At 41.8% G+C, this 69,908-nt stretch overlaps 6 protein-coding genes and 1 pseudogene across 7 annotated transcripts; all 7 read left to right on the top strand.

Annotated features, from left to right (window-relative positions):
- Positions 1-406: 406 nt before the first annotated feature.
- LOC122030587 lies at positions 407-758 on the top strand (annotated as a pseudogene).
- A 34,583-nt stretch (positions 759-35,341) lies between these two features.
- LOC122029910 lies at positions 35,342-35,806 on the top strand. The gene has a single exon (XM_042589051.1). It carries the CDS (start codon positions 35,403-35,405, stop codon positions 35,661-35,663), a length of 261 nt encoding a protein of 86 aa, XP_042444985.1. The 5' UTR covers positions 35,342-35,402; the 3' UTR covers positions 35,664-35,806.
- A 6,105-nt stretch (positions 35,807-41,911) lies between these two features.
- On the top strand, positions 41,912-42,362 carry LOC122029833. The gene has a single exon (XM_042588964.1). The coding sequence runs from the start codon at positions 41,967-41,969 to the stop codon at positions 42,225-42,227; it is 261 nt and encodes an 86-aa protein (XP_042444898.1). The 5' UTR covers positions 41,912-41,966; the 3' UTR covers positions 42,228-42,362.
- A 7,344-nt stretch (positions 42,363-49,706) lies between these two features.
- LOC122029907 lies at positions 49,707-50,171 on the top strand. The gene has a single exon (XM_042589048.1). It carries the CDS (start codon positions 49,764-49,766, stop codon positions 50,022-50,024), a length of 261 nt encoding a protein of 86 aa, XP_042444982.1. The 5' UTR covers positions 49,707-49,763; the 3' UTR covers positions 50,025-50,171.
- Positions 50,172-52,180: 2,009 nt separating this feature from the next.
- Positions 52,181-53,303, top strand: LOC122029857 (chlorophyll a-b binding protein CP29.2, chloroplastic-like). Its single transcript, XM_042589001.1, has 2 exons — positions 52,181-52,729; positions 52,810-53,303. Exons 1-2 carry the CDS (start codon positions 52,220-52,222, stop codon positions 53,173-53,175), a joined length of 876 nt encoding a protein of 291 aa, XP_042444935.1. The 5' UTR covers positions 52,181-52,219; the 3' UTR covers positions 53,176-53,303.
- A 5,482-nt stretch (positions 53,304-58,785) lies between these two features.
- Positions 58,786-60,809, top strand: LOC122029858 (uncharacterized GPI-anchored protein At4g28100-like). 2 transcript variants are annotated; one of them, XR_006125216.1, is made up of 3 exons: positions 58,786-59,684; positions 60,097-60,444; positions 60,551-60,809. XR_006125216.1 is itself a non-coding variant. In XM_042589002.1 (2 exons), the coding sequence occupies exons 1-2, from the start codon at positions 59,055-59,057 to the stop codon at positions 60,202-60,204; spliced, it is 738 nt and encodes a 245-aa protein (XP_042444936.1). In that variant the 5' UTR covers positions 58,786-59,054; the 3' UTR covers positions 60,205-60,555. The 2 variants fall into 2 exon arrangements, 1 of the variants encoding a protein (XP_042444936.1); XM_042589002.1 differs by having other exon boundaries at positions 60,097-60,555.
- A 3,960-nt stretch (positions 60,810-64,769) lies between these two features.
- LOC122030374 lies at positions 64,770-65,783 on the top strand. The gene has a single exon (XM_042589582.1). The coding sequence runs from the start codon at positions 64,770-64,772 to the stop codon at positions 65,781-65,783; it is 1,014 nt and encodes a 337-aa protein (XP_042445516.1).
- The last annotated feature ends 4,125 nt before the right edge of the window (positions 65,784-69,908 follow it).

Below are 69,908 nucleotides of genomic sequence, written 5' to 3'. Positions count from 1 at the left end.
ATTTTATTTTATTTTATTTTATTATTTATTTAACATATTAAAAAGAGTTTTATTAATGAATATGGTTCGTGAACATTGTTCATGAATATTATTCACGAACGTTAATGAGCTGAACACATATGTGTTCAAGCTTGTTTGTTTAGCTTAACGAGCTATTCAAGCTTATTTGTTTAATTAATCTTATATATATTGAACGAACATAAATAAGTTCTTATCAAGCCGAACACTAAACTTATTCACGAACGCTTGGTTCATTTACAGCTCTAGCTGAAACCACATGTTTGGGCCAGTGGAAAAGGTACTCAGCCCGCTGTTTTCTGGGATCGGAAAAACCAAAACCATCAGCGAGAATATTCTATAAAAGCTTCGCCCTTGTTCTTCTTCCGGCAACAAATTCTTGCTTTTCCAGACTGATAGAGAACATCGAGAGAATTATGGCTTCAGTGAAGAAAGCTTCGGTATTGGTAGAGGCGAGCGTTGGCACAGTGGAGGTGCTTAAGGATCAAGTAGGGTTGTGCAGATGGAACTACGCTCTGAGGTCTCTGCAGCAACACGCGAAGAGCAACATGAGGTCGCTGTCTCAAGCCGTGAGGATGTCCTCCGTCGTCTCTGATGGCTGAAGCAACGAGCGAGCCAAGCAATCGGAGGAGTCGCTGAGGAAAGTGATGTACCTCAGCTGCTGGGGACCCAATTAGCGTTTGGTGATCAGACAGTTAGTTGGAGTGATGGATTGAATACTGATCAGAGAGAAAGGATGAACTTTTGGGGTTCATCTTGTCCAAGTGTATAGTCTCGCACATATTACATAAAGTGATTGGCCCACAAAAAGTGAAATAGTGGGCCATAAATATACATGTCTATCCTTGAGCTTTTCCTTGAGTTTTTTCCTTGAGCATGTCACAATTCCTTTTCTTATTTGGTTCGCATTCTTCACTCAAGAGTCATTATCGAGAAAGAAGAGAAATAGTGTCGGTTAATGATAATAATAAATATGATTTCAATCAATCAAGATTTAGACATAATCATTCAAAAAATAATATTTTAAAATTTATTATATCCATTGTTATCATAATTATTATGTTATATTTTATGATCCGGTGATAGGAAGGAGCTCGGGCAACAGGGTGGTTAATAACATGGTGGGGGTCAAAGCCAAGCTGAGCAACCCCCTTTCCCAACCGCAAGGTAGAATCGTTGAGCCTACATGAAGCAGATGTTAGCGTAGCTCGGTCATGACCAAGCTTCCGACGCTCAAACAGACAAGGTATGCGCCGAGCGACCAGCCTGCTCGGACTCACATCGGCAAAATAGTGACGACCGAGCAGACTACATGCAGACACAACTCCTCTGATCGGCATAACAGTGGAGCCCGGACAGGATGGTGGCCAGGCTGCCATTCCGCCCAACCCAAGGACAAGATCGTCCGAGCGGCCGAGGGATGGCCGAGCGGTTCTTCCGCTCTGCCTGTAACAGACAAAAGGAGGATCAGAGGATATCCTTCTAGGAACCTGTGCCACCGATAGTCGGCACGCTTGGCGGCATGGTCAGGCAGAAGATCATACGACAGAAACTTTCGCTGTCTTGTCAGAGATATACTCGGGTCGTTAAGGTATTGTGTCAGAGATACTTTTCTGACACGTCTTTTCAGGGTATACTTTGAGGAGCGTACGTGCCTCGAGAAGCGTACGCACGCTCCCCGGAGGCCTATATAAAGACCCCCAAAACTTCGACGGAGGTATGAAGAATCTCTACTGTAGCTACAATTATTCTGCTAATTTGCTTCCTCGTTTCTTTTACATCGCCGGTGTTTGACTCGAGCGTTAAAGGGTCATCGTCGGGGAATCCCTCCCTGGCTCGGTACTGACGTTCCTGTGGTTGCAAGCTTCATTGACGAGGAGTTCACCAACGGTCAACGGGAGCGCCACGTCCCCAGTATCCATTGCCTCGACTGTCAGACAGGATCATGTTATATTTAATTTTTTTATTAGTTATTTTTTAAACAACAATAAATAAGTCTCATTCAAGTGGTTAATTTTGATGACCCCCACTTATTTAACAAGTGGAGATTATCAAAATCAACCAATTACAATAAGAGGATCATCCTCTGATTCATACTTTATAGACTAAGGATCCTGCCTGTTCATTGAATAATAAAATTATCTAAAAGTTATTATTATATATTACTTCACATTTACTCTTTCTATTATACCTGAGTCATGAAAAATTAATTGCACCGCTTGGTAAGAAAAATAGACGAATCGAGGACACAAGGAGGATAAAAAAAAAGTTTTCACACATCTATTCATTGATCATTACATATCCTATTTATAGGTTAATACATCACATATTAATAAAACCCACAAACACTACAACATTAACCACTAACACCACTACAACATTAACCACTAACACCACCACTAACTCAACATGTAAACATATTGATCCACTAACACATTAATTTTATCAACAGTCCCTCCCTTAACCTGATATTTCAAATGTAATAATCAGTTTAAAAAGAGTTAAACTTTTAAACTCAATGTAGAAACACCAAGTAGCTTTCTGAGCTTTTGAAACGTAGTAAATTTGAGAGGCTTGGTTAGTATATCAACAATTTAATCCTCGCTTCTACAGTAAACAAGATTAATGACTTCATCATTTGTGAGATTTCTCAGGAAATGATACCTCACATCTATGTGTTACTTCGACCATGTAGCACTGGATTTTAAAAAGTTTTATTGTCGAACTATTGCCATAATAAATCTGAATAGGTCCATCCTCTTTAAAATATAATTATGTAAGAATCTTCTTTCGCCAAATAACTTAACAAGCACGAGATATTGCAGCAACAAACTCAGCTTCCGTGGATGATAATGTAACAATTGATTATTTTTTCGAAGACCATAAAATAGCTCCTGTACCCTGTTGAGATGTATACTATAAGCCTAACTTTTATATGAACATCTGTTTTGAAATAGTTTGAAACGAGAATCATTTTGGTCAAATGTTTGTATTTTATATTTTTATATATGTCGATGCAGTTGTCTATTTAATTTATATTGTAGATAACATGATGTGTGGTGTCACACAGAAAATCATGTTATCGGTTCCTTATAAATCATAAATAGTAGCTCACAACCAAGATGGATTGGGACAAACCATTGGAACGGTTGTAGTGTAATTTGGTATTAGTTTGTCTTGACTATAAAATTACACTAGTGCACTATGTGTGTATTGAGCAAGATCATCTGAGGTTGTTCAATTTATACTGACTATATAAAAGAATAGAATCTCTGTTATTATGGATGTGCGTCCTCTTAATCCCTATATAATAACAAACACGTATACTTAGTATTTATTTATTTAACTTATCAATGGGTGAGATTTATTCGTTAAATCAAATGACCCGATAAGTTGGGAGATAGTATTATTTATATGGCGTGTTCTTGATTATAGTAGGAATCTGTGTCCTAATTATTTAGGCTGATGATGTCCCCTTGAGGAGCTCATAAGGATTATTATGTAAACCCTACAGGTGGACTTAGTCCGGCATGATAATGAAGTGGAGTGGTACTACTCTTGGAATCAGATGTTAATTAATTGAGTTTCAGTAACTCAATTAATTAACAGACATACGATATCTTAAACACAGGGAGATTAATGCACTCATGATAAGAAGGAGCCCATATTATAATATGAGATTGGTGCAGTAGTTCAATAATAACATTTTAGATGTATGGGTTATTATTGATGGACTTGGGTTGGGTGTTCGAGCCGAACACTGGAAGCCCAAGCCCATCAGGATGTCTAAACCAATTCCTCCTCTAGATCCTTGTTGTAATCTCTATATAAAGTCTCGCATCCACCCATAACTTAATTTGATTTGGTTTAACTTAACTTGTTTTGGTTTAACTTAATTTGGTTTGGTTTAACTTAACTTGGTTTGGTTTAACTTGGTTATAGAAAGAGAGATTTTTTTCTTAACAGATTTCGGTTAATTTTTCTTTCTTTGTAACCAACGGCAAACCTATAAAAAGAAGTAGGTGGTGGCCCCTAAAACCTAATTTTCCTAATTCTCTTTTCTCTTGCTTGTGGCCAACGGCACCACTCTTTCCCTCTAGGGCCGGCGCCCCTTTCCCCTTCCTCTCCTAGCTAGGGCCGGTGCCCCTTCCTAGCAATCCATTGGTGGCCGGCGGCAAGAAGAAGAGGAAAGAAGAAGGAAAAAGATTAGAAGGTGCCCCATCCTAGAGCCTCCTTTTATAGCCGGCGGTTTGGAAACCGAGAAGAGAAGGAGGGTGGTGTTTTCTTGGTAGATCGTCGCCCACACGACGTCCAAGAAGAGGAGAGGGATACGACATAAGATCAAGAGGTCTTTAGCTACAAAGAAAAGGTACAACTAGTGTAGGACCGTTAGATTCGATAGAGGGGGGTGAATATCGATTCGAAAATATCGAGTATAAGCACAGCGGAAAAGTAAAGTAGACACAAGGTTTTTTACTTCGTTCGGAGCCTGTGACGACTCCTACTCGAAGGCTCGTACTCCTTGAGTACTTTCGTTGGGCAATTCACTAGCAATTCGGATAATTACAATTTAAGTACAAAAAGAAGCTAATGAAAAGAAAAACAAAGCTGTACCGACAGACAAGGAATTTAAAAGAGCGGGATCGTGTCGTCGGAGCTTTGTGATCGTCGTTGGAGCGTAGAGCAGCAGAGCGAGTAATCTCAGAGTTTTCAGATGTGAAAGATGATTCTGAAGCTCCTGCCTGGGGCTTCTTTTATATGTTGCTCCGGGCGCCTGGATTCCTTCCGGAAGCCTGGAATGTGACGTAGCTGCTCAAACCGAGATGCTCCAAGTGGCGACGACTTGGCTGGATATAATTTGCTTTCCGGGCGTCCGGATCCCCTCCGGGCGCCCGGACCACTTTGTTCCAGAAACTCCCTTTTCCTGCAAAACAAAGTTAGTCCGAGGCAATATATATCCTGCAAGATAGATTGTTAGCACATTTTATAATAGTATGAATTAGCACAAATAGTACGACTTAGATTCCGTCTTTCCGAGACCGGAATCTAGTCACGATCACGACTTAGACATCCGAAATGGATCTAAGCCGGATCGACGCCTAATGTTCCCTTCCCGGGAACGCGTCCTCGCAGTCACTCCCCTCCGGTGACTTACCTCACTTACCTGCCAGACGTCCGGTCAGCCCTTCGACCCGTCTGGACTTCTTGCCAGCTATTCGGTCAGCCCGTCGACCTATCTGGACTTCTTGCCAAGCGTCCGGTCATCCCGTCGACCCACTTGGACTTCTCACCAGCTATCCGGTCAGTCCGTCGACCTAGCTGGACTTCGTGCCAGACATCCGGTCAGCCCGTCGACCTGTCTGGACTTATCCTGCACACTCGATCAGAGTGTTAGATAATGACGAACCTAACTTAACCTGATTTGTCATTCATTAAAACCTTAGTTAGACCGTTAGTGCTAACCGTACCAACAATCTCCCTCTTTTTGATGGAATGACAACCTGGTTAAGTTAGTGATAAATATATGCAAAAATCAAGCATGAATTTCGAGGTTTTTAAGCTTTTAAGTTAGTTTTTCAAGTTTGCTTTTAGTTGCTCTAACTTAACCACCTAACCCTCCCCCTTTGACATTCATCAAACAAAATAAGCAAGGGTAAACAATCACAGTGTGGAGTTACTGTAAAAAGTAATCAAATTAAAAAATAGCTAATTTTGAAAAATATCTAAGTTTGGTTCAAAATTCAAAGATAAAAGTATAATTTTTTAACACAAAGTTAAAAATAGTCAAGTTGACTTGGGGAAGACAGGTTGAATTTTGAAAAGTATAAATTTAAAGTTAATCAAGTTTAACTTTTCAAGTGTGTAAAATTTTTAAATCAGGTTTTTCAATTTTCAAAACAAGTTTCAACTTTGAAACGCTTTTATAAGTTTTCAAAACCAAAATTCCAAAACTAAGTTTGAAAAATCTACTTTTCAATACTGACTAAGTTTTTTTTAAAAAAAACTTTATGTTTAAGGTGGAGAAAATAATTTAGGTGCTAAGTGTTGATTTAATTCTCCCCTTAAACATGATATCTAAAATAAAGCTTTTGAAAATATTTGCTAAGAATTTTGATATAAGATTTTCAAAGTAATTGGGGTAGAATTTTCTAAAGAGATTTTAAAGAGAAAAAAATAGCACTTAAAGAGATTAAAAAAAGCCTCCCCTGAATTTGATACTCCTTTAATATATTACTCTCCTTTAATTTATTAATCTTTATAGGGGATTTAAAAAGAGAAAATTGAACCTCCCCTGAATTGGTTACTCCCCTTAAATTAATATCTTCCCCTTAAGTTAATACTAAGGTTTGGTTGTGTTAAATTTCAAAGCTCGAACACATTTGTCTAATTTAGTAATACTTATATTATTATCTCTGTATCCTTAGTATAATTGTTTCTTTGAGTTTGAATAATCAATAATTGATTATAGATTCAGGCGCTTAACTTTAGTTTAAGGTTAAATAAAATAAGATTTTATTAATTCAATAACAGTTAAGCATTATCAATAATTTATTGATCAGTTTTTACTTGATTTAATAATTTAATACTTAGTGAAATAATTTAAATTTCATATTACCTGATTGAGTTGGTCAAATGAAAGTGTTAGTTATAATAATAATAATTATTTTTATTTATTTATTAAATATTTTTTTTAAAAGGGATTTCCAATGGGATTTCTAAAACAGCATTTAAAAGGAATTTAACATGATTTTTATATTTTATGTCAATTAACATACGCTTGATTCAGTTTTGATTTTAAATGTAAATTAATATTAGTGGTTAATTTAAGTTTACGTTTAATTTTAAGTTTAAGTTAAAATTTGTAATTTCAATATTAAGTTTTAATTTATGATTTAATTTCAGTTAAATTAAAAAATAATTTTAAGGTCAAAAAGATGTTTAAGATTAAAAATGAGTTTAAAGTCAAAATTAAAGTGAAAATAATCTATAGAAATAATTTATTATTATTACTATTTTTTTTTTAGTTAACAGAATTTTATTAGAGTGAAAAAAACAAAAAGAATTTTTTTAAATGATACATAATTTTTTTTAAAAATAGTTTTAAAGCGATTTCTAAAATAGATTTTTTTTTAAATGATTTTTTTTAAAGTGTATTTTTTTTAAAATAATTTTTTTAAATAATTTTTAAGTTTAAATAATTTTAAAAATATTTTTTTTTGGCTAAAATAATTTTTAGTTAAAATAATTTTTAGGTTAAAATAATTTTTTAAATAATTTTTAACTTAAAATAATTTTTAAAAATAATTTTTAAAAGAGTTTTTAAATAATTTTTAAATGAAAACAATTTTTAAATGAGTTTATAAATAAATTTTTAAATGAGTTTTTAAAATAATTTTTAAATGAGTTTTTAAAATAATTTTTTTTTAAAAGATTCTTAAAACAATTTTTCAATGAGTTTTTAAATATTTTTTTAAATGGATTTTTTTTGTTTTAAAAGAATTTTAAAATAGTTTTTAAAGAATTTTTAAAGAATTTTTTAAAATAGTTTTTAAAGTATTTTTAAAAGATTTTTAAAGAATTTTGAAAAAAAAAAATTTAAAGAATTTTTAAAAAAAATTTTAAAGAGTTTTTAAAGAATTTTTAAAATAGTTCTTAAAGAATTTTTAAAATAGTTTTTAAATAATTTTTAAAATATTTTTTAAAGAATTTTTATAGAATTCTAAAAATATTTTTTAAAGAGTTTTTAAAAGAGTTTTTAAAGAATTTTTAAAAGAATTTTTAAAATAGTTTTTAAAGAATTTTTAAAATAGTTTTTTAAAGAATTTTTAAAAAAGTTTTTAAAGAATTTTTAAAATAGTTTTTTTTTAAAGAATTTTTAAAGGAGTTTTTTTTTTTAAAAAAAAAATTTAAATAGTTTTTTAAAGAATTTTTAAAATAGTTTTTTAAAGAATATTTAAAAAAGCTTTTAAAGAATTTTTAAAAAAGTTTTAAAATAATTTTTAAAATATTTTTAAAGAATTTTTAAAATAGTTTTTAAAGAATTTTTAAAAGAATTTTTAAAATAGTTTTTAAAGAATTTTTAAAAAAGTTTTTAACGAATTTTTTAAAATAGTTTTCAAAGAATTTTTAAAATAGTTTTTAAAGAATTTTTAAAAGAATTTTTAAAATAATTTTTAAAGAGTTTTTAAAATAGTTTTTAAAGAATTTTTAAAATAGTTTTTTTTAAAGAATTTTTAAAAAAGTTTTTAAAGAATTTTTAAAAAAGTTTTTAAAGAATTTTTAAAAAAGTTTTTAAAGAATTTTTAAAATAGTTTTTTAAAAAGAATTTTAAAAGGAGTTTTTTTTAAAAAATTTTAAAAAAGTTTTTAAAGAATTTTTAAAAAAAAATTTTCAAGAATTTTTAAAATAGTTTTTTAAAGAATTTTTAAAATAGTTTTTTAAAGAATTTTTAAAAAAGTTTTTAAAGAATTTTTAAAATAGTTTTTTAAAGAATTTTTATAAAAGTTTTTAAAGAATTTTTAAAATAGTTTTTTACAGAATTTTTAAAATAGTTTTTAAAGAATTTTTAAAATATTTTTTACAGAGTTTTTAAAAGTGTTTTTAAAGAATTTTTAAAATAGTTTTTTTTAAGGAATTTTTAAAATAGTTTTTTTTTAAGAATTTTTAAAGGAGTTTTTTTTTAAAAATTTTAAAATAGTTTTAAAAGAATTTTTTAAAAAAGTTTTTAAAGAATTTTTAAAATAGTTTTTTAAAAAAGTTTTTAAAGAATTTTTAAAATAGTTTTTTTTTAAAGAATTTTTAAAGGAGTTTTTTTTTAAAAAAAAAATTTTTAAATAGTTTTTAAAGAATTTTTGAAATAGTTTTTTAAAGAATATTTAAAAAAAATTTTAAAGAATTTTAAAAAAGTTTTTAAAGAATTTTTAAAATAGTTTTTAAAGAATTTTTAAAATAGTTTTTTAAAGAATTTTTAAAAAGGTTTTTAAAGAATTTTTAAAAAAGTTTTTAAAGAATTTTTAAAAAATTTTTAAAAGAATTTTTAAAATATTTTTTAAGGAGTTTTTAAAAGAGTTTTTAAAGAATTTTTAAAATAGTTTTTTTTTAAAGAATTTTTAAAAAAGTTTTTTAAGAATTTTTAAAATAGTTTTTTAAAGAATTTTTAAAGGAGTTTTTTAAAAAAATTTTAAAATAGTTTTAAAATAATTTTTAAGTTTAGAATAAAAGTTTTAAAGTTAAATTTTTAAGTTAAGTATAAAATTTTGAAAGTTAAACTTTTTCGTTAAATTTTTAAAATAATTTTTAAGTTTAAAATAATTTTTTTAAAAAAAATTTAATTTTTTTTTTAAAAAATAATATATTTTAAATTCAAAATTTAATTCAATTTGAAATTTGAAATTTGAAATTTAATGTGAATTAATTTTAATTTAATTTGAAGTTCAAAATTTAATTTTAATTTGAAATTCAAAATTTAATTTTAATTTAATTATTTTAATTCGAAAATTAATTTAGTTCGAAATTTAATTTAATTAACTTAATTCAAAATTTAATTTAATTAATTTAATTCGAAATTTAATTAATTTGATTCGAAATTTAATTTAATTAACTTAATTCGTAATTTATTTTTGATCCTTAGTCATCTCACCCGATCTAAGTTTTCAATCAGGGAATCCTATAATTTTGTGAGATGAATTAGATTTAATTATAGAGTTTGGTTTAACTTGTGTTAGATTCAGGTTTAACTTTGGTCTCAACAAATAGGCATTCTTCGGATAAACTTCTAAACTTGGTGAGTTACTTGGACATCATTAGAAGTAACCAACCTTTCGAGGTTTTCCGAATAGTCTTATCCACGGAGCTTAGTACTAAACCTTGGTCTAAGTAGTTAGGATCCATTTAAGGGTAGCTTCGGTCAGTTCCACTTGGCCAAATGCACCAGATCGAAGCCATATCTTTCTAGACATGCGATGCCCAAGCTTTCCTAACGTACTATCATCCAAAAACTTCACCAGTACCAGGATTCAAGTTAGACGCGGTCTCTTTTTAACTAATCCTAATCACCCTACCGGGTTAGTTTGTTTAGGTTACCCTGTCGGGTAAGTTAGTTTTGGAGGTGCCAACTATTCTGGAGCCTCCCCCTGAATCATTGGTCTTTAATTTAAGATTTTTGTATAATTAGAGTTGGTTTTAGTTAAGTTTTAATGTTTAATTTGTAATTTAAATTTAAGTTTTTAATTTTGAATTAATTAAATGGGTCAAATTATCTTTCTTTAAGAGAGTGTATTTAATATTTGAATGTTCTTTCAATTTCAATTTTATTGGGTTAATTGAATTATCTTTCTTTAATAGCTTTTTATTAATTGTTAATTTTGATATTTCTAGATTATTTTTGTTTAATATGTTATCTTTAACATTTAATTTTAAGTTTGTTAAATTCCGTTTTGATTTTATCAAAGTGTTTGATTTTATCCTTATATTTTCTTTGCCTTTTAAATTGATATGGTTAATTGAATTTATTAGATTAGTTTTATCTTTAAAGTTTAATTTTTCATTAATTAAATTATCTTGGTTTTGGATAGCATTTTCTAGACTGATTTTATCTTGATTACTAAATATTTTATCAAGGTATTTATTGATTTTATTCATTTTCTCATTTTTAGCATTTAAATTCAAATTTATTTTAATGTTTGACTCATTTATGTATAAATGCTCACCTAGTTTTAAATTTTCTGAATTGATTAAATTATTTGAATTGATTTGGTCATTGTTCTGTTTGACCAAGTCAAGGTTGATGCCAAATTGATCAAAGTCTTGATTGACTTGATCAGAGTCTAGATTATTTTGTGATTTTGAATCTAAATCATTTAAATCTAGATTATCATGCACCATACTTGGACTAATTTCATACCTATCATCATGCTGATTATTTAAACTACTATTAGCAGGGGTATTTTGGTAAATATTACTAACCTTGAGCGCAATCCCTAATTCAGTAGGCTTCTCCGTTGGATTTGACTCGAGTCCATATTTGACTTTAACTTGATCTTCTAGCTCCATCGGCGTCTCGTGAAGCTTGATCAACTGGGTCCACAGCTCATATGCATTCTTGTACTTTTCTAATCTGCATAAAATATTGTTAGGTAAAACATTACAAATAATGTTACTTACCTTTTTGTTCAGTTCCGAGTTTTGAGAAGGTTTCCTCAAAATTAGCACATAATCGATGTCTACGCTTCCTAAGAAGCATTCCATTAATCGCTTCCAATAGTTGAAGTCTTCATGATCGTATGGTGGAGGTTCGTGAGAGTTCCGTCCTTCTAGAAGAGTCATTATTCTGCAGATGAACAAACAAAAAATCCCAAGACTTGGTCTTGGATTAGCGATAGAAGAAAAAATAAATATTTCACTATTTTCGAAAAAAGTAATAAAATATTATTAAAATATTAATAAAAAAATATTATTTCAAAATTTTGAAAATGTAATATTTTGTCAATACTAAGCAATGGTGAAAAGATGACGATGTATTTTTCAAAAACAGTTTTGGAGGGAAAAAACGAAAGGCGTATTGTATTTTAAAGACAAACGATATCTAATTTTTCTTTCAAAAGGTCCCCCTTTTGCCTGATTGGTGGTTGCACCAAATCAGAGCGGTACCCGCTCTGATACCAATTGTAGGACCGTTAGATTCGATAGAGGGGGGGTGAATATCGATTCGAAAATATCGAGTATAAGCGCAGCGGAAAAGTAAAGTAGACACAAGGTTTTTACTTCGTTCGGAGCCTATGACGACTCCTACTCGAAGGCCCGTACTCCTTGAGTACTTTCGTTGGGCAATTCACTAGCAATTCGGATAATTACAATTTAAGTACAAAAAGAAGCTAATGAAAAGAAAAACAAAGCTGTACCGACAGACAAAAGAGCGGGATCGTGTCGTCGGAGCTTTGTGATTGTCGTTGAGCAGCAGAGCGAGTAATCTCGAGTTTTCAGATGTGAAAGATGATTACGAAGCTCCTGCCTAGGGCTTCTTTTATATGTTGCTCGGGCGCTGGATTCCTTCGGGTGCACGGAATGTGACGTAGCTCAAACCGAGATGCTCCGTGGCGGCGACTTGGTGGATATAATTTGCTTTCGGGCGCCGGATCCTCCGGGCGCTCGTAATTTTGAGAAACTCCTTTCCTGTAAAACAAAGTTAGTCCGAGGCAATATATATCCTGCAAGATAGATTGTTAGCACATTTTATAATAGTATGAATTAGCACAAATAGTATGACTTAGATTCCGTCTTTCCGAGACCGGAATCTAGTCACGATCTCGACTTAGACATCCGAAATGGATCTAAGCCGGATCGACGCCTAATGTTCCCTTCCCGGGAACACGTCCTCGCAGTCACTCCCCTCCAGTGACTTACCTCACTTACCTACCAGACGTCCGGTCAGCTCTTCGACCCGTCTGGACTTCTTGCCAGCTATTCGGTCAGCCCGTCGACCTAGCTGGACTTCTTGCCAAGCGTCCGGTCAGCCCGTCGACCCGCTTGGACTTCTCGCCAGCAATTCGGTCAGCCCGTCGACCTAGCTGGACTTCGTGCCAGACATCCGGTCAGCCCGTCGACCTTGCTGGACTTCGTGCTCCTAGACCTAGGCTATGCTCATTTTGCCCTTTTAGGATATTTTTCATCCTTTTTAGGGTCTTTTCCATTTTATCAAGCCTTGACCTCAAGACTTGATTTTCTATCACTAAGTCCTTAGTGTGATTGCCTAGATTTTTATCTACCTTCCTAATCCTAGGTGTGGTAGTTTTAGCATGGTAAGCTACATTATTTTCCTTAATTTTACCATGCTCTCTATTCTTCTGGTAAATAGCATTAAAATGATATAAGTTAGAACTAGCATGCTTTTTACCATAATGTAAAGGGGTAGGTTCAATAAAAGTTACCTTCCTTTTTACCTTAGAGGCTCCCCCTTGACTTGAGCTTCCTCCTTGAGCCTTGACCATCTTCTTCCCCTTAGGGCATTGACTCCGGTAATGCCCCTTTTGATTGCAAGAGAAGCACACAATGTGCTCATTGCTCTTCTTTGTTCCGGGGATGGTTTCCTTTGGCTTCTCCTTGCCCTTAGGTGCCACTTGGCCCTTCTTCTTGGCCAATTTAGGGCACTTGCTTTTGTAGTGCCCATGTTCCCTACATTCAAAACATATAATATGATTCTTATTATTAATTGAACTATTTATACCTTCTTGTGTAGAGGTGGCACTTGCTCCTCCATTTGATATGAATGTAGAGGCTTCCTCTTGATCCGAAATCGATTTCCCTCCAATTGATTTATCTTGACTTGTGGAGGTGGAAGGTTCTTCATCCTCTTCTTCTCTTGACTCGGATGTGGAGGATTCTCCTTCTTCTTGATCCGGTGTCACCAAGAGTTGCTCCCCCTCAATCCTAGAGGTGGAGGCTTCACCTTCTTCTTCATCCTCTTGTACATGAAACAAGGAATATGCTCTTTCCTTGCTCTTTTGATTACACTCCCTTGAGAATGAAGCTTCTTGGATTTCCTCTTCTTCGGAAGTTGAGCATCTCTCAACTTCGGAGTCCTCCTCTTGATCTTGCTCCAATGAGTCACCCTCTTTGGATTCTTCTTGGTTAGGTACAGTGGAGGGGATCTCATGAGCCTTTTCCAATTTTCTCCATAGCTCTTTGGCATCTTCAACTTCTCCAATTTTCTCCAAGATGTTGCTCGACAATAGATTGACCAAAAGCTTGGTCACTTTGTCATTGGCCTCACATCTTTGGATTTGTTCTTGGCTCCATTTACTCCTTTTGAGAACTTTGCCCTTTGAATTCCTTGGAGCCTTAAAACCTTCCATTAGAGCAAACCATTGCTCTATCTCCATCATCAAGAAATTTTCAATTCTTGATCTCCAAGAATCGAAGCTTGTGGATGTGTATGGTGGAGCCACCCTTGTATCAAATCCAAGTCCATCTTGGAATTGCATCTTGAAGTTGAGCTTCTTGAATTCTTTGACTTTGATGAATTTGCTCCAACTTCTTCACCCTCTAGCTTTTCTTGTTATGCTTGACCCTTCCGGCGATGATTCCGGTGAAGAGCGACCTCGCTCTGATACCACTTGTTAGGACCGAAAGTAGCTAGAGGGGGGGTGAATAGCTCGTCGCGTGCCCGTTGTTCGGCGTTGCTTGTTTCTTCAAAGTGATGCGCAGCGGAATACAAAGAAACAAACTACAACAATGCTAACAATAGGATTTTACTTGGTATCCACCTCACAAGCGGTGACTAGTCCAAGGATCCACGCACACACACACACCTCCACTAATAAACACTCCTTTTCGGTAACTACCGAAGGCGGAGAAGCCCTACAAGACTCTCAATACAAGTAGAAGAAAGGGTAGTAAAGAATAAGCAAAAGCTTACAAGAGATGCAGTAAAAACCCTAGCTTCTTCTTCTTCTCGTTGCAACTCGCCTCTTGACTTGGATGAACCTCCAAGAACCTTCAAGAACTGGCGGTGAGGAGCTTAGAGAGTGCTGGGGAGGAGCTGTGATGAATCTAGAATGAATCGGTGAAGTGATGCCGAAGGAAATGAACGCCTGCGGCTTAAATCGACGCTAACGGTCGAATCCCGATCGATTGGAATGCTCCCAATCGATCGGGGAGGCTTTGGATCGATCCACGGATCGATCCAGAGCGCCTCTGTGCTATGGAAAAACGCCTAGATCGATCCACGGATCGATCCAGCGCTTATCGCGCGAAGCAGCAGAGTCCCAATCGATCCACTGATCGATTGGGACCTCTGGATCGATCCACCGATCGATCCAGAGGGGTTCTGTTCGCGGGGACTCACCGGATCGATCGGCCGATCGATCTAATCTTCTGGATCGATCAACTAATCGATCCAGATCTGCTGGATTGATCCACGGATCAATCCAAACCTGCTGGATCAATCCACGGATCAATCCAAACCTGCTGGATCAATCGGCTGATCAATCCAGATCTTGGTTTTTGCCCAAAACCAAGTCCAAAGCCCCCTAAACCAACATCTAGTCAACCATGACCTGTTGGTACATAAGACCTAGCATCCGGTCACCCTTGACCAGCTAGGACTCTCTCACCAAGTGTCTGGTCAATCCCTTTGACCCACTTGGACTTTTCTCTTCTTGCCAAGTATCCGGTCAGTCCCTCTGACCTACTTGGACTTTTCTTTCTCGTGCCAAGTATCCGGTCAATCCCTTTGACCTACTTGGACTCTCACCAGATGTCTGGTCAACCTTGACCCATCTGGATTTCTCTTGCCTGGCTTCACTCACCAGGACTTTCCCAATTGCCTAGCTTCACTCACTAGGTCTTTCACCTGGCTTCACTCACCAGGATTTTCCTCCTGCCTAGCTTCACTCACTAGGACTTCCCAATTGCCTAGCTTCACTCACTAGGTCTTTCACCTGGCTTCACTCACCAGGATTTTCCTCCTGCCTAGCTTCCCAGTCAAGTATCCGGTCATCCTTGACCTACTTGACTCTTCTTCAATCAACCTTGTATTGTCAAACATCGAAACCCAAACCAAGACTCAAGCTTGGTCAACCAGGTCAACCTTGACCTGAGGGATGTTGCACCAACACAATTTTCTTTCCTCCAATATCTTTATGTAACTTCACTCCAAACTCAGAAAGAGTATTTACAGGATTGCAATCTTTCATTTGAAACCTGTCCAAAATTTCTTGCATATATCTTCTTTGAGAGATAAAAATTCCAACAGAAGCTTGCACCACTTCAATACCAAGGAAATAATGCATCATACCAAGATCAGACATTTCAAATTCTTTCATCATAGATTTTTAAAATTTTCCAAATATACTATTTCCAGTGTAGATTAAGTCATTTACATATAAACAAACTATCAATATTTTTCCTCCATCATCAATCTTAATAAAAAGAGTATGTTCATAAGAACATTTTTGAAAGCATTCCTTTAAAAAATAAGTTTCTATACGATTATACCAAGCCCATGGGGCTTGTTTTAATCCATATAGAGTTTTCTTTAATCTATAAACTTTATTGATCCTGTCCGAATGCCGAAGCAACGGACGCTGGGCACGCGGCTCTTCCGGCTGTTGGCGTGGATCTTCGACTGGCAGCACAAAGCTCCGGCAAACCTGCACAGAAGTTGGGCCGGGAAGGGATTCCCAGCGACGACCCTCCGACGCTTAAGTCAGGCGAAGCTCAAGAAAGAAACAGTGGCTTTAAAACTCGTAGAATGCGTACCTCCGGCGAAGAATGAGGGCCTTTATATAGGGCAGCGAAGAAGTGAGTATACGCTTACCGAGGTGTACACGTGTTCATGGCCCATACTCCAGTAAGGACTTGTCAGTGAGCTTCCCTAACCCATACTACTACAGTCTTAGCATGTCCTTGATGGGACAGCGGAATCCCCTGTCACAAGATTTGGAGCATGGCCCACACGTGAAACATACCTGCTGTCAGAAAAAGACGTTCCTTGTCCTTTTCCCCTTTGCTCCAAATCTGGCTTCCGGGAGGACAGCTCCCTCAACATCCGGCAGGACATATGCGGTGGTTTACTTGGGGAGATCCTCCATCACGTGCTTTATGGGGACTATTAGCAGTGTTACCTTATGGCTTTGGCCGAGCGTGAGGTCCGCTCGGCCCAGCGACATTTTCCACTGAGCGCCGGAACCCTGATTTCGACAGGGCGCCTTTAACCATCAGCCGAATATCGTCCGGTCGGCAAGCCGATCGGACCCATCCCTCTCCGGGCGTTCGATTCCATCGGCCGGCCGGCCGTCCGGTCGGACTCGGCCCCTCCCCGGCCGTCCGGTCGGACCCGGCCCTCTCCGAATAGACAACTGCCACTGTGACTTCCACGTGGCATTGACTCCACAGGGCGGGGTCCCCTGTTCTTACCACCGGATCACTTGCCTCCCCTTCAAGTCTAGTCGAAGGAGGCGAATAGTCCGACTAACTGGACTAAGAATCCGGCCGAGCGGTTCCTCCGTGCTTGTATCATCCGCTCGGCCAACCATAGAGGTAGCCTTGAATCAACAATGGCATTCACCGGATCTCCTCGTGTTCTGCGCCAATCTTCGACATTAAGGTTGAGCATGCTTTCATTAAATGCTACAAATGATTGAATGCCACTTGGAGCGCTGCCATCGGTGTACGGCGGCGGTGGCGTGGTGTTTTGATGTGATCGAAGCGATTCAAAATGGACGGCTCGATGCATGCTTTGATTCCCGTGACCTGGATCCAACGGTGGAGGCCGCCCGGCCTTCACCCTATAAATTCTTCGTTTCCTTCTCTTCCTCACCTGCCTCCGCGATTTCGACCATTGCCTCCTGCGCTTCGGAGCTCCGGCGATCCTGTTTCTGCTCTCCGACGCTCTCCAGCGCCTTTTCCTTGATCCCTTTCCCCACAGCAAGGTTTTATATCTTTCCTTCCTCCTTTCTGGTGTTTCCTTCGCATTTCTTTCTCAGTTTCGATCCTTGAAACTTCCTTTCGTTCGCTGTTGTTTTGCTCCTGCCTTTTTGCCTTTTGACTCCTCCCGATCGGCCCATGGCTAGCTCTTCCAATCTCGAAGATCAGTTGCTCGGCCCATGGTACACCACCATGCAGTCCCGATTCGAACAGCGGGACTTCGATATTTTGGCCGACAATTTCGAAATCCCAGAGGATTTCGAAATTCGCTTAGCTGGTCCTTCCGCTCGGCCTCACAGGCCGCCGCGCAGAGCTTTCTGTGTCTTCCGAGACCAGTTTACCGCCGGTCTTCATTTTCCTGTACACCCGTTCATCATAGATGTCTGTAACTTTTTCGGTGTGCCGCTCGGCAGTTTAGTACCCAATACCTTCCGTCTCCTCTGCAGTGTTGTCGTTTTGTTTAAGATTCACAACATCCCCCTCCGACCGGAGGTCTTCTTTTATTTCTATTACCCCAAGCAAGCCGAGCCGGGCACCTTCATGTTCCAAGCTCGGCCCGGCTTGGTCTTTTTCAACAAACTTCCTACTTCCAATAAACATTGGAAGGATTATTTTTTTCTACATCCGTATGCCCAGTCAGGCAAACTTCCCGACCCAGTGGCAGGTCAGTCTGCCCCCCACTCCCGAGTTGAAGAAGTTCAAGACCCGACCGGACTACCTCCACGCTGCAAATATACTAGCCGGTCTGCGACTTGACATCAACAAACTTCTCCATGAGGGAGTGATGTACATCTTCGGGCTGAGTCCTATACGGACTCCTCTTCCGGCCGGCTTCGGTAAGAACTTTGGTTGGGCATTTGCTTTGATTGCTAACTGATTTCTTTTCCTTTCTTTACAGCGGACATCGTTATGGATTTGAAGAGGAAGGTGGCCGCTCTGGAAGCCGCGGCGGCCAGAGAAATGGAAGCTTTGGGTATCCAGCCGGTCGGATCCCACGAAGGAGAGAGCGGGACTCAGGCTGAGTCGACCGCTCCCGCTTCTCAGCAAAACGTGGCCAGCGGAGCCACTCCTCCTGGAGAACCAACTGCCCCCGAGGAGGGTTCCGCTCGGGAGGAGGAGCAGCCCTTACAAAAGAGGCGTCGAGTGGAGACTCCCCTGCGGTCGGCAACCTCCGCGGTCCAACCATCCGAGCGGGTCACTGCAACCGCTCGAGGCAAGGCGCCAGTGACTGAAACCATCTCGTCCGACCGGACGCCTTCGGATTGGGACGAGCCAGCGGCTCCAGTGGAGGCTATTCCAATCAGCACACTTCCGCCCGCTCGCCATTCAGTCCAGCGCTCGACCATTCATTCCCAGTTTTCTACGCCGGCTTCTGATCCCCTTCCGACCGCCGGTCGGACGACCCCCGGTCATGGCCGCACGATTCGGGTCACTCTTCATCTTCCGACTGAAGAGCTGATTCCAGAAGCCGACCATCACCTTGAAAAGGCCCCTAGCTGAGATGTGGGCCGATGCTCGGGCCCGCACTGCGCTGATACCCCTCGGAAATTTGGCTAACAGCCATATGCAGCAGGCCACGGGGGTAAGTTTGTAATCTACGAACTTGGGTGTTCATTCTTTCCGATCGGCCGCTAATAACTATAATTTTCTTTTGCCAGAGATGGGTGGAGGAAATTACGGTTTCCAACCGCTTGGCCTTGGTGAATGAAGAGCTACGGCAACTGAAGGCCGCAGTTGGTCCGTCTGGCCTTCAGGGCCCTTCCTATTCCGAGCTGCAAAAGGAGCTGAAGAAAGCTCAAACTCTGCTGACGGCCGAACAGAAGAAGACAGCCGACCAGGCCCATGCCTTGGCTGAGTCCGAGCGACAAGTCAAGTCGCTTGACACGAAAATAGCCCTGGCCACCACTCGGAAGAATACAGCTATCTCCGATCTGGAGAAGAAGAACGTTGAGGCTCGGGGCCTGGAGCTGAAGATAAAGGAGTTGACAGAGCAGCTCGACAGGGAGAAGGTGGGTCGCTCGGCCGACGCAGAAAAGCTGAAGAATCTGAACGAGGCCCTCACTGGCTCCCAGGCGGCTTTCAAAGAACATCAGGATGCCGAGCCGAGCCGAGTCGCTGCTCTACGACAGAGCTACATCCGATCGCCCGAATTCTTGGAGAAAATCTGCGAGCGAATGTACACAGCCTTCGACTTGGCCATGACTGCCACTATGACCTATCTGAAGTCGAAGGGCCTTCTTCCGGAGTCCACCAAAATTCCGGCCGGCGATCAGGTGGCGCTCCTATATACCATCCCCAAGACCCTCTACGATTATATCGAGTAATTTTTGTAATTTGGCCGCTCGGCTAAATATTATCCTTTTTGTACTTAGGCCGCCCGGCCTAAGATTTTATTTTTAATGCAATGCTTTCCTTTCGCGCACTCTATCTTCTTGCACTTTGTCCTTTTGCCAATTAATATGTGTGTTGCCCGCTCACCTATTATCACACCTCTGGCATTCGAAAGGCATTTTTGCGAAGTACTTGGCGATGCCCTTTCGCTCGGGCAAATATTCCGGACGCGTAACATTGCGCTTTGCTAGCAAGGATCGCTCGCTATAAGCCGACAAGAACCTTTGGGCCCTGAGCCGAGCGGAACGTAGAGTCGATCGAACGATATTGGCAGCGAACTTCTTGGACACTTGTAGTCTTTTTTTTTTCCGCTCGGAATATTTATAGACGCCGGCTCGTCTCTTGATATTTAACGTCGAAGCTCGACGGTCTTCCGCTCGGACATTTATAGACGCCGGCTCGTCTCTCGATATTTAACGTCGGAGCTCGACGGTCTTCCGCTCGGACGTTTATAGACGCCGGCTCGTCTCTCGATAATTAACGTCAGAGCTCGACGGTCTTCCGCTCGGATGTTTATAGACGCCGGCTCGTCTCTCGATATTTAACGTCGGAGCTCGACGGTCTTCCGCTCGGACGTTTATAGATGTCGGCTCGTCTCTCGATATTTAACGTCGGAGCTCGACGGTCTTCCACTCGGACGTTTATAGGCGCCGGCTCGTCTCTCGATATTTAACGTCGGAGCTCGACGGTCTTCCGCTCGGACGTTTATAGACGCCGGCTCGTCTCTCAATATTTAACGTCGGAGCTCGACGGTCTTCCGCTCGGACGTTTATAGATGCCGACTCGTCTCTCGATATTTAACGTCGGAGCTCGACGGCCTTTACGGCTAACTTCGACACTGCCGATCGGCATAACCCTTGGCAATCCTTTGAATTAATTTTGCTTCCTGCATTACAAAGACACGGGCGACTAACATATACAAAAATGATTTACATTCGTGCACCTTTCACCGCGCTCGATAAGGCTGGAGATGATTCGCACTCCACGGTGGATCCAGTTGCCGCCCGTCTTCATCCTCCAAATAATAGGCTCCCGAGCGGAGCTTTTCAATAACCTTGAAGGGGCCTGCCCACGGTGCCTCCAGTTTGCCGACGTCGCCGACCGGCTTGACTTTCTTCCAGACAAGATCACCGACCTGGAATGATCTGGGGATTACACGGCGGTTGTAATTTTGCTTCATCCACTGCCGGTACGCCATTAGCCGAACGGACGCCTTGGCTCGCTCCTCGTCGACCAAATCCAGCTCCATGTTCCTCCGTTCGGCGTTGTCATCATCATAGCTCTGGATTCGGGCGGACTCGACGCCGACTTCAACCGGAATAACCGCCTCGCCGCCATACACCAAATGGAACGGTGTGACGCCCGTCCCTTCCTTCAGAGTCGTTCGGATGGCCCATAAGACGCCCGACACTTCATCCGGCCAATTTCCTCCCAAATGGTCGAGCCGAGCGCGCAGAATACGAAGAATTTCCCGATTGGCTACTTAGGCTTGACCGTTGCTTTGGGGATAAGCCACGGACGTGAAGTGTTGCTCGATGCCGTAGCTTTTGCACCAGTCCTCTAGCACCTTCCCTGTGAATTACCGCCCATTGTCGGAAACCAATCGGCGAGGGATGCCGAACCGACAGATGATGTGTTGCCAGATGAATTTTTTGACCATCTTTTCGGTGATCTTTGCCAGCGGCTCGGCCTCCACCCACTTGGAAAAATAATCGACCACCACTAGCAAAAATTTCCTCTGCCCGGTCGCCATCGGAAAGGGACCGACAATATCCATTCCCCATTGGTCGAACGGACATGAAACGGTTGATTCCTTCATTTCCTCGGCCGGTCGGTGGGAGAAGTTATGGTACTTCTGGCACGAAAGGCACGTAGATACTGTCCGAGCGGCGTCTGCTTGTAAGGTCAGCCAAAAGTATTCGGTTAGCAGGATCTTCTTAGCTAGTGATCGTCCGCCCGGATGTCCTCCGCACGATCCTTGATGTACCTCGTGGAGGATGTAAGCCGAGTCTTCCGAGCTCACGCATTTCAACAGCGGGCGAGAGAAAGCCTTCTTATAAAGCTGATCGCCGATGAGTGTGAACCGACCGGCCCTCCTTCTTAACAGCTGGGCTTCGTTCCGGTCGGACGGCGTGGCTCCCGAGCGGAGGAACTCTATGATGGGTGTCCGCCAGTCGCTTGGAAATGTGAGGCCTTCCATCCGGTCGACGTGCGCCACCAACAGTACTTTTTCAATTGATTGCTGAATGGTGACCGGCGTTATTGAGCTCGCGAGTTTGGCTAACTCATCGGCTGCTTGATTTTCTGCTCTGGGTATCTTCTGGACAATAACTTCTCTAAAATCAGCTTTGAGCTTCTCGAAGGCTTCAGCGTAGAGCTTGAGCCGAGCACTATTGATTTCAAAGGTACCAGAGAGCTGCTGAGCGGCCAACTGCGAATCTGAGTGAAGTGTTACCCGACCGGCTCCCACATGCCGAGCTGCCTGCAAGCCGGCTATGAGGACCTCATACTCTGCTTCATTGTTGGTTGCTTTATAATCCAGCCGGACGGATAAGTGCACCTTCTCTTCTTGAGGGGAGAGTAACAATATTCCAATCCCGCTTCCGAGCCGAGTGGACGACCCATCCACATATATTCTCCACATAGCTTCCGGCTCCGGCCTTTGCACCTCAGTCACAAAATCGGCCAAGGATTGCGCTTTGATTGCCGAGCGGGGCTGGTATTGGATATCAAATTCACTTAACTCCGTCGTCCACTTGATGAGCCGTCCGGATGCCTTTGGATTTAATAGAACACGTCCGAGCGGGCTATTGGTTTTGACAATGATCGTATGCGCCAGGAAGTATGGACGAAGGCGCCGAGCGGCAAGGACCAGAGCGAAAGCCAGCTTCTCAAGCCTAGTGTAGCAAAATTCAGCATCTTTTAAAATGTGACTAAGGAAATACACAGGCTCTTCTCCGCTCGACCTCACTAAAGCTGAGCCGATTGCATGCTCGGTTGAAGACAAGTACATATGAAGTGGCTCACCCGCAATCGGCTTGGCTAATACCGGGAGAGAGTTCATAAATGCCTTCAAATCTTCGAACGCCCGGTCGCATTCTTCGTCCCAGTGAAATTTTGTAGCTTTGCGTAAGATCTTGAAAAAAGGAAGGCTCCGGTCGGCGGTTTTGGAGATGAACACAGAGGCGGTTATCCAGCCGGTCAAGCGCACTTCCTTGTATTTCTTGGGCGGCATATCTTGTAGAGCTTTCACCTTCCTGGGATTGATTCCTCCCTCGGTCACTATGTACCCGACGCCCTCCTTTTGCTCGAGCAGACACTTCGGGGATTTAGGTTGACTCCATATTTGCAGTGTTCGGAAGGTTTCTTCCATATCCTTGAAGAGATCGGCCGCTCGGACGGATTTAATGAGAATGTCGTCCACATAAACTTCTAGATTCCGCCCGATCTGCTCTCTGAATACTTTATTCATCAAGCGCTGATATGTGGCCCCCGCATTCTTTAATCCGAACGACATCACATTATAGCACTAAGTGCCGTCGGCCGTCACATGGGCTAGCGGCACTTGGTGATAGCCCTGGTAGGCGTCGAGCATACAGATTAATTCGCAGCCGGCCGTAGAGTCCACCAGCTGATCTATCCGGGGCAGAGGATAAAAATCTTTTGGGCAAGCTTTGTTGAGATCCCGAAAGTCTATGCACACTCTCCACTTGTTGCCTGGCTTGGAGACTAATACTACGTTAGCCAACCAGCTCGGGAACTGCACCTCGCGTATATGGCCGGCCTCCAGAAGTTTTTCCACCTCCGCTCGGATGATGGAATTCTGCTCGGCGCTGAAGTCCCTTTTTCTTTGCTTTACTGGCCGTGCGTCCGGTCGGACATGTAGCTCGTGCTGCGCTATGCTCGGTAAAATTCCGGGCAGCTCATGTGTCGACCAGACGAAGACATCATGATTTCTTCGGAGGCATTGGATCAGTTCTCCTTTCTGCTTCTCCTCCAGATCGGATGCTATAAAGGTTGTGGCCTCCGATCGGGTTGGGTGAATCTGCACTTCCTCTTTTTCTTCATAAATTAAAGAGGGTGGCTTTTCGGTGATGGCGTTTACCTCGATCCGGGGCGCCTTCCGAGCGGAATTGGCCTCTGCTCGGACCATCTCGATGTAGCATCGCCGAGCTACTAGCTGATCTCCCCGTACTTCTCCCACTTTGTCCTCCACGGGGAACTTGATCTTCTGATAGAAGGTTGAGACGACCGCTCGGAATTCGCTGAGAGCCGGTCGTCCCAAAATGACGTTGTAGGACGAAGGAGAGTCGACCACCACGAAGTTTGTTGTCCTTGTCCTCCTGAGCGGCTCTTCTCCCAGCGAGGTAGCCAGCCGGATCTGTCCGACCGGCTGAACTTCGTTACCCGTAAACCCCGTAGAGCGGAGTTGTCATGGGTAACAACTCGGCTCGATCAATTTGCAGCTGATCGAATGTCTTCTTGAATATGATGTTGACTGAGCTCCCCGTGTCAGCAAATATGCGGTGAATAGTGTAATTTGCTATTACCGCTTTGATGAGCAGAGCATCGTCGTGGGGTACTTCCACTCCCTCCAAGTCCCCGGGCCCAAAACTAATTTCAGGACCTTCCGCTCGTTCTCGGCTACAGCCGACAGCATGAATCTGAAGCTGCCGGACGCTCGCCTTTCTAGCTCAGTTGGAGTCTCCTCCGGTCGGCCTGCCAGCAATAACATTGATCTCGCCTCGGGAAGTATTGCTTCTATTTTCCTCTTCCCGAGTGGACGGTCGAGACCGTTCTCTGGACGCCCGGCGATTCCCCTGCCTTGGAGAACGATGCCGATCGGGAGTTTGTGGCTGTCGCCTATCAGCTCGCGTCCGATCGGCTTCATTAGTTCTCTGTCGCCTGTCGACTGAGGGAGACCGTCGCCGGGCATTCCGGGGCACGGGATGAGTCACGAAGGGAAGACTTCGGCAATCCCTTGTGTTGTGCGTATCCGTCCGGTGGAAGGAGCAGAACATCGGGGTCCATTTCTTCTTTGGCTTGGGTCGGGCGGCGGCTACCTCTTGCACGTGGGGCCTGGTATGGGGGGATTGGATTGCTTCGGCCCTTGGTCCTCTGGGCGGCTGATGTGTGGCGTGTGGTTTCCGCTCGGTCGGAGGAGTCCTCTCGGTTGGAGTTTCTTTTTTCCTAGCCGCTTGTGCCTCTTCCACGTTGATGTATTCGTTCGCCTGGTGTAGCATGTGATCATAGTCTCGGGGCGGCTTTCGGATGAGAGATCGGAAGAAATCCCCATCCACTAGGCCTTGTGTGAAGGCATTCATCATGGTTTCCGAGGTGGCCGTTGGAATGTCCATCGCCACTTGGTTGAACCGCTGGATGTAAGCTCGAAGCGATTCACGGGCTTCTTGCTTGATGGCGAACAGGCTCACGCTCGTTTTTTGATAGCGCCGACTGCTTGCAAAATGATGGAGGAAGGCCGTTCGGAAGTCCTTGAAGCTTGTGATGGATCCGTCCCGCAGCCTCCGGAACCACCGTTGAGCCGATCCCGAGAGAGTGGTAAGAAAAACTTGGCATTTTACTCCATCTGTGTATTGATGGAGAGTGGCTGTGTTATCGAACTTACCCAGATGATCATCCGGGTCGGTCGACCCATTGTACTCGCCGATCGTCGGAGGCACGTAGTGCTTGGGCAGAGGGTCTTGCAGAATAGCCTCCGAAAATTGACGATTAATCCGCTTGGGGGGCTTTCCCTTTTCTGTTATCTCGTCTAGGCATCTCATCCGAAGAAGATCCCCTATCTCTATGAGCTGGTACGGCTTCAGGGGTGCGGAATAGGGCTCGATGAAATGCAATGGTGGCCGGTGGTGCTTCCGCTCGACCGCTAGACGCTGACGTTGCTTGCTGCTCCGGCCGCTCGGCTGTGACTTTCTGTTTTTGCTCCACAAGCTTGGCGGCTCTTATCTCGATCAGAGCGTCGAGTTCCTCGTTCGAAAGCGTCACCATGTGTTGTCGTCCAGCTTCGTCCATTGTTTCCGCTCGGATACAGGAACGTTCCCACAGACGGCGCCAAATTGATCCTGTCCGAATGCCGAAGCAACGGACGCTGGGCACGCGGCGCTTCCAGCTGCTGGCGTGGATCTTCGACTGGCGGCACAAAGCTCCGGCAAACCTGCACAGAAGTCGGGCCGGGAAGGGATTCCCAGCGGCGACCCTCCGACGCTCAAGTCAGGCGAAGCTCAAGAAAGAAACAGTGGCTTTAAAACTCGTAGAATGCGTACCTCCGGCGAAGAATGAGGGCCTTTATATAGGGCAGCGAAGAAGTGAGTGTACGCTTACCGAGGTGTACACGTGTCTATGGCCCATACTCCAGTAAGGACGTGTCAGTGAGCTTCCCTAACCCATACTGCTACAGTCTTAGCATGTCCTTGATGGGACAGCGGAATCCCCTGTCACAAGATTTGGAGCATGGCCCATACGTGAAACATACCTGCTGTCAGAAAAAGACGTTCCTTGTCCTTTTCCCCTTTGCTCCAAATCTGGCTTCCGGGCGGACAGCTCCCTCAACATCCGGCCGGACATATGCGGTGGTTTACTTGGGGAGATCCTCCATCACGTGCTTTATGGGGACTATTAGCAGTGTTACCTTATGGCTTTGGCCGAGCGTGAGGTCCGCTCGGCCCAGCGACCTTTTCCACTGAGCGCCGGAACCCTGATTTCAACAGGGCACCTTTAACCATCAGCCGAATATCGTCCGGTCGGCAAGCCGATTGGACCCATCCCTCTCCGGGCGTTCGATTCCATCGGCCGGTCGGCCGTCCGGTCGGACCCGGCCCCTCCCCGGCCGTCCGGTCGGACCCGGCCCTCTCCGGCCGTCCGGTCGAACCCGACCCTCTCCGGATGGACAACTGCCACTGTGACTTCCACGTGGCGTTGACTCCACAGGGCGGGGTCCCCTGTTCTTACCACCGGATCATTTATGCTCATTACCAAATTTCACATAACCCGGAGGTTGATCGATAAATACCTCTTCTTTCAAATCTCCATGAAGGAATGCTGATTTTACATCCAATTGAAAGATAGGCCATGAATTTTGTGCCGCCATCGCTATCACCAGTCTGATTGTATCATGTCTTGCTACAGGAACAAAAACTTCTTTATAGTCAACACCAAACTCTTGTTTATAGCCCTTCACCACCAAGCGTGCTTTGTACTTATCAATCTCACCATGTTCATTTAGCTTTGTCTTGTAAACCCACTTTACACCAATAGTCTTTTGCCCTTTAGGAAGATCATATAACTCCCATGTATTATTTTTTTTCAATTGCTATAATTTTATTATCCATAGCTTTTCTCCATTTTAATTCTTTAACAACCACTTCAAAGATAGTGGGGTCACAATCTGAAAACAAAGCAAAATGTGTAAGAGGATCATCACCTTGATCAATTCCAGTCACCTCATAATCAGACATCCGTGTTGGTCTTCTTCGAACACGTTGTGACCTTTGTGAATTGTGATTATGCTTCAACCGAACTTTGATCTGCTATAGGAATATTTTGAGAGACTTCCTCATGTTGCTCATCCTCCATAGGTTGTTGTACTTTCTCATCATCATCAAAATCAACAAGGATAATTTTTTTAACGTCATTTTGATTCCATAGTCAAGTGTCTTTTTCATCAAAAATAACATCACGACTTATAATGATTTTCTTAGTGCAAGGATTATATAATCTATAAGCTTTTGATGTATTACTCATACCAAGAAAAATGCATTTTTCACCTTTGCTGTCTAGCTTTTTTCTCCTTTTATGTGAAATATGAGCATAAGCGATACACCCAAAAATCCAAAAATGATCAACGTTCGGTTTTTTTCCACTCCAGGCTTCCTCCGGTGTCAGGTTTTGAATAGATAATATAGGACTTCTATTCAATATATGGATGCTCCAATTAACTCCTTCTAGCCAAATATTTTTAGGAATACCACTTGTCGTCAGAAGGCTTCTCAACATATTCATAATTGTGTGGTTCTTCCTCTCGCATACACCATTCTATTGAGGTGTGTAAGCTGTTGTAAGTTGTCTCGTGATTCCATGATTCTCATAAAAATTTACAAATTCATGTGAGCTATATTCTCCACCACGATCTGTACGTAGAACTTTAATAGAGTTGTCATTTTTTTCTTGATAAGTACTTTATAATTTTTGAAAGCTGTAAAGGCTTTAGATTTTTCTTGCAACAAATAAATCCATATTTTACGGCTATAATCATCAATAAAGATAATAATGTATCTTTTACCTCCATTAGAATACAGTGTCATTAGTCCACAAATATTTGAATGAATAAGCTCCAATGTCGCCTTTGCTCTCCAAGATTTTCCTGGTAGGAATTGATTACGGTGTTGTCTACTAACAACACATTCTTCACAAACTTGAGAAGGAGTTGTAATTTAAGGAAGATCGATCACCATATTCTTCTGTTTTAGTATTTTCAATCCACTAAAATTTAGATGTCCATAGCGAAAGTGCCATAACCATGCCTCATGATCAAATTTTGCTGAAAAACATGAATGTGGTGTAGTATGAAGATAAAGCGGAAACATAGATTTGCTGTCATATTAACTTGCGCAATTAAGCCCAACTTTGCATCTCGAATCTGACAAACTCGTTCTTTAATAGCAATTTCATATCCTTTCTCTTGTCACTAAGCAAATTATTTTTTAAATCTGGCACAAAAAGAACATTAGAGATAATATGGGTAGAGTCTCCTTTTGCTTGTATGGTTATCTTTCCTTTTCCCATAACAGAAATTGTAGAGTTGTCGCCAAATTTGACAGAACTGTGAAAGGATTCATCTAAGTCTAAAAATGTATCCTTTTCTCCACACATGTGATTGTTACAGCCTGTATCTAAATACCATATATTCCGTTGAGTTTTCTCTTTCTCATGACATGCCATTAAAAGGGACACTTCTTCTGCAAAGTTAGTCTGATCTCCATTTTGTTTCTTCAAACTAGTATAACATTCTTATCTATAATGGTCATACATATGGCATCGGTAACATTCAACATTAGACTTGTTTGCTGACCTTGTTCTATTAGTTGTAGAATAATGGCCTCCACGTCCTCTATCTCTTCTTTGAAAATAACTTTCTTGGTGTTGATTTTGTTGTTGGTTCTCATGATCATTGTTGTTTCTACCTCCTCTGCCTCTTCCTCGTCCTCTGCCTCTTCCTCGTCCTCTATCACTTCTACCATTTGTAGAGTGATTTTATGATAAAGCTTTCAATGCTTGCTTCTCTTTTACACATTGATTGATTTTTTGCTAATGTACTAATAATGAACTTTGTAATTCATGAATTGAAAGTAGATTTACATCATTTGCTTCTTCAATGGCACAGACAACAAAATTAAATTTTGGTGTCATAGATCAAAGAATATTTTCGACAATAAGAACATCCTCTGTCTTGTCGCCAAGGATCCGCATTTTGTTGACAATTGCCATCGTTCTTGAAAAATAATCCAAAATTGATTCTCCTTATTTCATTCGGAGCATTTCGAACTCTGAACAAAGTGCTTGAAGCTGCTGTCTCTTAGCTCTTGTTGTACCTTGGTACTTCTTTTCATAGAATCCCAGATATCTTTGACGGTATCCTTGCAGAGAATGGTTTCCAAGATTGAGCGATCAATAATTTGGAAGAGATAATTCTTTGCTTATTCAATTGCGCATCTGTTAGCGCAACACCATCTATCGGTCCTGCTACTCCAAAAATCACAACCATCCAATATTCTTTAGATCTTAAAATATTCTCCATGAGCATGCTCCAATGGTCATAGTGACCATCAAATCGAGGAATGACAAGTTGTACAAAACTTTCAGAAGACATAACTCTCTTTGAAACCTCGCTCTGATACCATTGATAAGAAAAATAGACGAGTCGAGGACACAAGGAGGATAAAAAATAAGTTTTCACACATCTATTCATTGATCATTACATATCCTATTTATAGGCTAATACATCGCATATTAATAAAACCCACTAACACTACAACATTAACCACTAACACCACTACAACATTAACCACTAACACCACCACAAACTCAACATGTCAACATATTGACCCACTAACACATTAATTTTATCAACACCGCTATCCATCTCTTCTGTTTTTCATCCACATCTTCTCCCATACCATGACTTGGTAGCCTGCGGTTGAGCCGTTGGCATCTCTAACAAAATTATTCTAAAAAGCAACATCTCCGGCCGATTGCCTTTTTTGATTTAGCCGATGGCAGCAATTTCGATACCTTCTCCCCGTCGACAGCAACCAATGGCAGAGTCAGGAATTTGTCTGCCCAGGTTAAAAAATTCTAATACCAAATAATCAAAATAAATTCCCAGGTGTGTAGGCTAATAGTAAAAATTATATGATAAATATTGCATGTACATAAAAAAAAATTACAATAGCTTTCCATGAACCCCAGGCTAAAGCCCAGGTACCACTGTAGGTGGCTCCGCCTTTGACAGCAACATCTAATCATCTTGGCGTAGAGTTTCTTTTTTATATGTTGAAGATTGTCTTTTTTTTTTAGAATAAATATACTACTAGACTTTTATAATAAACTAAAATAGATGGTGTACATCTTATTTTTTATATCAATCATTAAAGATAGTTTTCCTGTACTTTTATTCTCCTCTTTAATAGTTGCCCCCCATATCTACCAGGTATTATTAGTTCCGTACAATATATCACTATTACACAACCTAATATTACTTTGGTCGTTAATCATGTCTGTCATTTTATGCATTCTTCTACTGAACACCATTGAGAAGGTGTTAAAAGAATTCTTCGCTATCTCAAATATACTATTCTACATGGTCTTCTTTTATATTATTAGTCCTCACGAGAACTTATTGCTTACAGTGATGCAGATTAAATCGAATCTTCTGAAGCTAGATGTTTTACTAGTGAATATGTCATATTTCTTGAGTGAAATCTTATTTCCTCACTTTCAAAAAAGAAACCTACAGTCTCCCGTTCAAATATTGAATCTGAATATACAACTATAGTTAATTCAATATCCAAAATCATTTGACTACAATCTCTTTTTTGAAGAATTACATTTTATCCTAATCATTGTGCCCAAAACCTAGTGTAATAATATTGGAGCAACTTATCTCGTAGCAAATCTAATTTTTCATAGTTGTACTAAGCAAGTGGAGATTGATTTTAATTTTATTCGCATATGCGTAGCGACTCGATAATATTTAGTTTTTTTTACATCTCTACAAAAAATCAAATTAGTGATGATGTGGATATGTCTTAAGGGTGGAGGAGAAATTATGAGAAGGAGGAGGGGCATTTGGGTCTTTGCACTAGGTAGGGTTTTAAGGGTAGAGGAAGCACTGTTCACGAGGAGGTTTTTTGGTGTCTTCTCTACCGCCGCCACCCCGAACCAGGAGGGGGGCTTCTTCTCCCTCTCTCACCGCCACCCTCGAGTGACGGTCGACGGCAACAACCACCTCTGAGTCATCTCCTTCACTCCCCACGCCAACGATGTCAGACTCGTGCCTCCATCGCTGCCAAGCACGCACGACCATCTCCCCTTTTCACGCCATGCCCTCGTGAGCGACCCCTTTCTTTCTTCCTCTCCACACCGGCGTCCTCACGTCGTCTCCCTCGGCGCCTCCTTCGACCTTCTCCACGTCGACGCCACATCGAAGCATCGTCGTCGTTTAAGCCACGCTGACACACACCTCTACCACCTCGCCGCCTCCTTCGCCAAGGAGGCTACCACCGAGCAACCCCATCTGCTCCCTGTCCATTGGCCGCAGCCTCGCCCAACGGCAGTCGCCAGGCACTGCGGCCATATGCCTGTCAACGCCTCCATCGACTCCTCATGCCACCGCTGCCGCACTGCCGCCTCAACTGAACACCGCTTGCATTTCTCTATTCGTCGTTGGTACGACCGGCCACGCCAATGCAAGATCAACCCCGGGCTGCATCTGATTCCCATCATCACAGTTGGCCACCGATCCGCTGTCGTCCACCATTGTCGTAGACGGCCTCTGATCTGCACCATCGTACATTTCTGACACCGATCTGGTATTCGATCCACGTTGACGTGTGTTTTCGGCACTGATCTAGCATTCAGATCGTCACTGTGTTGAGGTCATCGAGCCATTGTTGTGTTTCGACCTTCGAGTCGCAGTTGTATTTCGAACTGTGTGCTTTGTGTCTAGCCTTCTTATTGTTGTTATTTCTCGATCTACATGCCGAGATCTTATTCCGACCTCTGCGCTGATGTCCTATCTCTATTTGTGTGCCAGTGTCCTATCCTGGCCTGCGTGCCGATGTCATATCCCGACCTACGTGCCAATATCATATCTCAACCTGTGTGTCGCTATTAGGTCTCGACCTGCATCGTCTTCCAGCTGGATCCAGGTCATACTCGACTAGGTGTCGTCAAATCCAGCTCTTCATCTTGCTCGGAGTCATCTGATCTTCTGGGTCACGACAACTCGAGCAGCGTCCCGACCAGCTCACCAATTCCCCTGAGGGCGCCTCCTGGAACAGGGTACGTTCTCTGTACTCACTCTACATTCATGTCATTATTTATACATCTTAGTCTGTTACTTATATACTCGTTGGACCTGCCTCGAGCATTGGGGTACTAGAGACCGGGGTGACCCAGTCACTGACTACAGGTAGCGTTGACTAAAAGATTTTTGATGACTTGGTCAATATATAAATCATCTCAGCATACCCCCCCCCTCCGAGCGTCGCGATTCGATCAACATTCCATCCACCTCACCTGGCGGTCCGTCTGACTCAGATTCTGAATAGGATCAACTGATATATTTATCAAGCTTTTATCTAAACAATGCTTTATCAAATTAGTACTTAAACTCAACGCTTATACATTCCCATTGAGTTTGTAGGAAGGTACTAATAATAATGGATAATAATCTCGAATTTATCTTAATCACAATGAAGATTTATAATATATGAGATGATAATCAATAATAAAAGATAATATTTATTATATATATTGTTATCATGATAATTATTATGATGGTATAATATATTTAATCTTTTGATTATTATTTAGATAATTTATATCTACGTTTAATAATTAACTTATTCAAAAATTATCATTTTATATTATTTCACCTTTCCTCTTTCTATCAGAAGCCCAAATCCAGAGTAAGAATTCTCTCATCCAGGATCTTTGGATTAATTAGGATTCCTTATTTATTTATTGACTGGATGGATTGGATTTACCTATTTAATAAAAAAGGTATTTTGTGATTGTAAATTATAAATCTTCCCTATATCTCAGAAATGCACAGATGTCGATTTTTCTAATTCAGATCCTTTGTCCCGAAACTTTTCTGTCCCCATGTCTCAGTGCCGATCGGACAGTCAAAATTACATTTCAAGACATCATGACATCTTTAAGATGTGTGCAATATCCTTGTGATGTGCAAGACATCCTTGAAATGTAATCTGAACCGTCCAATCGATAGTGGGACATGAGGACAGAGAAATTTTGGGACAGAAAATTCGAACTACGATTTTTCAGGCATAAAAAAAATTACAAAAAGTTTAACGTGCACAGAAAAAGTTCACAAGAAGTTGAAGGGAATTTTTGTCTTCGAAGTTTCATATTTTATGAAATTTTCACTAGCGCAATTATAGCTAGACAGAAGAAAATATTATGTGATTGAAATGCTTTAATTAAATCAGCAGCCGTCGCCGTCAATGGCATCCTATAGAATGTGGATGTGGGATCAATTGGATAATAGTTGTCCGTAATTTATTTTTTCTGTGTTAATCTTAAGATAGATTGACGGGAACGTTATTCATTTTTTTTTTATCCCACAATGTCGAATCATTTGGATGACTTGGAGCAACCTGCCCCATTTAACATGGAGAAACCGTTGGATTTAATTTCTTAATTTGTGATTTTATATATTAATTTAATAACATAGTCCATAATGCCATAAAGAACCAGCATGATAACGTAATCTAATTGAGATATTCGTGGATTCGGATTATAGGATATAACTTCTTATTAATAATGAGTTGATAATATATTCGGATCCATCGTATAAAAGGGCGTGGCTCAGTAAGAGGTAGCATCTTTTGAATTACTTTTTATGATTCAGGGATGTATCATTCGTAATCTAGCTTCAAATAATTATAATTCTTTTTTGGATTCATCGTCCCCATTAGATTATAATTTTTGATCGGAACGGTTGATCGGAGACCACTCGGAGAATACTCTTACTCGGCGCCCAATAACTTGACCACTTATCTATCACCGGAGACATCCGGCCATCCACTCCGAATAAAAATTATAAATTGATGGGGACAATGAACCCAGAAAGAGATCGTAATAATTTATGGTCGGATCATGATCATGATCTGATCATAAATATAAGTAGTACATCACCTAGATCATACAAAAATAATCTAGAAGATCTGTACTCAGCCCAATAGGATTAGGGATTCTAACATATCTCCTAGTATTCTATTGACATGGAGAATACGACACTTTCATCCTAACATTTTACAGAAGATCGGTCCAATGCAATAATGACAATATTTTTATTGTAATTAGATTTTATTTATCTCATCATTGTTGGCTTTATGTTTATATTGCTATATTCCAGAAGAAACTAGATCTTGACGCATTAATATGTTTTGTATTCATATGGCTTAGAATATTAGTATTGTAAATTCTTGTTTTCCATCAAGTGGTATTAGAGTCACCATTGTTTCAACGGTTTATAGCGATAAAAGAAAGAAAAGTTAAAGATCACAAGGCGCAGAAAGAAAAATTCTCAAATTTCATTTAATTTTATTTTTATATAAAATAGAAAATAAATTATTGAATCACCTCTCGTCCTTTGTAATCACAGAGGTATCTAATTTCATCTTGATTTAGAAACTCATTGATTGGGTTTAGGTTAAATTATTGTAATAGGCTTCCCTATGCAAAAATTATTGTAATATAATATTATACTTATCTTAATAAAAGAAACTAAAAAAAGTATATTTTTTAACATCGTCGGCCTAAAATATTTATAGAAGTTTTTTGATCATAATGTTGTCAATTCTAATATGTGGGACTAAAGAGAACTATATTTTTTATATAAAACAACTAAAAAAATTACTAATAAACCTTTGAATTATTTTTAGTGTGAATAGAAAAAAGGACAGTAACGTAAATTTATTTTAGGCTTCACCAAAGTTAGTTAGTAAAGGGGAGAGATTTTTAATAAAATAGTAAGATAATAATAATAATAATAATAATAATAATAATAAAAACCGGATCAAAACTCAAACTCATACTTTAGACATCAGACACCTGCAGCCTGAAGTGTTGAACAGTTTGCTCAAACCACGGGTTTGGGCCAGTGGAAAAGGTGCTCAGCCCGCTGTTTTCTGGGGCCGGAAAACCAAAACCATCAGCGAGAATATTCTATAAAAAGCTTCGCCCATGTTCTTCTTCCGGCAACAGCTTCTTGCTTTTCCAGACTGATAGAGAACATCGAGAGAATTATGGCTTCAGTGAAGAAAGCTTCGGTATTGGTAGCGGCGAGCGTTGGCGCAGTGGAGGCGCTTAAGGATCAAGCAGGGTTGTGCAGATGGAACTACGCTCTGAGGTCTCTGCAGCAGCACGCCAAGAGCAACATGAGGTCGCTGTCTCAGACCGTGAGGATGTCCTCCGCCGTCTCTGATGGCCGAAGCAGCGAGCGAGCCAAGCAATCGGAGGAGTCGCTGAGGAAAGTGATGTACCTCAGCTGCTGGGGACCCAATTAGCGTTTGGTGATCGGACAGTTAGTCGGAGTGATAGATTGAATACTCGGCAGAGAGAAAAGATGAACTTTTGGACTTCATCTTGTGCAAGTGTATAGTCTCGCACGTATTGTAATGAATTGAGTAGTCTGATTATTTCTCTCTTACGGCACTTTTCTTATTTGGTTTGCATTCTTCACTCAAGAGTCATTATCGAGAAAGAAGAGAAATAGTGCCGGATAAGGACAATAATAAATATGATTTCAATCAATCAAGATTTTGACATAAACATTCAAAAAAATAATATTTTTAAATTTATTATATCCGTTATCATAATTAATATGTTTATATGTTATGTTCCGGTGATAGAAAGGGGCCAGGATAATAGGGTGGTCAATGATATAGTGGAGTCAAAGTTAAGTTGGTCAACGTCTGGTATTATCGTCCGATCAGGTAACCCTCTTTCTCGACCGGGAGGAAGAATCGCTGAGCCTACATGAAACAGATGTTAGCATAGCTCAGTCATGACCGAGCTTCCAACGCTCAAACAGACAAGGTATGCGCCGAGCGACCAGCCCGTTCGGACTCACATCAGTAAAACAATGACGACCGAGCAGACTACATTCAGACATAACTCCTCTGATCGACATAACAGTGGAGCCCGGACAGGATGGTGGTCGGGCGGTCATTCCGCTCGGCCCGAGGAGAAGATCGTCCGAGCGGCTGAGGGCTGGTCGAGCGGCTCTTCCAGTCAGCCTGTAACAGACAAAAGGAGGATATCCTTCTGGGAACCTGTGTCGCCGACAATCGGCATGTTTGGTGGCATGATCAAGCAGAAGATCGTACGACGGAAGCTTCCGCTGTCTTGTCAGAGATATGCTCGAGTAGTTAAGGTATGATGTCAGAGACACTTTTCTGACACGTCTTTTCGGGATAAGATTTGAGGAGTGAGCGCACCTCGAGAAGCGTGCACGCGTTCCCCGGGAGTCCTATAAAGACTCCCAAGTTTCGACGGAGGTATGAAGAATCCCTACTGTAGCTACAGTTATTCTGCCATTTAGTTTGCTTCCTCGTTTTTTCTACATCGCTGGTATTTGACTTGAGCGTTGGAGGGTCATCGTCAGGGAATCCCTCCCGGCTCGACACTGACATTACTGTGGTTGCAGGTTTCATTGACGAGGAGTTCACCAACGGTCAATGGGAGTGCCACGTCCCCAGTATCCATTGCCTCGACTCTCGGACAGGATGATGTTATATTTAATTTTTTATTAGTTATTTTTTAAACAACAATAAATAAGTCTCATTCAAGTGGTTAATTTTGATAACCCTTACTTATTTAACAAGTGAAGATTATCAAAATCAACCAATTATTTAACAAGAGGAGATTAATTAGCAAAATCAACCAATTACAGTAAGAGGATCAACCTCTAATTCATACTTTATAGACCGAGGATCCCGCCTGCTCATTGAATAATAAAATTATCAAAAAGTTATTATTATATATTACTTCACATTTACTTTTTCTATTATACCTAAGTCATGAAAAATTAATTTCACCGCTTGATAAGAAAAATAGATGAATTGAAGAAATAAGGAGGATAAAAAATAAGTTTTCACACATCTATTCATTGATCATTACATATCCTATTTATAGATTGATACATCACATATTAATAAAATCCACTAACACTACAACATTAACCACTAACACCACTACAACATTAACCAATAACTCCACAAACACGACCACTAACTCAACATGTCAACATATTGATTTACTAACACATTAATTTTATCAACAATCCCTTCCCTTAACCTGATATTTCAAATGTAATAATCAGTTTAAAAAGAGTCAAACTTTTAAACTCAATGTAGAAACACCAAGTAGCTTTCTGAGCTTTTGAAACATAGTAAATTTGAGAGGCTTGGTTAGTATATCAGTAATTTGATCCTCGCTTCTGCAGTAAATAAGATTAATGACTTCATCATTTGTGAGATTTCTCAGGATATGATACCTCACATCTATGTGTTTACTTCGACCATGTAGCACTAAATTTTTAGAAAGTTTTATTGTCGAACTATTGTCACAATAAATCTGAATAGGTTCATCATCTTTAAAATATAATTCTGTAAGAATCTTCTTTCACCAAATAACTTAACAAGCACAAGATGTTGCAGCAACAACCTCAGCTTCCGTGGATGATAATGTAACGATTGATTGTTTTTTCGAAGACCATGAAATAGCTTCGGTACCTAACATGAAAATATACCTAGATGTACTTTTTCAATCATCTAGATCTCCTTCATAATCACTATCTGTAAAACCAAATAAATATGACTTTTCTCCCTTTTTATAAAATAACACATACTCTTTAGTACCTTGCAAGTATCGAAAAATTCTCTTTGCAGCTAAGAGATGCATTTCTGTAGCACAATCCATGTATCTACTAATCATACTTACACGATGCATAATATCAGGTCTTGTCGTTGTCAAATACATTAAACTCCCCACTGTCTATTTGTAAAGTGTGGCATCAATCTTTTTTCCTCCAATATCTTTATGTAACTTCACTCCAAACTCAGAAGGAGTATTTACAGGATTGCAATCTTTCATTTGAAACCTGTCCAAAATTTTTTACGCATATCTTCTTTGAGATATAAAAATTCCAACAGAAGCTTGCACCACATCAATACCAAGGAAATAATGCATCATATCAAGATCAAACATTTCAAATTCTTTCATCATAGATTTTTTAAATTTTCCAAATATAGATGCACTATTTCCAGTATAGATTAAGTCATCTACATATAAACAAACTATCAATATTTTTTCTCCATCATCAATCTTAATAAAAAGAGTATGTTCATAAGAGCATATTTGAAACCCTTCCTTTAAAAAATAAGTTTCTATACAATTATACCAAGCCCATGGGACTTGTTTTAATCCATATAGAGCTTTCTTTAATCTATAAACTTTATGCTCATTGCCAAATTTCACATAACCCGGAGGTTGATCGATAAATACTTCTTCTTTCAAATCTCTATGGAGGAATGCTGATTTTACATCCAATTGAAAGATAGGCCATGAATTTTGTGTCGCCATCGCTATCACCAGTCTGATTGTATCATGTCTTGCTACATGAGCAAAAACTTCTTTATAGTCAACACCAAACTCTTGTTTATAGGCTTTCACCACTAAGCGTGCTTTGTAGTTGTCAATCTCACCATGTTCATTTAGCTTTGTTTTGTAAACCCACTTTACACCAATAGTCTTTTGCCCTTTAGGAAGATCACATAACTCCCATATATTATTTTTTTTCAATTGCTATAATTTCATCATCCATAGCTTTTCTCCATTTTAATTCTTTAACAACCACTTCAAAGATAGTGGGGTCACAATATGAAAACAGAGTAAAATGTGTAAGAGGATCATCACCTTGATCAATTCCAGTTATCTCATAATTAGACATCCATGTTGGTCTTCTTTAAACACGTTGTGGCCTTTGTGATTATGCTTCAACCGAACTTTGATTTGCTAAAGAAATATTTTGAGAGACTTACTCATGTTGCTCATCCTCCATAGGCTGTTGTACTTTCTCATCATCATCAAAATCAAAAGGGATAATTTTTTTAACGTCATTTTGATTCCATGGCCAAGTGTCTTTTTTCATCAAAAATAACATCATGACTTATAATGATTTTCTTAGTGAAAGGATTATATAATCTATAAGTTTTTGATGTATTACTCATACCAAGAAAAATGCATTTTTCACCTTTGTTGTCTAGCTTCTTTCTCCTTTCATGTGAAATATGAGCATAAGCGATACACCCAAAAATCTAAAAATGATCAACAGTCAATTTTTCCACTCTAGGCTTCCTCCAGTGCCATGTTTTGAACATATAATGTAGGACTTCTATTCAATATATGGATGCTCCAATTAACTGCTTCTGGGCAAAAAAATTTACGAATACCACTTGTCGTCAGAAGGCTTCGCACCATATTCATAATAGTGCGGTTCTTCCTCTCGCATACACCATTCTGTTGAGGTGTGTAAGCTGTTTTAAGTTGTCTCTTGATTCCATGATTCTTATAAAAATTTACAAATTCATGTGAGTTATATTCTCCACCACGATTTGTACGCAGAACTTTAATAGAGTTGTCAATTTCTTTTTCGACAAGTACTTTATAATTTTTGAAAGTTGTAAAGGCTTTAGATTTTTCTTGCAACAAATAAATCCATATTTTACGACTATAATCATCAATAAAGGTAATTATGTATCTTTTACCTCCATTATAATGTGGTGTTATTGGCCCGTAAATATCTGAATGAATAAGCTCCAATGCCACCTTTGCTCTCCAAGATTTTTCTTGTGGGAATTGATTAAAGTGTTGTTTGCTAACAATACATTCTTCACAAACTTGAGAAGGAGTTCTAATTTGAGGAAGACCAATCATCATATTCTTCTGTTTTAGTGTTTTCAATCCACTAAAATTTAGATGCCCATAACGAAAGTGTCATAACCATGCCTCATCATCAAATTTTGCTGAAAAACATGAATGTGGTGTAGTATGAAGATAAAATGAAAACATAGATTTGCTGTCATATTAACTTGTGCAATTAAGCCCAACTTTGCATCTCGAATTCGACAAACTCCTTCTTTAAAAGCAATTTCATATCCTTTTTCTTGTAATTGACCCACACTAAGCAAATTAGTTTTTAAATCTGGCAAAAAAAAAACATTAGAGATAATATGGGTAGAATCTCCTTTTGCTTGTATGATTACCTTTCCTTTTCCCATAACAGAAATTGTAGAGTTGTCGCCAAATTTAACAGAACTACGAAAGGATTCATCTAAGTCTAAAAATATATCATTTTCTCCACACATGTGATTGCTGCAGCCTGTATCTAAATACCATATATTCCGTTGAGTTTTCTCTTTCTCATGGCATACCATTAAAAGGGACTCTTCTTCTTCTTCTGCAAAGTTAGTCTGAGCTCCATTTTATTTTTCAAATTAATATAACTTTCTGATCTATAATGACAAAGCGAAAACGTCCCTATTGCGAGTTAAACACTGGACCAAGTCCGTCTTGACCTCCATGCCTTTGTATGACTCAGGTTTCGGACATGATCAATTTGACGTCGACTGTGGGAACCATTTTCACCTATTCTGGAGCATAAAGATAGAGGACACCGGTAGAATCAGCAAAAACGTCCATTTTTTATCCCATAACCTAATATGATAATACTTCATATTTTAACCATCACATTCTCCCGAGAGGATCAACAAGGTGGCAAAAAAGGCGAATACGTTCGTCCACAGTGCCCCCGCAAACCCGTCCCAGGGTCAACACAAAGGAGATAAATCACGGGCGACTACTAGCCTTTGGAATAGTGACTAGAAGATAACAGAGATATTTACCTTGGCTTTACCGAGATTTGAACCCCAGACCTCATGATGACAATATCTCATGCGCTAGCCACTAAATCCATTCGAGAAAAATTTTATGAACACTTTCAATCAAATCACCTGCCTAGAAGCCGTCTACCGTACGAACTACTAGAAATTTAGATTACAATGTACTATAACACAACCTATCCTGGCCTTAAATCTTTAAATACCAAACATAGCTATAATTGTGCTGGGTGAAAATATCATAAACTATGATACTTTGGATATTTTTTTAGAAACTTACTGTGAATCGAAACATTGTTAGGAGGAAGGAAACAAAATTATTTTCTATCCACGGATAATATTTGTTTGGCTTTAAAAAAAATAAAAGAAAGAAAAATAACAGACGACATAGCGCAGAAAGAAAATCTCTTAAATTTTAATTTTTTATATAAAATTTAAAATAAAAAATTGAATTACCACTCGTACTTTGGAACCACATAGCAGACAATTAATGGCACCCATCGTCCCAGTCCGCTGGATTGGCAAAACGACAAGATGAGATGCTTGTCCGTGGGCATCTAGCTAATTTCATCTTGATTTAGAAGCTCATAGATTGCGTTTAGGTTAGATGGAACATGTACGTGATCGGTCATGCGCTAACTGTGGATTTATTTAATAAAAAAACAAAAGAAAGACCGGATCAAGACTCAAACTCATACTCTAGACACCAGACAGCTGCAGCCTGAAGTGTCGAACAGTTTTGCCGAAACCACGGGTTCGGGCCAGTGGAAAAGGTACTCAGACCGCTGTTTTCTGGGACCGGAAAACCAAAACCATCAGCCAGAATATTCTATAAAAAGCTTCGCCCTTTTTCTTCGTCCGGCAACAGCTTCTTGCTTTTCCAGACTGATAGAGAACGTCGAGAGAGTTATGGCTTCAGTGAAGAAAGCTTCGATTTGGGTAGCGGCGAGCGTTGGCGCAGTGGAGGCGCTTAAGGATCAAGCAGGGTTGTGCAGATGGAACTACGCTCTGAGGTCTCTGCAGCAGCACGCCAAGAGCAACATGAGGTCGCTGTCTCAGGCCGTGAGGATGTCCTCCGCCGTCTCTGATGGCCGAAGCAGCGAGCGAGCCAAGCAATCGGAGGAGTCGCTGAGGAAAGTGATGTACCTCAGCTGCTGGGGACCCAATTAGCGTTTGGTGATCGGATAGTTAGTCGGAGTGATAGATTGAATACTGGGCAGAGAGAAAGGATGAACATTTGAGGTTCAACTTGTGCAAGTGTATAGTTTGGCACATGAATTGACTAGTCTGATTATTTCTCTCTAACGGCACTTTTCTTATTTGGTTTGCAAGCTGAATTCTTCACTCAAGAGTCATTATCGAGAAAGAAGAGAAATAGTGCCGGTTAATGACAATAGTAAATATGATTTCAATCAATCACGATTTAGACATAATCATTTACAAAAATATATATATATATATATATATACTTTTAAATTTATTATATCCATTGTTATTATAACTATCATGTTTATATGTTACATTTAGTTTATTTTAGTGTCTCATTGAAGAGGACGGATCAGAATGGTGCACTCCGTGCATTAATTAATTTTGATAGCCCAAACTATTTAATAAGTGTCAATCATCCAAATCAACTGATCCGTTGATAAGGTGGGGTCCACCTTGCAGGATATCAGGATCACGTGGAAGGCCAGAGTCATGACGTTCCATTCGATTGGGCGACCTCATCAGCCGATCGAACTAAGGAATGACCGGTTCGACGTTATCACAGCTCGGTCTCGCACCGAACTTCCAACGCTCAAAGACTGTATTACCAAAGTGGGCATTGATCGGCATGACATGTGCCAGGCGGGCATCCTGATCGTCGAAAGATCATATCGCAGCCAGCGAAGTGGAAACGCGACCCAGCAAGTCTAGATAGTGGAAGTAGTCGAGCGGCCGATCCACTCGGCCCAGACAGCGGAAGTAATCGAGCGGCACACTCGCTCGGCCCACTAGTAGACAAGAGAAGGATCGACTGATATCCTCCTCGAGACTCATGTTGCCGACAAACAACATAGTCGGCGGCATGATGAAGCAGAGATCAGGTAGAGAATCGTACGACGGGAGCTTCCACTGTCTTGTCAGGATATGTTCGGATTATTGAAGTATAGTGTCAGGTATACTTTTCTGACACGTCCTATCAGGGAAAGCTTTGAAATATGTGTACACCTCGAGAAGCATGCACGTGCGTCCCCAGGAGCTCTATATAAGGGACCCCAAGCTTCGACAGAGGTATAGATAATTTACTCTACCTACTGTTACTCCGCTACTTTCGTTTCGCAACTTTGCTTTCTTGTTAACATCGTCGGAGATCTGACTTGAGCGTTGGAGGACCATCGTCGAGGAACCACTCCATGGCTCGACACTAACGCTTTGTGCTTGCAGGCTCGTCTCGTTGGAGGTCCACGCACAGTCAATAGGAGCGCCACGTCCCCAGCGTCCGTCGCCTCGACTCTCAGACAGGATCAAGTTTGGTGCCGTCTGTGGGAACGCACCTGTATCCGGGCCGAGAAACTGGAAGAAGCTGGACGACTACATACTGTGGCGCTCACCCAGGAGGAGTTCGATGCGCTCATACAGGCAAGAGCTGCGAAGATAGTTGAGCAACAACAACAGCAGAAAGCCCTTGCCGATCGGCAAGCACAACAGGCGACCTCAGCTTCGGGAGGTCGAGTGGTGCATGAAGACTGACCGGAGCAGTACTCCATCTAGGGGCGGAATAAAATGCCGACCAGCACTCACGGAGAGGCTCCACCCGCGCATATTCCATTCCACCGGGCGTTGTTTCAAACGCCCTCAGAGATTGCTCAGGCTAATCAGGAAAATAGTTCTTCAGATGAAGCACCCGTTCGGCATGCGAGGAAAGGAAAAGCGCCCCGAACTAATTTGTCTCCCGAGCGGATCAATCGCCAGTTCTCCGAGGCGATACTACAAGATCCACTGCTGAGGCATTACGCTCCCTTGGCAATCGGGGAATACAACGGGTCAACCGACCCGAACGACGACTTGGGAAAATTCGACAACGTTGCCACCCTCCGCCAATATACATATGGAGTGAAGTGTCAAGTCTTCCTCACAACACTCTCCGGTTCGGCTTAGCGGTGGTTCAGAAGGCTGCCAGACGGATCAATAAGGAGCTTCAAAGAGTTCCGAACGGCCTTCTTCCAGCATTTCACAAGTAGCAGACGATACCAAAAGATGACCGTCAGCTTGTTCTCCATGAAGCAAGGCCCCAGACAGTCTCTCCGACTCTCCGTGCGTACATCCAACGCTTCAATCAGGTGGCCATGGACATCCCATCGGTCTCATCCGACACCATGATGAATGTGTTCACCCAAAGGCTCGTGGACAGAGACTTCTTTCGATCTCTCATCCGAAAGCCACCTCGGGACTACGACCACATGTTGAAGAAGACCAACGAATACATAAATGTGGAAGAGGCACAGGCGGCGAGGATGAAGGAAACGCCATCCGAACCATCGGTGCCGACCGAACGGAGACCACCGATCAGCCATCAGCCACCACGAGGACCCCGAGCCTAAGGGACACGACCACACCAGGAAGCAAGACCCCATGTCGTTCAGCACGTGGCCTCCGGACATCCAAAACCAAAAGGGAATGTATGGATCCCTATGTTCTGTCCATCCACCAGTCAGTAACTCGCAACACCCGCGATTGTCGCGGATTCAATTCGGTTGCCCAACCGGTGCCCAGAAGTTATTACCGCCGGTCTCCCTCTCTTGAAAGACGACACGGGCATCAGGACGCCGGACGACGAGAGGATGCAAGGAGATCACAACATCAGCCCCATAGGGGAAGCGCCAACCCCGCCCAAGCCGCACGTGAGCGAAGCAGACCATCCCCTCAGGAGGAAGAGAACAGAAGTAACGTTGCGCGAGGCGAGATCAACATCATCGCCGGCGGTCCGACCAACGGAGACTCCAACCGAGGCAGAAAATCATACGCCCGACGACTAGAGATCCACGCAGTAGGCTGCAGTCGAGAGCAAGCGAGTGGGCCCAAGATCAGCTTTGAGCCCAAAGATCTAGAGGGAGTGGAAGTTCCTGACGACGACACCCTCTTCATCCGAGCGGTAATCACTAACTATACTATTCATTGAATCTTCGTCGACACAGGCAGCTCGGTGAATATAATTTTCAAGTAGGCATTTGACCAACTCCAAATCGACCGGGGCGAGCTGCTGCCAATGACAACTCCGCTATATGGATTTACAGGCAACGAAGTTCTGCCGATCAGCCAGACGAGGTTAGCCATATCGCTCGGTGAGAAGTCACTCAAAAGGATGAGGACCACAAATTTCATCGTGGTGGACGCTCCCTCAGCATACAACGTCATTTTGTGCTGACCGACCCTCAATGAGTTTCGAGCGGTAGTCTCCACCTACTTCCAGAAGATCAAGTTCCCGGTGGAAGACCGGGTGGGAGAAGTCAAGGGTGATCAGTTGGCTGCTCAGCGTTGCTATGTATAGATGGTCAAGATCGAGGCTAAGTCTGCTCGGAAAACACCCCAGCTGGAGGTAAGCGTCATAACCGAAAAGCCCCCTACTTTGGTGTACGAAGAGAAGGAAGAGGTGCAGATCCACTTGAGCCGAGCGGAAGCTATTACCTTCATAGCTTCCGATCTGGAGGCCGAGCAGAATGCAGAGCTGATCGCATGTCTCCAGCAGAACCACGATGTCTTCGTATGGTCGACACACGAGCTTCCGGGGATCTCTCCAAGAGTTGCGTAGCACACACTCCATGTTCGACCGGACGCTCGGTCGGTGAAGCAGAGAAAGAGAGATTTCAGCATCGAACAAAACCTCATCATCCGAGCGGAAATCGAGAAGCTCCTGGAGGTCGGTCACATACAGGAGGTTCTGTTCCCGAGCTGGCTTGCAAACGTTGTGCTGGTCTCCAAGCCCGGCAATAAGTGGCGAGTCTACATCGACTTCCGGGACCTCAACAAGACGTGCCCAAAAGACTTCTATCCCTGCCCAGAATCGATCAGATGGTAGATTCCATTGTCGGGTGCGAGCTGATATGCATGTTGGGCGCATACCAAGGGTACCATCAAGTGCCGCTCGCTCGAGAAGATCAATAGAAGGTCAGCTTTATCATGACCGACGGAACCTACTGGCATAATGTCATGCCGTTCGGACTGAAGAACGCGGGAGCCACCTACCAAAGGCTGATGAATAAAGTATTTCGGGGGCAGATCGACCGCAACATGGAGGTATATGTCGACGACATATTGATCAAGTCCCTCCGAGCTGCTGACCTCTATGCATATATCAAGGAGACCTACAGACACTTTGGACATACGGAATCAAGCTGAATCCCAATAAGTGTCTGTTCGGGGCGAGAAGTGGGTGTTTCCTAGGCTACATCGTCACCGAGCGCGGCATTGAGGCGAACCCCAGCAAAGTGAATGCCTTACAGGATATGGCACCACCAAGAAATTTGAATGAAGCACAGAGGCTCACCGGTCAGATAGCCACCCTATTACGATTCATTTCTAAGTCATCCAACTAGAGTCAGCCCTTCTTCAAGATCCTACGCCGAGCTACCAAGTTTCAGTGGGTCGAGGAGTACGACCGGGCGTTCGAGGAACTTAAAGCATACCTCAACTCGTTGCTTGTACTTGCTAAACCCATTGTAGGCAAGCCGCTTCGAATTTATCTGTCTTCGACTGAGTATGCGGTCGGCTCGACACTAGTCAAGCAAAACGGTGATGAGCAGCCAGTATACGCACGCTCAACATTCTTTCGCGTGGGATCCGCTGGGTACCATTCGGTCGTTCGATCGAATTCTCTCCGTCGACTTTCCAGATTCTCGCCCGATAGCGAGTTATAACCGAGCAAGGCTATCATGGTGACGACCTATCGATCGGGCACAACGATTAGCCGGCCAGGTTCTCTCCTTGATCAGGTGCTAGTCTCAATTGCCGCTCTATTCGACACTCGTTGCTTGGTCGATATTCATCTCATTCATTGCTTGTGCCTCATTTTCCGCTTGGCACTCATCGTTCGTGACTCACTCGCTGCTCTGCCTTACATTCATCGTTCGTATCTCATTCGTCGCTCTGCTATGCACCCGTTGCTCGTGTCTCACTCACCTCTTTGCCCTGCATTCGCCACCCGGCCGACACACCTGTTTTTTACTTCTCGCTTGGCATTTGCATAATAGCCCAATTGCTCTACTCAACATTGCCCGATCGTCTTATCAATATCGCTTGGTCTCCCGAATGGCATTCAATCGATCGCTTGCTCGACATACTCTCAGTACCATTTTTCGTCGCTCACTCGGTATTACTTCAGTCACTTGTTCGGCATCACATTCGCTATCCGTTCGAGATTATACGACAAGCCCAGCGATCTGACTCTACATGCAGGAACGATTCTGCTTTATGTTAGGTTTGGTCTAGTTAATCAGACTTGCACCTCCTTCGACTAGATTTGAAAGGGAGGTTTGTGATATGGATATAACTTACAGGGACATTAGATGAATTAGGGAAAAAGGGAGGGGCAATTTGGTCATATCACTATTAGGGCTTTAAGGAGAGGGGGGCACTGTTGCAAAAGGGAGCTTTTTCTTAGGCGTTTGAGCCGCCGCCACCACTAGCCTTCTTCGTCTCTCTAGCCGTCACCACCGAGCGTCAGCCGCCGGCGACAGTCACCTCCTTACTTCCCCACACCAAAGACATCGGTCGCCACCTCCTCCCTTCTACACGCCGACATCATACCTCTCCTCTTCCTCTTTTCTCGCGGCCAGCACCGCCTTCGGTCCTCTCGTCGGTCGACGCCGCCAAGGTCGTACACATAGGGAGAGTGGGTTGCTTTGTTGGTTTCCTTCTCTACCGCAGGGACCTCACGCTCGCCGCCTCCCCTGTTGCAAGCGTTGTCTCCTCTCTATCTCTCTCGTGTCCAGGCTGCCTATTGCGACCGCCGACCTCGCAGCCAGCCCCGCGCCTCCTCTCCCTGCTCTCCGACACAATCGCCTCTGGTCATTGCTGTAAAGGGGGCACGCAGCCGCTGCCTCCACTTCTTCTCCTTCTCCGCGGCCAGTCACCATCGTCGGTCAGGCATGCCGCCGGCCGCAGCTTTGTCATCCAACATCTTCATTTGCTCCACGGCCACCGACGACGATCCCTAGCCGCCTAGCCGCCTAGCCGTCGGCGCCCTTGTCGGCGCCCCCACGTCATATCTGACCACACGATATTCTTGCCTTCCAATTTGTTGGTCCAACTCCCAATCTGCATTATTGTATGCTTTCGCCATTGATCGAGCCTCCGGGCCACTATTGCCATTATGCTCCGATCTAACCTGCCTCTAGCCTTTGAGCTGCGGTTGTTCTTGGCTTTCGCGTCGTTATCTTGTTCTAGCCAGTGTGTTGTGTTCTGACCTTCGAGCCATGGTTGTATTTCGAACTGTGTGCTTTGTGTCTAGTTTTCTTGTTGTTGTTATATCCCGGCCTGCCTGCTGAGGTCCTATTCCAGCCTGCGCGTCGATGTCCTATCTCGATCTGTGTGTCAAAGTCATATCTCGGCCTGCGTGCCGAAATCATATCCCGGTCTGCGTGCCGATGTCATATCCCGACCTACACATCGTTGTTAGGTCTCGGTCTGCGTGTCGTCGTCCAATTGGATCCAGGTCGTGCTCGGCTAGGCGCCGTCAGATCCAGCTCTTCATCCAACTCAGAGTCATCTGCTCTTTTGGACCGTGACAACTCGAGTAGCATCCTGACCAGCTCACCGATCCACTCGAGGGCGCCCCCTTGGGTCAGGGTACATTCTCATATTCAATATGCATTTCATTATTTTATGTTTTAGTCTGTTACTTATATATATACTCACTGGATCTACCTTGAGTATATCAGGGTACCAAGGACAGGGGCGAGTACCTGATCGCTGACTACAGGTAGTGTTGACCAAAAGACTTATGATGATTTAATCAATACAGAAATTATCTCAATATACCTCCATCTGAAATATTATGATTCTATCAATATTTTATCTACTTATTTAGTAGTCCGTCTGATTCGGATTTTAGATAAGATCAGTTATATTATAGAAGAAACTAGATCTGGATGCATTAATATGTTTTGTATTCATATGGCTTAGAATATTATATTGTAAATTCTTGTTTTCATTAGAGCCTCGATTGTTTCAACTGTTTATAGCGATAAAAGAAAGAAAAGTAACAGATCACATAGCGCAGAAAGAAAAATTCTTAAATTTCATTTAATTTTATTTTTTATATAAAATAGAAAATAAATTATTGAATCACCTTTCGTCCTTTGTAATCACAGAGGCATCTAATTTCATCTTGATTTAGAAGCTCATTGATTGGGTTTAGGTTAAATGGAACATGTTCGTGATCGGTTATGCGCCAACTGTGGAGTTATTTTTTAATAATAATAATAATAATAATCGGATCAAGACTCAAACTCATACTCTAGACACCAGACAGCTGCTGCCTGAAGTGTCGAACAGTTTGCCGAAACCACGGGTTCGAGCCAGTGGAAAAGGTACTCAACCCGCTGTTTTCTGGGACCGGAAAATCAAAACCAGCAGCGAGAATATTCTATAAAAAGCTTCGCCCTTGTTCTTCATCCGGCAACAGCTTCTTGCTCTTCCAGACTGATAGAGAACATCGAGAGAATTATGGCTTCAGTGAAGAAAGCTTCGGTATTGGTAGCGGCGAGCGTTGGCGCAGTGGAGGCGCTTAAGGATCAAGTAGGGTTGTGCAGATGGAACTACGCTCTGAGGTCTCTGCAGCAGCACGCCAAGAGCAACATGAGGTCGCTGTCTCAGGCTGTGAGGATGTCCTCCGCCGTCTCTGATGGCCGAAGCGGCGAGCGAGCCAAGCAATCGGAGGAGTCGCTGAGGAAAGTGATGTACCTCAGCTGCTGGGGACCCAATTAGCGTTTGGTGATCAGACAGTTAGTTGGAGTGATGGATTGAATACTGGAATACTAGAGAGAAAGGATGAACATTTGAGGTTCAACTTGTGCAAGTGTATAGTTTGGCACGTATTGTAATGAATTGAGTAGTTTGATTATTTCTCTCTTACGGCACTTTTCTTATTTGGTTTGCAAATTTAATTCTTCATTAAAGAGTCATTCTTGATAAAGAAGAGAAATAGTGCCCGTTGGGAGCCCAAATCCACGGCCCTGTTTCCACATAAATGGAAATATTTTCTAAGATGAAAGATAAAAAACTACTTTGTGATTGTAAATTTTATTGGACTAAAAGATGATTATGTGGTAGGTTATCTAAATAGAGGTAAATTATAGGGTTACTTTATCTATTCTCAAGTTATGTGAAGGATGGTTGATTAGTGGGGAAGATGATGCATTAAATAGGTGACTCTGATGTTGACTTTACCAAGACACTTGGTTAGAAAAAAAGTTGAATCCAAACAATTCTGAGCGCAATTAAGCCAGGGAAGAATCAGTGCACCTGTAGGCTTGCACAAGTCTTGATGTATTGCTAAAAAAGAACAGACGATTATGATGTTTTGACATCTTTTTCAAAATAGCTTGTATTTTCTATATTTTGTAGAGTAGAAAGTTTTATTGTACAACTTGTATACATGATATTCCTTTGATTCTCTGACAGTTGTCATACAACATGACAAGAAGGAATGTTAGGCCATTATATTGAAGAACCCTTAATATGCTGAGCTAATAACTCGACCGAGTCTTTAATGTAGTTCGATCGAATGTCACTTGCAAAAGCTGTTAGGTTGGATTTAAGGAAGACTATTAGGGACTCGATCTTCACTTGGCTAAAAAGTCGAGTTGGACAAAGTGTCCAACTTGTCTGATCGGACCATTCGTCTGATCACCTATATCACTTGACCGAAATAATTAATCATACTATCCTGAGTGACGAAGAGGATTTGGCTCAGCATAATACTTGGCTCTGAGCAAAGGTCCGATTGGATGTCTGCTCGGCTAAGACGATTAATCTTGCTTGACCTCTCATTGATTTTGACTACCATATCAACCGACCTTCTAGGCTCTAACCCAACTCTAGGAGCCTAAATCATTTATATAGTCAGTTTATCACCTACTGTCAAGTAATTAGATGATCGAATTTTTTTCTCAAAAATAAATATGAGCCCTTATATCATTATAATATATATTTGTCACAATCCTCTCAATTGGTCGTGAAAACTTTGCTTGCAAATTCTATATCGTATTTATCATAGAAATGCACAGATAAAATAGATCGCTAGAATAACTAGTCGGAAGAAAATATTACTCGATCGAAATGCTTCAATTGGATTCACATCTAAAAGAATACGAGAAAATGGAAAGGAAATGATAAAGGGAAGATGAGAGGAAGAAATATATTAAAGTTTTTTTTTTTTTAAAAAAATATATTTTAATAATGAATTAGATCAAAATATATTTTTGAAAAATATATAAAAAGTTGGGGGTATTATAAGAATTTTAAGGGATTAATTAGGTCTGCCAACGTGCAATCCAAGCTAGGCCCTAGTCAAGCCTGATAGATAGCTCAAAGCATCGATACACCAAATCAAACATGACCCGATTAAGCTCCTGAGGCACAAGGTAAGTGGTAAGAATATCCATATTACAAGGGCACCAAACTCTCCGATTTCCCCATTCATTTTAAGCTATTCAAATGTGAGATTTATTAAACTACAAACATGAAATATATTTTCATTCCGCTGCCAAATTTTTAGTTTGTGATTAGTTTTCCAAACCAGACCATGAACTGGCTCTAAGTCTCCAACAGAAACTTTGTGCATGAGTATAGACAAGAGTAACGCGATAAAGATGTAAGATTTTTTTTCTACCTCGGAGCAATAATAATCTACATGGAGATTGCTGAACAGGTGAGACCACATATCCAAGCAATCTTCCTCGACCACAAGAACCAAACAAAAATCTCCAACGTGGCACAATTAGATAAGGAGAGGATAAGGAGACGACCTTCTCAGCCGTCAGATAGATCTCCATCACCACATCGCCCGTCCATTCTCAAATCCACAGATAGCCCCCTTGTTCCCTATAATCCACCGCCCCCCAACCTTCTCGTCCACTCACTGCGTTCGTAGTTTGATTTGCGGAAGAGGGAACTGAGCGATGGCCTCCACCTCCGCCTTCTTCGGCACTCGCCTCCTCGAACACAATCCGCTCATGGGCGTCGACGCAGCGGCGGTGGGAGTGGGAAGGATCCAGGCCCGGTTCAATTTCGGCTCCAAGAAAGCCGCCCGGCCAAAGAAATCCAGGGCGCCGACGTCGGACCGGCCACTGTGGTTCCCCGGCGCGAAGGCGCCAGAGTGGCTCGATGGCTCCCTCACCGGCGACTATGGGTTCGACCCCTTCGGCCTTGGCAAGCCGGCCGAGTACCTCCAGTTCGAATTGGACTCGCTGGACCAGAACCTGGCTAAGAATTCCGCCGGAGACATCATCGGCACCCGCACCGAATTCTCCGACGTCAAGTCCACCCCTTTCCAGCCTTACTCCGAGGTCTTCGGCCTGCAGCGCTTCCGCGAGTGCGAGCTCATCCACGGCCGGTGGGCCATGCTCGCCACACTCGGAGCCATCGCCGTCGAGTGGCTCACCGGTGTCGCCTGGCAGGACGCCGGGAAGGTAAGGCCCAAAATATATATCAATCAAAATCGATTTTTTTTTTAAAAAAGATAAATTGATGCTCAAAATCGTCGCTTTAGGTTGAATTGGTGGATGGGTCGTCGTACCTGGGGCTTCCCCTGCCCTTCAACATGACGACGCTGATATGGATCGAGGTGTTGGTGATCGGATACATCGAGTTCCAGAGGAACGCGGAGCTTGACCCGGAGAAGAGGCTTTACCCCGGCGGGCCGTACTTCGACCCGCTGGGGCTAGCGTCGGACCCCGAGAAGAAGGAAAGGCTGCAGCTGGCGGAGATCAAGCACGCCCGCCTCGCCATGGTCGGCTTCTTCGGCTTCGCCGTGCAGGCTGCCGTCACCGGAAAGGGGCCGCTCAACAACTGGGTCACCCACCTCAGCGACCCCCTTCACACCACCATCATCGACAGCTTCTCCTCTTCCTCTTGAACCCCGCCGTCAGCTTTACTCGAACAGGGCGCCGCAATATTGTAATCTCGTTTCGTGTGATTTTGGCGAGGTTAATTACTTGTATATCTAATTAAGTTATTAATCTTCTTCTTGCCTATTTTAGTATTCTTCTCGCGTGTCAAATTTACAACAACTCCACAAAATTTGCTTGATATTTGTTTCGTCCCTAATTCGTCCTATAAAATTTATGGGCCTTCTAAGCAAAATAACTCGTGCATCAATTTAAAATATGTAGTTTAATCTACCTTTGATAAAACACTAAGTAACAGCGTCAATTCTAAACGCAAAATGATAAATAATCATGTTATTAAACCATTCATTCTAGTCATTTGTTATTTCATTGTACTCGTTCATAATTTTAGTATAGATCACCACAACAAGTCACTTTGTATTTGTATCTTCACCAAATGCTTCCTTCACCAGATTTTCAGATATATCTTACTTACAGATAGTCTTTGTAGTACTTGCAAAATTTTCTGAAACTAAACCAAGATCACTAAGCTAGTTCTATCATTTTTCAAGCATCTGTCTATTGAGAATTGTTTGGCAACGTTTTGTGAAATGATGGCTTTTATACATTTTGTTAAAAAATGATACTCTGGTTTTGTATTTTGATAGTATGGATTAAACAAGGCGTTTATAAGACTGAAAGAATTATACTGTCAATAGTTTGGATCAGCAGCCCAGTTCTATCAAGTTAATGAGAGATTCTCATTCTAGGTTGGGTGGTGTCTAGATGGCCTATGGGCCTTGGTAATTTGATTGAAAGTGTTCATGAAAGCTCCGTTACTTCAGTCTTGTTGATTGATCCCGTCCGAAAGCTGAGTCGAATGAAGGCGGGCCTTGTTGTGTGAAAGATTGACGGAGAGTCGTTGAAGTGCTGAATCTGCGGGGTACCCCCCTTAGAGCAACTCACATAAGTGGCCTACGGAGAGAGATGATCAGGATGATGGTGTTATTGCCCTGCACACACGTAGACGAGTCCACCGGTCGTCAGAGACTAGAAATCAGGGAAAAAGTCCTCGGGTCAGACCCTCCGATGCTCAAGTCAGGTACTTTTTTCCCCAGAAATCGCAGAGAAAGGACGAAAAGTAAATGACTAGTGAGAAATGACGAGTGAGCGTACCTGCATAAGGGACAAGACATCCCTTTTTATACTGCAACGAAGATCCCTGGGTTTGACGGATGTCAGGGAATATCGGCTGTTAGGCTTTGTCTGGCGGTGGTTGACACGTGGCTCTTCCTAATAGGCTGGCGACCAAACTGAAGGTGTATTGAGCCCCGACTGTTGGCATATTTCCTGACACCTTGATGATTCCCTCTGACAAGCGGTTACGATTCCTCGGCTAATTTGTCCTGTAACGTCTGACCGATCCGAGATCTAGACTCACCCTGCTTTTATATACCGTTGCCCTCGACTTGTATGTCTCGACCTATGTTAAGTTCTTACCCAAATCTGCCTTTATCCTCTGCTATCTCCGATCTGCATTCCGGGTCTGTATCCAGACTTACTCTTTGGGTTGCATGTCCTGACCTGCGCACTGGGTCTATAAGAAGACCTCTGCTCCTTAGTACAAACGTTCTGACCTGCACGCTGCATCTGTTTGCCGACCCGCATCTGTCTGCTGTTATCCAAGGCCTAAACATCCGGACCTGCACGCTGGGTCTGTCCGCCGACCCCCTTTTATCTGCTGTTATCCAAGGCATGAACGTCCCGACCTGCACGTTGGGTCTGTCCGCCGACCCCCTTCTATCTGCTGTTATCCAAGGCATAAACGTCCCGACCTGCACGCTGGGTCTGTCCGCCGACCCCCTTCTATCTGCTGTTATCCAAGGCATGAACATCCCGACCTGCACGCTAGGTATGTCCGCTGACCCCCTTCTATCTATTGTTATCCAAGGAATGAACGTCCCGACCTGTACGCTGGGTCTGTTCGTCGACCCCCTTCTATCTGCTGTTATCCAAGGCATGAACGTCCCGATCTGCATGCTGGGTCTGTCCGCCGACCCCCTTCTATCTGCTGTTATCCAAGGCATGAACGTCCCGACCTGCACGCTGGGTCTGTAAGCAGACCTGCTAGTTGTTTCTATCCTTAGCTATATTTGGCCACGAGCCTCTTTACTATTTACTATCAGGGCTGGGTCTTATAATTTTCTTTTTTGACTTTGGGCATGTAAGCTGGACTTTTGACCTCCCTGCTGGCCATATCAACTCGACTGCTGACCTTCCACGTTGGCTTGACTTCTGACCCTCCTAACTTCCCCGTCAGTTGGACTGTTGACCGGCCACGGAGACTTGACTTATGACCTTCATATCCTACAGGTCAGTTTGATTTCTGACTTTCTTGCGGCCTTGACTCCAAGCCACATCATCCTATCGACTCCACAAAATACGCACCGTATCATTGATAATGAGCACTAAACTTTGAGTGATACCTAGGTTCATACTTCATAAGGAGCTTGAACTTAATGCAGCTTACTGATTGCACACTGTTGCCCTGTTATGGAGGACTTAGGATTTGAGCCGTTCTATGTTTGGTGTTCAATGGTTGATTGCCATTACATTTACACATCACACGAAGCAAGTGATGCGATCAGGGATATCATTTAACCCATGAATCAATCATTCACCTTCCTTGCTTGAATTTTTTATTTTTTCTTCAGGCCTTTTATAAAGAGCAACCATGTTTCTGTAAGGAGGGTCCATAGATTGGCTTTTTATCAGTGGATGCACTTCAATTAGTATGGGGATCCCAAGTTTTGTTAAACTCTTTCTTCCAGAATAAGCTAATCACTAGCATCAGAATCACATGTTTGTATTAATTTAGTGCTATTGTCCATAACCTTGGTTTATAATTGTGTTATCAGGTGGAAAATCTTGTTGGAGAGCTATAAGCTTTTGCATGAGTCGCTTTCGACTCTCATCCAGCTCAGTGCTTTTAATATTTTATAAAGTAGAATTTTGAAGTTGATTGTGCTGCAAAATGCAACTAGATCACATTCCGCTATTATTAAATAGTATACAGTGTCAGTGATGAGGCGCATGATGGGTGTGGGGCTCTGCACATTGCAGCTCACCTAATGCGTGGTTCATATGCACTGCCTAGGCTATGGACCGCAGAATAGGACAAAATGATGGAATGGATGAATGGAGTTGCAAAGTTGCACTATACCAATGTGACTTTGTACGAAGCAGAGGCCTTGTCCTACTGTTGGATGCCCACAACAAGGCCAAGAAGCTCTCTGAGAATTATCTGTATCTGGAGAGTAAATCGTCCCCGTGACCCAATGCCTAACCTGCACAAAGACTGCTGCTATCCTGCAACCAAAACGTAAGTTGGGACATGGATGCAACCCATAGGAACACTAGAACAGTAAGCATCCTCAAGAGCCACTGTCACTGAACATTTGGAGCTAAACTATCATTGAACTTTTCTCCACTTTCTTGTGCTAACTTTTTCTTTTCACTTTATATTTATTAATTCTATCTTTTTAGAGGTTTACCTACCCCACCCACATGCCCTTTCCTTTTCATTCTATCTGATCACCCTTATGAAAGGCCAGAGCGCTCCATTCCTATCAGTTTCTTCCATAAAATACTGATGGAGAAAAAACACAAAATTGCCGGGCGCTCTGATCTGTTGTGGGATTTGCGATGGCCTTTTGCATGATTAGAGCTTTCTCGGAGGCATTGGTTTTAGTGGGGCTTGGTGTTCTTTTTTCTTTGATAGTCCTCCCTATTCCATGTCTGGCAATTTGGAAACTAGCCAAGGAAATGGAATCAGGATAACAAATGCATCTAATATTAGATAAATATTTGCAAGATTGAGAAAATGTCTTTTCATATCAGTGATACATACCACAGAGAAAGATTTGATATGTACGTAAGGTTTATTTATTAATTCTTTGCTATCACTCCACAAAACACTGATCTAAAGTGCACTCAGTAGTCTAATTGTGTAGGATCAGTCTCTGTCTTTACCAGTTATCTAAATCCATGAATATCTAGAATATTGTCACTAATGCAGCAATTTTGAAAGGTAGAACTGAAACTCATGTGAAATTCTGTAATAATATGGAAGGTAGAAACATCTTCCATGTGAGTGGTCAAAACGCCAGAGTTCTTTTGCAGTGGGTTGTCCCCGGCAATTACTAATAAACTTCAGATACTTCTGTCTGCAGCCGTGTTCTATTTGAAAATTATGAAAAGTTTAATTTTTATGATTATTTCACCCAATGCTTCGTTCCCATTTTAAAACTTCAGATATTGCTGCGATTTCTAACTCAACCCGGTTGAAGTGAACTATAAACTGCTAATTTTCTTTTCCTTTTCTTCTTCTTCTTCTCAGAGCTGAGTGTTGGATGCAAGAACAAGAGCACTAGCGGCATCGCCTATTCTGACGTGCTGCTCCAGCTTATCGACACGGCCTCCAACAACCAGTCTCACCACGTGAAATGGTGGAGGTTGCTGCAAGGCATCCAAACGATCCCCCATCCACATGCTATAGGATGCCATTGGGCGGCTGCTGCTTACTAGCGGGTACCTCCGTCCTACTATCCAGAAAATTTGTCCTTTACCTCCCTGTCACACAGTCTCAGTCTCAGTCGTTGTACCTGGGAGGGAGGAAGGCAGCAGGTAAAGAAGGAAATAAGAAAAAAAAGGTAAAAAAAATAGATTGTGCAATTCAAGAAGAGAAGGATGTTTGTCAGGTAGCGAGAAAGCGAGCAAGAAAAAGAGATCATCCTCCTTTCTTTCCACAGATTTTGCATTTTAAGACCATCTCGACCTATTTTCTTCCACAAGGGCTACATTGATGCTGGAGGTTAACGGTCTATAATATTCGAACACAACGATTATCCTCTCCCACACTGATACTTGGACATCAAACACTGAGTGGGTACTGATCATGTGTACAGTTTGTAAAAATAATTGATGGGGTTCCATATCCTCTTCTAGGTACCTAGCATCGTGATTCCCTCGAAGTCTTACAATCCTGACCATCAGGTGTACATTGTCATCAAGGTTGTGCGACCTCATCTAGCTAAAGAGTCGAGGGCACTTTAACGAAAGTCAAGTGCCAATGAAAGTGGTCAGCGGGATGATGATGGGGCACGAGAAGGAAAGAGGAGTTGGCGAGAAAGAAAAAAATAAAAATATTTGTCTATTAACAACATCTTTACTTTCCCATGAAGGTAGCATTAACTTCCCTCGGGACGATACGATGATTAAAACATAAAATATTATAACATGACGTTTTGAGATCGAAATTTGATATGATTGAACATAACTTCTCCCATGTCTTGATCATTTGCACTAATGACTAGTAGTCATCCGTGATTTATCTCCTCCGTGTTGATCTAGAGACGAATTGACGGGGACGTTGGGGCGAACCTTTTTACCACATGAAGGCAACATTAATCTATTTTAAGTTTTTCCAATTTATCATTTCGATTAAATTTGTAAATATTGATTTAATTAAAAGAAAGGAAAATATTTTGTTAATTTGTTAAATTAATTTAATTTATTTTTAAAAAATAAATATAGTGCACTACGCAGCTGAAAAAGAACAAAAAAACATGCAGACAGAGAAGTCTGCCGTCTGCAAGCCCTCGGCCGTTTGGCTGAGAAATGACCAAGAAATTGACGTCTAGTGTCCTTTCTCTCTCCGTCTCTCTCCCTCCTCCTGTCTTTCTTTTCTCGCATCTCCACCAACTCCACCTCAAAAAGGTGCATTTCGCTCTCTTCTCCTCCTCTTCTCTTCCGCCAGCTCGCTCGGCTTACGCCGGAGGAACTCTGCTTCCCTTCCCTGCACTGCCCGTTTGAGTTGGAGAAAGAAGTGAGAAAGGAAAGAACGGAAATGGCCTCTTTCTTCCTCTATTTCTTTGTCTCCCTCCTCTCCGGAGTCGCGTCGCAGGCCGCAAGCCCTGAGCTTCGTCCCCTCAGCTCCGATGGCTTCGACCCCACCACCGTCCCTTCCTTCCCCGTCGCACGGGGCGTCAACCAGAGCTCGGCCTGCCACCTGGACCTCTCCGACGAGCTCTTCGGCGGGGTCAGCGACGCCTGTGCCCGCGGCACCCTCGACCGGAGCCGATGCTGCCCCGTGCTCGCCGCCTGGCTCTTCGCCGCGCACGCTCGCTACGCGCTCGAGCTCCGGCCGCCGCCGCAGGCCGAGGAGGGCCTCGCTGCCGCCGACGGGCCGATGATGCCGGACGACAACCAGAAGTGCGTGGACACGCTGCACAGCGCGCTGGAGCGGCGCGGTATCCGCCTGCCGCGGGCCAACGCCACCTGCGACACCGTGCTCTGCTTCTGCGGCATCCGGCTCCACCAGGTTGGGTCGCTTCGGTGCCCGGCAGCCTTTAACGTCAGTGGCGGAAAGGATCCTTCGCGGAACGCCACGCCGACGGCGGCGGTCCGTCAGCTGGAGCGCGACTGCCTCAACTCGTCGTACGCCGGCTGCACTCGATGCTTGCACTCTCTCGAAAAGGTATTTGTCCTTCCCATTTCTTTTACTCAATTTCTCTGTTCTCTTCATTTTGTGTTGGAGTAATTCTTTTGGATGTTTTACAAAATCAATTGCTCAAATTATTGATCTTTGTAGTCGGAATTGCGATCCTGGTGAAGACAGAAGTAATGGGATAAGATTCAATTCATTCATTTTTTCAGTTAACGGAGTTTTTTTTTAAAAAAAATTGGGAAATCAAACGTCTTGGTGTTCTTCTAGTCGCTTTCTGAATGAATTTTTTTAGCTCGGTGTGAAAATTTTATTTTGTTGTTTGTTCTATCTTCGACCAACGTAATAAATGAAGAACATGCAACGTTCGGTCACTCTACGTGCCTTCGTTTTCAATGTATCATAGTCGATAAACATTCTGCCTACGGTTCTTATTCTTGAACAGGTCAAGGGAAACGGCGGCGGGGTAAACAGCAGCGTAAGCGGAAACCGGACGGCGAGAATGTTCGGCCGCGACTGCCAACTAATGGGCCTGACGTGGCTGCTGGACTGACTTACGGGCTCATCCTTTGGGGCTCGATTAGGGGGGTATCCCACAGGATTCATTGTTGTATCAGCAGGTGGTCTATAAGCGGACTCCGCCTGAGAATAAATCTGTTCCTGCAGCTGCTTTAATTTAGGATAGTCAGAAACCCAATCATTAATTTGACTGGTACCTGGATGTTTTTCTGAAAGATTTTCTTCTTCTTCAGTGCCAGCTGTGCCAGCTGCTACTATTTCCCCACCACCTTCCGTAAATGAATTAAGAAATTCATTTTCTTGTTCAATAGATATTGATGCAGTCTGTAATGCTAAATACTGCAAATACTCAAGATACTCATTATTGTCATTGTTTTCAGCATCATCTTCATCTTCATCATCCCATGTTGATCGTGTTGGTGGAATAAAGGGGGCAGATGGTGGTGCAGCATAATTGACATAAAAGTTATACTTGCCACTGGGTTCGCCAAGGGTATCCCATCTAGGATTTGTATCTGGCTGTCCTAGGGGTTCCCATCTACTATTTGTAGTTTCTTCATTAGAGAAGACACATAGGAATTGTGTTGAGGAAGATGCTTTTGTTGAAGAGGTGTTTTTAGAAGCCTTTATTGAATTTAACTCAGCTTGCAGTTGCCTCCGATATTCTCGTGAATCCCGCAACATCCTTCTAGAGGTGGCAAAGCTTTGTTCAAATAAATCATTTTCGGCTAATAAATCTAAATAAGCTTCTTTTTCTCGGAGCTTATGTTGCTCAATAGCATATTGCCTTGCTTGAGCTTGTTCTGCCAATAATTCTTCCTCAGAAATAGTTTGAATTGGTAAAGGTGAAATTACCTCCTTCTGTTTGCCTTTGTGGGTTGGTGCTACATAGGCATCATAGGTGGCTGCATCTTCTTCGCCACTGCAGCAATAATGACAACCTAAACATTCAGGGTTTGCTTTAGAGCTAGTACAAACCTGTGTTTGTGTTGTAGAACCAAAACCCGAGGTTCCTCGTTCAGTCAAGCCTAGCTGTTCTACTTCCTTCACTTCAGGTGTTGTTATGCGTTCCAGGATGATTTGGGCAATACATTCCTGCTTATTAAGAAATATATCTTCATTCGTAGTGTTAAACGCCATAACTTTTACCTCTCCCCTGTAATCAGCGTCGATTACTCCACCCATGATAATGATTCCCCTCATGGCAGAGCTTGATCTTGGAGCTATTCTTCCATATGCATTGTGTGGAATTTGGATGCACAACCCTGTTGATAACAAAGATCTTCCCAAAGCAGGTATATCCTGAGCATGAGTAATGGAAATATCATACCCTGCTGCTCCTGCTGTTCTTCTCATGGGAATCTGGGCCAACGAATGTGTCCTTTTGACCAGTAGTTCTTCAGGAATTCCTTCCTCTATAAATACTGCAATAGAATGCCTTGCAACCTCTTCTTCATCAGATTGAATTTCTTCATCCTTTGCATTATATTTAGGTAGGTCGGATAAGGATGCCGCTTGATATTGGTCAAATTGCAGCGAGACACTTCCATCTAGCATGTTTCTGGTATTGACCTCAGTAGGCTGCATAGGGATATTTACAGTGGATTGCCTTATAATCCAGTTCTGTCCTAAGACATCCCTGGTATTATAACTTCTTCCTGGGAGAGCTCTAACACCATGGCTTGCTAGATAGTCCACAACATTCTGTACTTCATAAGCAAAGCCCACGTTAGGTGTATTAGATAACCTACCTACTAATCCTCTTGTAATCAGTAGGTTAGCTTCCCCATTCCTCCAGTTTTCGTATCCCCTTGCAAGTATAGATACCTGTATATTTCTATAAAAATCAGAAATTGTAAGCATGGTATCAGGGATAACATAAACTAATTGACTTCCTCTTGTCAAGTCTACTTCCATTGTGGCGAAAATGGCTTGATCTCCTTGCCAACGGTTGTCCCTAAAGACAATCAGTGCCAGAGTACCTTCTTCTTGTCGGTGTAATATTTGAATACGAACTTGGATTACACCCATATGTAGGAAACGCATTCCGCTTCTCTGAAGTTGATTAAAGCTTTCTGGTTGTATAAAAGCTCTATCAACCTGATTGCTTGTTACTAGCAGTGCTTCCTCAGATCTATGCACATACACCCTATGGTGTATATCATCTCGCTGGGAGTGATATAACACTTCAGCAGGTACTATAGCTGCACGTTCTTGCATAGAAAGCCTCAGTTGAGTCTGAGGGTCCAGTTGCTGTTCTAGGGTATTATTATGATTTCCCCCAACAACTCTTCTTGCTACCCTTTGTATGGCTCTTTGTGCGTTATACCTTCGTCTCTGGTTCTGCCTATATTCACGCACTTGATCTTCAAACAGTGGTGCCCCTTCTGTCCTTGTTATTGTTGTGACGGGGGGGGGTTTCTGCTTGATGTGGCCATTACTTCTTTGCTGCTTTAGCTTGCTCTTCTTTCAGAATTTGAAATGGATCTGTAAAAACTCTTAACTTGCCTTTGGATTCTTTTGGCTTTTCTTGGAGAGAAATAGCCTGGATCCTTTCTGAAAGATTTTTGATAACTTCGTCTGGTAGGGTTGGCTGGATGTGGACTTCTTTTGCTTCAAGTCTTTTAACCCTTTCTTCAAGAGATTCTAGTTTTTCAAGTATTGAAACTAAAAGCTGAATCTGTGTATTAGCCTGCTTAATCAAGATATTATTACTGCTAATACCTCCTTTATAGTCAGAAGGTTTACAAAAGCCTACTGCTGGGGATTCAATGCCTTCAGTGGCCTGAAGTGCCTCTTTGTATGAATTTGTAGCTTTTGTGTTTATAAAACTCATGAAAATACCCAACCTTCGACTTTGTGTAGTAGGGCTTCTACCCTATCTACCTTTTGTTTTAACTCCTCAGATAGCTTAAGAGCTTGTTGCTCAATAAGCTTGGGCTGCTCCGTTATTTTTCTAAGAAGGTCTTCCAACTGCTTTTTAGTTAATGGTTTGTTACTAAGCACCTCGCTGGTAAGGTTTTTCAACGCTTCACTCAGTTTTCTATTTTCTCCCTTTAACTCGTCCAACTGTTCTTGTATTTGTTTAAAGTTTTTGAGATGCACTCTACAGGACAAACAAACTCTGTCGTATACTACTGAAATATTATGAGCTAATTCTCTTTGAGTTGGCTGATGTTCTGTTTTTGCTAAATCAAGGTATTCTAGGTTCGAGGTATGGGACTTGGTATACCATTCTTGTATATGTTCTTCCCAACGTCTGGACATAGACACAATTATATCTAAACCCTTTTATTTTATTCACTTTTCCATTTATGGCTTACAGCTTAGAGGGTTCTAAGAGTTTTCTTGCTCACACAGGTGTGCCCTTGGATTTATCTCGGCGCCCTCGCCTTTTTACCAAGTTAGGACCTGTTCTTTTGCAATCCACCCGTCGTTCCCCGGTCGCCTTATTACCATAAATTTTTAGCTTCTAAAAATTAAGGGCTCAAATATTCAGACACTATATCAGTTCATGTGGTCGCTATAACTGATCAACAGTTGCAATTCGCTAGACATGCCCTCGTATTTCACTATAACTGATCAACAGTTGCAATTCGTTAGTACGAGTTTTTACTCAGCCATTAGAACTTAGCTCTGATACCAAAAAGGGGCGGAAACGTCTTCTTTCAAAATAAATTAGATAGTGCACCAAAGAGAAAGTACAGGACTAAATTACTTCGAAAGGAATTGAAACAAACTTAGTTAAAGCTTTAGGACTTACAAGAAACACTTCTCAAAGTAGAACTTGTACCGGAACTCGGTGTGTGTTCTGCAATGAGTATACTAGAGGGTTTTATAGAGAAGGGAAGAGGGGGATAAGGATGAGCTGAGTGCACATGTGGGCCTCATCATCACTCACGAGTATCCCTTACTTTTCCTTTGTCTATCCCTTTACAACACAGCCTAGACTCTTTACAGCTAAGGCTAATTGATTCTTTTTCATTTGGACGGCTCCCCGAGGCTCAGTCCATGTGAAGTCGAATCTTCTTTATTAAAGCAAGATTAAAGGCATATCTTCTTTTGGATTTGATGGGATGGCTCACCACGCTCCTTCGTCCTTTTCTTATGGTGGAGTGTCCACCATCTCCTGGATTACTCCTTGTAGCTGAAGAAACGCGCCAAATAAAGAACTCTTTACAGCTGTAACCCTTGGCAGGGAATCTTTAAAGTAGAGTCCTTTAGGATGCTCAGATCTGATACTGAAATCTGCCTCCTTGATATCTTGGATAAGCTTGAGCTCAAGGAGGCTGTGGATGAGTTGGTTGGCCACGGTTTTCTCGATGTCGGCAAGATGCTTATTTTTATAGAAATATACAGGTATCTATACTTGCAAGGGGATACGAAAACTGGAGGAATGGGGAAGCTAACCTACTGATTACAAGAGGATTAGTAGGTAGGTTATCTAATACACCTAACGTGGGCTTTGCTTATGAAGTACAGAATGTTGTGGACTATCTAGCAAGCCATGGTGTTAGAGCTCTCCCAGGAAGAAGTTATAATACCAGGGATGTCTTAGGACAGAACTGGATTATAAGGCAATCCACTGTAAATATCCCTATGCAGCCTACTGAGGTCAATACCAGAAACATGCTAGATGGAAGTGTCTCGCTGCAATTTGACCAATATCAAGCGGCATCCTTATCCGACCTACCTAAATATAATGCAAAGGATGAAGAAATTCAATCTGATGAAGAAGAGGTTGCAAGGCATTCTATTGCAGTATTTATAGAGGAAGGAATTCCTGAAGAACTACTGGTCAAAAGGACACATTCGTTGGCCCAGATTCCCATGAGAAGAACAGCAGGAGCAGCAGGGTATGATATTTCCATTACTCATGCTCAGGATATACCTGCTTTGGGAAGATCTTTGTTATCAACAGGGTTGTGCATCCAAATTCCACACAATGCATATGGAAGAATAGCTCCAAGATCAAGCTCTGCCATGAGGGGAATCATTATCATGGGTGGAGTAATCGACGCTGATTACAGGGGAGAGGTAAAAGTTATGGCGTTTAACACTACGAATGAAGATATATTTCTTAATAAGCAGGAATGTATTGCCCAAATCATCCTGGAACGCATAACAACACCTGAAGTGAAGGAAGTAGAACAGCTAGGCTTGACTGAACGAGGAACCTCGGGTTTTGGTTCTACAACACAAACACAGGTTTGTACTAGCTCTAAAGCAAACCCTGAATGTTTAGGTTGTCATTATTGCTGCAGTGGCGAAGAAGATGCAGCCACCTATGATGCCTATGTAGCACCAACCCACAAAGGCAAACAGAAGGAGGTAATAGCGTACATCCCCACGGCCTCCGCCGTCCTGCGCGCCGTGCTCTACAGCGCCCATCCACCGCAGGGCGGCGGCGGCGGAGATTCGCCGGATTACAAGTGCAGCCCTGACCAGGAGAACATGCCACTGGCCGTCGATTCCCTCCAATTCGAGCAGCTCGCCGGCTCCTCCGCTGCAGCTCCACCCTCTCGTGTTCCCGCCGGTACCTTCGCTTTTGCACTTGCGATCTCTTCCACCTTTTTGCTGCCCCTTCCCCTCTCTCGGCCTCAATCGCTATAAGACGGAGACGGCGGTGCTCACACTTTACATTTTCTATCTAACTTTTTGTTGCTTTTTGTCCATTTTTTTCCCGTTTTAGACAGTCAGATAATATATTGTAGTTTTTTTTTTCTTTAAAAAAGTTCAGGATCAGTATCATTAGCCTATGATAATGGAAAGATGAGCAACATGGCCAGCTGCATGATCAAAGTTGCCACCATTTGTGAAATTAAAACTAATTCACGTTACATAAATTGGCTGCAAAGATTTTGAAAAGGAAAAGGAGTACACAACTTGAAGATGCTTCTTTAGACATGGCTTCATATAATTTATGTGGAGATGAATAAAATCCACCCTCTGGAAAATTAACGAGCATCTCTAGAGAAAACTCAATTCAAGAAGGAATAAACCAAGTGTTCCTAAGCTTACCTTGGTTCGGTTCCTTAATTTCAGTTAACTGATTCTGATAGCACAATATGTGCATAAAATTAACATAGTGCTATCAAGAAAGAGAGGCTACAAGGGATTTGCCAATATGATCTAATTAACTTTCTACGCATAACAGACTTTGGATAACAGATAAAGAGATCTGTTATCCCTACATTTTACTCCTTTGTAGGTAATTCAATGTTGTTACAGAAACGACTCAACGATTCACCAACATGATTGAAATACTGACAAGCTTAATGGAAACCTACAAAACTTCCCACAATAAAGCAAAGCTCACCTGAAAGGTTTAACAGATCCAAAGTGAGCAGTCTTGAATAAGCCTGCAATAGTGAGATCTCATTCAAATTTAAACTTCAGATTGTAGGAATGTTGCTTCTTGAGAAAGAACACCAAGAGAGAAAACGTTTATTATCTCATTCGCTTTCTCGGGAGAAGAAACATTGTAAGTGATGGATGCAATAGCAGGTGTAATTTGCCAATGTTCAGAAAATGAGAACTTAGATAACTGATTGATCGTATATTTAGAAGGTCCAGTGTGTTCTCAACCATGTCAATTTCCGTATGTTTGTTGGAACACATAACACATGAATGATACTTCAGAGTTTAGACGAGAGCCAGATAACATTGAATTTGAGATGATCAATGGGACCCTACGGAAATTTTCTATTAACCATCAAGATAAATTAAAAAATGTTCACGACGGACAGCCGAAAAACCCAGCATCCCGTGTGATGTGGTGAGAGGAGAAAGGGGCAGAGGCATAAGGATCCTCTTTTTAGGTTGTGGCTTGGATGGGAGAAATAACTCTCCTCTCGCCGATCTCCTCCCTAGTGGTCTCCACCTCATGCATTACTCTCTCTCTCTTCTTTCTCCTCCTCTTCCTCATGAGGTCGCTGCCTCCACATACTCTCGTTGCTACCATTGGCAGTTGTCTCCTCTCATGCGTGAGCATCACCGCGGACCTCCCTGTTCCAGCCGACGGTCACCCTCTAATGGCCTCCAACGCTAGCTCCCTCCAGCGGTCGCCGTCGGAGGGAACCTAAATGTAATATGGTTTGGGAAGGTAGTTCTAGAATTTCGGTTTCATGGTAATACTTCTTGATGTAATATGGATTCCCAATCTCAATTACTCTATGTCTATGACTCGTAGGGAACCTAAATGAATACTAATGCTATCCCATGATGATCTTACCAGAGTACTCTCTCCATTGACATTTGATTCTATTCAGTAAAAAGGGCAGTATAGAAGGCCCGATTTAGTGGTTATGGAGACATTTGATTCTACTAAGTAAAAAGGGCAGTATAGAAGGCCCGATTTAGTGGTTATCTTTTGTCATCAAGGAATCTCCGATCATACGATCTATATTATTCTATCACCTCGTAGCATAGAATTAGGGAAACCCAATAAGTACTACTTAGAGTCTCCCTTGTATGAGTTTATTTTCCATTTCGAGGGAACGCCTAAGATGTCTGATTTAATAGTTATCCTCTGTTACTAAGAAATCCTCGATCATACAATCTCGAGTATTCTTGTTATATATAGTCCTCAGAACGTAACACAGTTGAGGTCGTATAGTTTTTTAACCGAAAGGTCCAAGGTTCAATCCTCGGTGTATCATTATCTAGAATTAGTATTCTGGACATGCACTTTTAGTTATGTATCTATATTTATCTTTCTCCATATTTATACGATCACTCTAAAGGATTATTGATGTGATGGTTTCAATTTTTTTCCCGAGTACTCTAGAGAATATCATGAAGTTTTATAACTCCAAGGTCTCGATGTTTTCCATAGTTCAGACACTCGTCATCGAGAAATCGAATGAGTAACCTCCGTAACAAAATCAATTTTATAATATTCATCACAGTTTACTTTTTCAGTTTGCCTCTAGAGTTTACCAAAACGCACCAACACACCCCTACATCTGATCAAGCAAACGCTAGAGGTGGGCTGTTTTGGTGCATTTTGGGATACTCTAGTGGGTGACATATTAACTTTGAATTTCTCAGGAGCAAAATGAAAAAGTAACTAAACACTGTAGGAAGTAGCAAAATGATATTTTCTTAAAAGATAATCTAATAAGAAATGCAAATGATTTCATTTGATGCTTTTTCCGGTAATAGCAAGGATGCATTAATTAGATCTTGCTCCTACGAACATAACCGAATTGATATTTGGGATAGATTATCATATGAGAACGTACGGGATCAAATCCTAGAGAATAATTTTTTAAGATAATAAAATCTTTCTCATCTATAAAGCCGATTGATCATCATAATTTACTTTCTTTATCTCATTATAGGACCAATAATGAGAGAGGTTTAGGACAAACGAATCACTTATTCACACGAGGATGCACTAGATATTTCTTAAAATCATTTAAGAGATAGCAAATGAAATATCATTGAAATATTCATGTGTAAATAACTCTTAACTGTCTTCTACTGGCATTTTATGGAGAGATGAATAGAAGAAAACACATTTAGGATTGTTACGGAGGATCTTCTATACTGAAACACATAGATGATGTTCTAAGATTATAGCGTAGTGGAAGGATGTTAAGTTGTTGCTCAGACACTCGCAGTTTGATTATCTGTTACGGCACATTTGCAAGGGTTTCTTCTTTAAATGGGGCGCGCAACCATGGGATGTTAGGTTTTGGACTATCCGCTACGAGTGCTTTTCGATTTATCCTGAAAGCCGGTAGAAAATTTCTGTAAGACCAAACCGATCATCCCAAATTTGATATTATCTAATTCAACATATAGATATTATGCTAACTTAACTACTGAATACCAAATTAATGCATACAATCACATAAATCATAAACAGCTCTGTTAAAGTTAATGTGTTGACCATCATTATGAGGAAGTTGGACCATCACTCTTCCATCGTGCATGCAATTGTTGTATGAATCAAAGAGTCACCTTGATAAGCTAAAGAGTCAGCTTGATAAGCTAAATGGTTACTTAGCATTTAAGCTTACTTACCCTCTAAGTTTCTTTCAAGTTTATATAAAGGCTTTGTAATCAAAAGTTTATTATACAGAAAACAAAATATCTCTTTCTCCTCAAGAGTTCTACCAAAATTCTTCAATATTTGGTATCAGAGCCTCCAGGTTCTACCAATCAAAATCCATGGCCAGCTCGAGCTTAACAAACATCAACCATCTCATTCCAGAGTTTAATGGCGAAGACTATGATTTCTGGTATGTAAAGATGAAGACCATCTTTCGATCTCTTAACCAATGGGAGATTGTGGAGAATGGAGTACAAGAGCCCGAGGAAACCACTGCCCTCAACGAAGCCGGTCTGAAGAAATTAGAGAAGTCTCGACAAGCCGACGCAAGTGCTCTCTCAATCCTTCAAAGAGCAGTCACTAAGGCTATATTTCCCAGAATCATGCGTGCCGACACTGCTAAAGAAGCATGGGAGATCTTGCAGAGCGAATTTCAAGGAGATGTGAAAGTGAGAGCGATTAAGCTCCAATCACTACTCAAGGAATTCGAAAATGCCAAGATGCAGGAGAAAGAAACACTCATGGAATTCTCAACCAGAATATTTGATTTGGTCAACATAATGAAATCTCATGGTGAAGATATTACAGATCAGAGACTGGTACGAAAGATTCTCATCTGTCTTCCTGAGAAATATGATCCCATTGTTGCCGTCATTGAAGAAACAAAGGACCTAACA

The sequence above is a fragment of the Zingiber officinale genome, chromosome 10B (assembly GCF_018446385.1).
Source record: "Zingiber officinale cultivar Zhangliang chromosome 10B, Zo_v1.1, whole genome shotgun sequence".
Classification (NCBI taxonomy): domain Eukaryota; kingdom Viridiplantae; phylum Streptophyta; class Magnoliopsida; order Zingiberales; family Zingiberaceae; genus Zingiber; species Zingiber officinale.
This window is presented reverse-complemented; position numbering and strand designations above follow the sequence as displayed.

Bases quoted from the DNA above. Each gene is read 5' to 3' on its own strand.
- LOC122029910 (XM_042589051.1), top strand. From the start codon at position 35,403: ATGGCTTCAGTGAAGAAAGCTTCGGTATTGGTAGCGGCGAGCGTTGGC.
- LOC122029833 (XM_042588964.1), top strand. From the start codon at position 41,967: ATGGCTTCAGTGAAGAAAGCTTCGATTTGGGTAGCGGCGAGCGTTGGC.
- LOC122029907 (XM_042589048.1), top strand. From the start codon at position 49,764: ATGGCTTCAGTGAAGAAAGCTTCGGTATTGGTAGCGGCGAGCGTTGGC.
- LOC122029857 (XM_042589001.1), top strand. From the start codon at position 52,220: ATGGCCTCCACCTCCGCCTTCTTCGGCACTCGCCTCCTCGAACACAAT. The intron at 52,730-52,809 runs GTAAGGCCCAAA...TCGTCGCTTTAG, and splicing joins CCTGGCAGGACGCCGGGAAG to GTTGAATTGGTGGATGGGTC.
- LOC122029858 (XM_042589002.1), top strand. From the start codon at position 59,055: ATGGCCTCTTTCTTCCTCTATTTCTTTGTCTCCCTCCTCTCCGGAGTC. The intron at 59,685-60,096 runs GTATTTGTCCTT...ATTCTTGAACAG, and splicing joins GCTTGCACTCTCTCGAAAAG to GTCAAGGGAAACGGCGGCGG.
- LOC122030374 (XM_042589582.1), top strand. From the start codon at position 64,770: ATGCAGCCTACTGAGGTCAATACCAGAAACATGCTAGATGGAAGTGTC.